Consider the following 72,089-nt stretch of genomic DNA (forward strand, 5'->3'; position numbering starts at 1 on the left):
TATTCCTTATCGGCAGCGTGTAATACTCCTTTCAATTTCCACAAAAGTGTCTACACCTCTAAAGCCAAATAACCGGGGATGAATATATTATTATATAGTAATTCTGGAGTATAAATCTTGAACTGTGTGCATGTTTTAATTAGAAAAATATGGTAAAAAATTGCTGGAGAGACAAATTCAAAATATTTAAGAGGTTAGTTTTTATGTAATGATCAAACAAAACTGGACTAAATCTGAAGAGTAAGTGTATGAATTCGTGGAGAACCTTGAACGACGTCCTGCAACTTACCAGATGTGACTCAACATTCTCCACGATACGAATTCATACACTGTATATAAGAAACTGGAAGAAACCAGCCCAACTGTACTACAAAACGCTTTTCCATATTAAGCAAAAAGCAGAGCGAGAATCAGACTCTGGTGGGTATCCACCACCACCGCTGGCTCTCGTTGCGACAGTGCCGGGATTATGAACCAACTCGTGTTGAGATGCTTTTCATCTCTCACACGAGTTGGTTCATCGTTTTAAACTCTCCAGTTTTTCAAATAAAAATAAAAAAAACGTGCGAATTTTTAATAAAATATTTAAAAAGTGCACCATGGAGGATTACTCCTCCCCCAGCGAGCAGCCACCTCCACCACCACCCCCCATTGCACCCCTGCCACCACCGCCACCCCCACTTTCGTCGCCATCATCATCGTCGCGTTAATTTTCGAGCGCATAGTATCATTATAAATTCCGAAACGCGTAAGTTTTAAATTTGGGGCGGTTTGGACAGACTAAATTTGCTTATCTTAAAAATTGATAAGTACACTGATAAGCACTGTAGCGTTAATTCTCGAGTGCATAGTATCATTATAAATTCAGAAACGCTTAAGTTTTAAATTTGGGGCGGTTTGGACAGACTAAATTTGCTTATCTTAGAAATTGATAAGTACACTGATAAGCACTGTAGCGTAAAAATTTGAGTGCACATTATCATTATATATTCAGAAAAGCTTAAGTTTTAAATTTTTTGGCTATTTATTATATACATGTCATTATTGCATAAGCTGCCTTGCTACGGCTCTTGCCTTATGAAGCGCCTCCCCCAGAAACTTTGACCCCAAAAAACTCATGGTAGCGGCCATTTTTAGTCGGACAACCAAGGCTGAAAATGTAGCTCTTCTCATGAAGAAAAATCTGGCATCAGGTTGTCAGACTAAAAATGGCCGCTACCATGATTTTTTTAACGATTTATGTGTATGTGAAAAAACCGCCAATTTTCGAATTTTGAAACTCTTGATGCATCAAAATGTTCGTATTCAAGGGGGAAGTCAAATGTCAAATGCAACTTGGGGTCTAAATCTTTTTGTACCGAGTGTACATTTATTTTCTCACTTTTCCCAATTTTCTTCCGCAATTTTTGAAGGGGGTGTGGTTGCATATAAATTAATAATAGCTACGTTATATTGATCCTTTCACCAAAATATAAGGTTCCAATTTTTTATGCGAAATTCGGTGACATCGAGGCGAAAAGGGGTTGTACAGTACACTCGGCCTTCCTCAGCTATAGGTCAAAGGATTTGAATGGAACGTGCGAGTGGCCAGTGGCCGGGGAAGCGTAGGGACAAAGGGACAATGTCCCCATGGTTGTTCAATGTCCGCATTATCCGCCCATCTTATATTCCTCTAAATGTCCTCAGATGTACCCCCGGCTTCCGCGGCCACTGCGAGTGGCAAGTGCAAATGTGAAACGAGTTTGGCCAATTTATTCTTGCGGATCGCCTTTTTATTAGGATGGATTTCATGTAGCTTGATGGGCACTAATAGCAGTAAGGGAAGGACAATATACATAAATTTTAATAAGATTAATATGAGTTTTCACAGAGTTTGATTATTTAGGTAGAGGGAGTTACTCCGAGAAAACATGGCCAGATTTGAACGAAGAAATTGAATAATTGTGGAGAATCGATAACGCGTTAAAAATTTAATGGACATGAAAGTTAAAATTTCGAAGTTTAACATTACTAAAAATTCTGAAGTGTATTTTTTAATTAAACAGCAAAACGAAAAATAGGAACAATACACCACGTGGTTTGAGGGCTCATGACTTTTAAATTTTTCTTTTAAGTAAGGGTTGATGCAGTTAAATTGTGTCTCAAACCATGTCCGGCTTTACTCTAATCTCCTCTGCACAAGTAAATCCCTCTTCCTTAATATCCAACTCTGTGCTTAGATGTAATAAGGGGAGAGATAAAAGGGTGAGACAATTTAGGCATTTGGCATAGTCGTTAGGACGATCAGTGCAGTGGACATTCAGTCACATTACATCTGCTTCCTCTGGCTCACGAAATGACAAACTTCCGAGAGAAATTCTCTCTACTCTGGCTCTTTCATTTTGCAAAATTATTTTGGAAAACTTATATTATTATCTACTCTACACTTCAGAATATTACAACGTTAGCCGACAATAATAGGAAAGGTAATTTGCATTTAATAGCAGCACATACATTTGTAATAATTGCTTAATTTATTTTTATATTTATCAGTGTCTTGAGTCAAAACATTCAAAATGATATTAACAAGGGAGACTCATACCATTTTAATGACCTGCCTGACACGGGGTGCAGTTTTATTGGCTGGATTCATCATGTTCTTCGCGATACCTTCTTTCTTGGAACTCGTTTTCGATGAATATCTTAACCTTCCTCTACGTGCCTCAATCGCTATCGTGTATATGTTTGGGTTAAATAAAAACAATCAGAAGGATTTGGGCTTCGAATCGTTCATACGGGTGGTATTGAAGGGATTTTTAATTATAATATTCGCCTGGGATACGAGGACAATATTCCAAATGTAATTAATTTAATTATTTATGGACTTAAGGGCCTGGGGGAAGTTGCTTAGAAATCACGTCAACTTTGACGATAAAATTCAGCAATGCACAAGAGGGCAGATTTTTTAAATTATGTTTAATGCGTTAATCATATCTTTAGATTTTACTTGAGTTTTTTTTGACGATCTGCCCTCTTGTGCAGTGGAGATATTTGGTCGTAAAGTGAGGACAAATTGGCTTAGAATTGCCAAATTAATGGCAGGAATTGCATTTTGAGTATCCATGGAACAAAAGAAACAACTTTTTTCAAAAACTTGAGGGACTTGAGGGAAACTTTTTCAAAAGCAGTGACAAAACCAAAGCTTTTGAACGTGAGTGTCCCATAGAAACGGTGTCAATTAATTGTGGTCGTAACCTAACAGAGCGATAATAATCTTGGGGCCCTGGCAATTATTGTTGCTAACATAAAATCAAGTAAATCTTCCCCCGGGCCCTTAACGTTTATAATGCACAACTTTTAAAAATTTTATGAAATTTATTTTTAAAGAAAAAAGCCATTTACAATTTATGATCAAAATGAGATCCAATTGGCGATCTTACCTTTCGTGGACAACGTAACAGGGACGGAGATTAAATCGCCACAAGATTGGTATGAAAATTGCAAAGTACATTTTTGCCGGAACTAAATCATAATCTTATATTATAAACTGGAAATGTCTGTCGGCAACGGAAGTGAGAGCAAATATAGTGAAAGTAAAGAAAGTCAAGTTTCGAATGGGACGAAAATTCAAAATAAATTAAATTTTAAAAAGTGATTTAAATGTCTGATGGTGGTAATCCTGGGGTGCTTATATAGCTTGGGACATCAGACATTTAATTGATTTGAGTTTTCGCACCATTAGAAACTTGACTTTCTTTACTTTCGCATCCGTAGCCGAGGGATATTTCCTGCTAATAATTCTCCATCGCCCGGCGTTAGACGGGCTTATACGCTAGTTAATTGTAACATTTTTTCAGGAAGTCGCAAACAGCCCTGCTCAATTGGAAACCCGAAAGGGGTTTAATTGGGCACGCATCACTGCTCCTGGTTAATCGTGCCTATATTAGTGGATGGCCTACTAGTAATGAAGATCAAACCACTATCAAGGCAATTCTCAAACCCATGCGGCGTAATATTGAACGCACTTTGGGGGACGATATTCGCGAAGAAGGACGCTACCCCAACAGCGTAATATTATTTCCGGAAGATATAAAGCTAAATTATGAAGAAATGATGAAAGAATGGGAGCACATTAAAAACACTCCGTACATGCTGAGTAGGGGCAATTGTGCCCAAACGGTGTATAACATCTTGGAGGCAGGAGGATTCCAGATCAGTCGGGTCATGGGGGACGTTTTTAGACTTCAATGGCACTTTCACGGACCCCTAACTCTCAAATATATTGTTGGTAGTACAATAATTGCTAGAAGTAAAATTGCTGCTGGGTGGGTGGCAAAACTGGCTGTAATGACGGATATAGTCATGCAAGACTTTGTATCCTTTAAAATACTTACTGCAGTGATCCAGATGGTTTATTGGTGCTACCGATTGAAAACGTATGGGTCTGATGAGTTTGACGTGCCTATAATTAATGCAGCACCAAGGCCTTTGAAGTACTATCATGTCGTTAAAGTAGTTGGATTTTATTCCATTGGAGAAACTTCTAGGATTAAGTTCTTAATATTGTCAGTAGTAATATGGATCGTTAGCTATTTTATGGTAGCCCGATCTAAGGTTAATACCGGGTAATTTGAAGTTTTTTCCCTAAAGCTGATTATTTGTAATGAAATAAGTCCCGATTTTTTAAAGTATAAATACTTTTCGTACAAATTCGCAAACAATTTAGAGTTTTAGAACTTAGGATTAGTTTAGAGATTGCTAAACCAAGAAGATTTCATGACACTTGAAACTGCCCTTTGAGCATCATCAAACACTTCAATAAACTTAATACCTAACCATTTCACGCCCCCTTTGGGGGGGCAATTTAATTTCTAATTTTTAGACTATTTTTTACGCAATTTTTCTCTCAATCAGTTCTGCATTATGATATATTTATGTGTGACTTGTATACAAAAAGTGCTCAAGTGATTAATTACTTTAGTGTGAATTTAATTAAATGTACCTTAAAACGTCTATAAAATGGATAGTCAAACTGGAATAAATGAGAATCCCATATCCTCCCAGAAACAAAATTGCATATTGCTTTATCCGGCAGGAAGTCTGAATTGCATGAAAATACAAGTAGCATTGACTTCTTAATTATGATTTATCAAATGAAGATTTAACCAAATTTGTAACCCCTTTTTACAAATACCCATATTTTTCACGTGAAACTGATGCATATAATAATGTGTCTCAGACACAGTGTCTGCAACCCCAGAGAGCGTGGCATATGTTATTTATTACCGTTTTTGCACATACACTTTTGACGTCGAACTGATACATTTTTTAATTGAGAAATAGCAACGTGCAGTCAATCAATTGAATATTTAATGTTAAAAATTGATCTTAAAACTGGACTGATGCGGATGTGATGTCCTATAAAATTGTACTCTATTTTTTTGGCAAAAAACAGAATTTCATAAAAATTGCGTTGGATTTCTAAATAATGATCGACTTATGATGAAGATTTCTTCGCATACCACTGTTTCTACATACACACACTTTTCACGTCTAACTGATATATTTCCAAATCGAGAAATATTTAACAGCGTGTATTTAGTTAATTGTACATTAAAAAGTTTAAAAAATGGATCGTAAACCTGGACCAGAATTAGACGTGGTCCTCTCATAAGCAGAATTTCATTCTTTTTTTATCATCAGACAATCAAAATTGCTTAAAAATTACATTAACCCTCTATATCATGATTATGAAACGCAAGATAGATCTGTTTATATTTAAACGAAGACCCAATTTTGCCTATACACATTTTTGACGTCGAACTGATACATTTCCAAATTGAGAAATATTTAAAAATTGAACATGAAAAAAGCTTACGACTAGAAGATCATCTATAAAATTTAACCGGTTTCGAATCTTCCTCACAAACAAAATTGGTTCCTGGTTTATCAGTAAAAAACAATCAAAATTACACAAAAATTTCATTCAGCATTTAAATCACGACAACGCACAAAAGTTTTGTGACAAAACATGGAATCTGTTATCCAACTTTATAAGTTTTTTTTGCATGTACACACATTTTTGACGTGGACGTGATAAATTCCCCAAATTTAGAAATACTTAACGGCGTGATTTAATTAATTGCATATTGTACATTCAAGTTTAAAACATGATCTTAAAACTGGACCAGATGCAAACGCAGTATCAAAATTGAGTACTATTTTACCAGCAGAAAATCAAAATTACATGAAAACTGCATTGATTCTACAAATATACTGCTGACTGTGCCATGAACTGACTGGACGCAAAGTTAGTTGGACTTAAACTATAACAACATTGAGGAAGGAATGGATATCAAGAAATTATTTCTAAAATTAAATTTTGCTCGGGATTTATTCGTCAAAATGTGGTATCAATATGCAAAATTTTGTCATGATGGATATCTCCAGACGCGCAATTTGTTTATTGTTTAGGATTGTAAGGAAATGCAGGAAAATAATAAATAGATTATCATGACATAAACGCCGATATGAGATTTTGTAATGATTGAAAATTCTTAAAATTGCAAGTTAGATGTGGTTTTCCTAGTAAATCATAGTAATGTATTATTTAAAGTTTGAAAGAGATTTATCGAATGTTGATTTATATGATATTTATTAATTTAAATTTAAAATAAATATTTACTTGTGTAGTTAAGAATTTAAAATTTAATATTTAGTATTGAAATGTACTTACAGAAGGACGGACGGATGGACAAATCAATTTATAAAGTACTAACAACAAGTATTTTACTAACCAGTAAATAATACAAAAAGTTAGAACGATTTAAACAAAATCATACACAAACACATTCTTTTGCTTAGGATTAGTAAAATGAGGATTAGTAACTTTTCAAAAATTCATGCAAAAATTCATGCAAAAATTAATGCAAACATTCATGCAAAAATTAATGCGCAAATCATGCACAGATTCATGCAAAAATGCATGCAAAAATGCTTACAAAGCTGAACTGGTTGGCTAAATCTTGCTCTTCCTTCGCCGCGAATATTGAACTGGTATAGGAATAATAATATCATACTTTCTTGGGCGAGGCTGGATAATTGTCCAAATTATTATTACCAACCAACTTTAATTGTTCAGTTAAAATTAAGGGCGTCATTATATAAATCACGTCGCCAAGATGACGATGCACTCATCCATTAAGGGGAAACTTATCGCAGTAATTGGCGACGAGGTAAATAAAATAAATCGTTGAAAGTTATTTTTTCTAATTATTTAACATGCTGTTAATTGGCACTAAAATTTGTGGGCTTATCATCGACTCATTATTATCTGACAGGACACCTGCGTTGGATTTCTGCTTGGTGGCATCGGTGAAATTAATAAGAATCGGCAGCCTAACTTTATGGTGGTGGATAAGAGTGAGCAGATATTTTGAAAAAATTCAAATTATTATTCAATTTAATGCTCAATTTGCTAATTATTGTATTATTCATCTTCTTGCCTTAGACACAAGTGTATCTGAGATTGAAGAAACTTTCAAAAAGTTTATCCGCCGGGATGACATTGACATTATTTTGATAAGTCAAAATGTAATGTTATTAATATTATTAAACATTCTCTTGGTCTTGGCGAATTAATTAGCTAATTGCTCATTATATTTATCAACCTCCAGATCGCAGAAATGATCCGTCACGTTATCGACAGTCACACAAATCCTGTCCCGGCCGTGTTAGAAATCCCGTCGAAAGATCATCCCTACGATCCCACGAAAGATTCCATTCTCCGCCGAGCGAGAGGAATGTTCAATCCGGAAGAGTTTCGATAAGATCTTATCCTATTTACTTGTTCATCATGCTGAAATTATTCCTCCAAGAAACATTCCAATTTCCAATCCAGCCTCGGAACTATACATAAAGTGAACGAGTTATGTACTGTGCGGGTGGAGCTTAAACCTACGGCCTCCTGAAGTACCTTGTGCTGAGACTAGGGTTTCTCGTGAGTTTAGCTCCATTCGCACAGCACATAACTAACTCACTTCAAGTATAGTCTCGTCTTGTAGCTAATTATATAATCAATAATATAAACGACTTGTGATCTGATTATTATTCGTCAGTTAAAAAATTTAATATGTATGTTGTATGTAGTTTTAAAAAAACTACGTATAAATATGTAAGCAATGGATAACTTGTTATCTTGGACCTTAGTATCTTAGGCAAATATCGCGTGAAATATGTATCTTTTTCTGGTAGAAGTTTAGCACGGAATTAGAAAATGTGTAGTTAGTTAGTTAATCAACTTTATGTGGTCTGGTTTAAATAATTATGCAAATTGAAAAATAATATGCAAATTATGGGAAACAATCTATCCATTTTGATACTGATCATCAGACGTCGGATATGAATGACCGATAAAACCTCAAAATATGAATGAAAAATGACCGTAAAAATCCCCAAAATATGAGCATAAAAATGACCTTATTTTTTAAATTTTTGGCTTAATTTCTTGATATATTTTCTTGTAATGCTCATTTTTTATCAAATAAACAAGTTCTGGGGTGATTTAATGCATTCCCAATGAATTAAATCACCTTAGGCGAAAGTGAAAGTAAATTTCTGAAAGTTTCTCACAATGAATCATTGTGAGAAAACTGAATTGTTTGTCATTTTCTGTCGATTTGATTGCCAAATCTTAGAATTTGGCCAAAAATGATAAAATGAACGAAAAAACCCCGAAATATGATCGGGAATATGAATATGTCCTAAAATACGAAAATATGACAAATATGAGAAAATATGCTTTGACCTACGTGACCGTAAACATTATCAGAAAGTTTGGCGACTGTAGGTCAATAAATGGAAAAAGTCATTTTTCATTCATATCCGACGTATGCTGATCATCATATACTGATTGATACTAATTTGGAATCGATTGCAATTTATTGGTTGGTTTTAGCATAGTTTTTTTTTATGAAAATCTGATTTTCTGGTAGAATTAGAATTTTAGCATGCAATTAGAAACTAATATGCAAATTATAGGAAAGAATCTATCTGCATTTGTACTGATTTGAAATGGATTTTGATCTTAAACAATTTATTGGTTGCTTTTTCACATGTATTTTTTACGACGGATTTGGTGGGTTTGTCGGCTGACGGGGCACCTCAACCACTTTATTAAGCGTGGCTAGTCCTGCTACAATATTGGGTGGCGTTGTCGATAAGCCGTCGTCATCTTTCGTGAGGGAGCGTTGGTCTTGCGCCTCTTTCTTGGCGGCGAGGGAGCGACCCAGTTTCGGCACTTCGTCGAGAGGTGTAGGGCCACCCCACTTGTCGTCGTCCGCATTCTTATTCCCTCCCCAGGCGGAGGACGAACTATCGTCATTTTTGGGTTTGGACCCTCTACGATCGCCGGATCCACCGCCACCGCCGCTACGCGTATCGGAGGAGCCCCAGCCATCAATTCCGGAAGAAGATCCAGATTGTCGACCGCTTCCGTTTCTGTGGCCTCCGGATCCGGATCCGGAACCATTTCTACTTCCGTTTCCTCCGCGGCCACCCCCAGATCCGGATCCATCACCTCGCCCATGTCCACCACGTCGGTTCCCACCACCTGAAGATGAACAGAACAGGAGGATTTAGGTCAACTTTGCCTCAAAATGAAGGACTCTCAGAGTATATGCTATTCGATTTTGAGCAAATTAGTGTCAACCGATCACAAATTTAATTAGGATGAAATTTGCGAAAGACACGATCTCCTAATGGGCACGTTTGGCCGAGATATTTGCATCCGAAGAGGAGAAAACGCGCAGTAAATTCAGAAAGTGCAAAATTTGTCAACTTTAAGGCACATTTTCTCCTCTTCGGATGCAAATATCTCGGCCAAACGTGCCCATTGGGAGATCGTGTCTTTTGTAAATTTCATATTAACCAAATTTGCGATCAGTTGACACTAATTTGCTCAAAATCGGAGAGCATATACGCTGAAAGATCGCCATTTTTGAGTATTTGGACCTACTTTTTGCCAAAGCTGGTGAACGGTTTTGTATCAAAGGGAGCTTTTTTACTTTCAGTGTCACCACCGTAACTATCTCCATCATCCCTGGCACGTTTCTACTTAAAATGCTTAAAATTTGTCAAAATGCGAGGTATCTAGGGATGTTCGTAAACTTCATAACGCTAATTTTGGACACCCTTTTTGGACACCCTTTTAACATGTGTCACGATATCACTGAGCCCTGACCATTCTTGCGTTATGAAGTTTACCAACGTCCCATTTCGTAATCTTTCGAAATTTTTCAAAATTTTAAAATTGGGTTTACCTTTCGAAAAACAATGCTACTTCCGTGTATAAGGTTAAAAATGAGGGTGACCACGAAAATAGTTCCCCATGTAAATTTTTTAAGCGTCATATTTCGAATTTAGCTATTTGCGAATATGTACACGATTTCAAATATGTTGCGTAATTTCTACGTATGGGTGCTGGAATTCGGAGGAGGCTGTTATTTTAATTTTTAGTGCTGTGTAACAAGTGAGCATTGCATTGTACTCTAGTTTTAAAAGTCTTTTGTTTTTTTGTGATGGAGATTGTGAGGGTATTTAAAAATTGATATTTAAAATATGGGTATGTACAAAATTTGCTATATTTAAAGGTTTAAATGCCCTTGATTTCATGTCGTTATTTGCAGAAATAAAATGGCAAGCCTTAACTTTCATTGGGAAATAAACATGAAAGAAATTCGTGCGTATGTAAGTTTTACATACGCACGAATTTCTTTACATTGTAGTATGGTTTTGATGACAATGATGACGATCGATGCTAAACGCAGTGTTTCAGGTGCAAGAAATAACGGGAAGAAAGTGGTTTCTTGCAGGGAAATATTTTGGCCTGTGAGAAAGGCGAGGCGCAAGAAATTTCACCCCGCAGCGCAAACTTCATAAGACGCGTGGCTACATGGCGCATATTTCTTGTACTTTTAGCAGTTTTTTGCACGTTTTTGCACTTTCTTATGCACTTTTCTGCACTTTCATGCAGTTTCTTGCACCTTCAAGAAATTTTCTTGCGTTGGCTTGCTTTGGATTGCAAGAATTGCAACAAATGACAAACCCGCAAGACGCGAAACACAAGCCGTTGTTCGTCAGTTACAAAGAAATTAAAACACAAAATGCTCATTATTATATGCATCATAAATAGAATTTCTATTATAGAAATATATTCTTTTTAGAAGGAAATTTTAGTTTTAGGAATTAAAATTCATGGCGTAATAGGTGACTTTGGCGTCAATTTTAACGACAAAAATGTTGGAAAGCATTTTTTATTTTTTTGAAATATGTAGAGATGTAAAATCATCAAATTTTAATATGTTTGCTCCTTATTACATCCATAATATTAGCATAACTACAATAGATATATAAATGAAATTCTTTATAACATAAATATCTCCTCCAGCTTGTGTCCTTTTGGAAGGGATCCTAAAATGGATGCTACATTCCCTCTTTGAACAGTGATACTCATTCTCTGCAATAAAAAGAATGTCGCCCTCTTCTCTTCTGTGATGTTTGTGATTCTGGACCCGATTTCTTTAATAAATGACAAGCCATCTTTACCCCAAATCCCTGTTGTTTCGATGGCTATTGGGACAAAAAGGAAACTGTCCATAAGTTGTTCATATCTTTTCTTCTTCCGGTCCTCTGCTTTCTCAGCTGCTACTCCTGGGCGAATACTAGTTTGTGGGAGGTACGATGGTGCAAATGTATCGGAACACGTGAAGTCCCACACTACCGATTTTCCTCTTGCCCATGGAATAAGTGTGAGACCATCTGGACGTTTCCCATCTTCACGGGCACACCCGGCTGGCTCTTTAATTATAGGGACTCCTGCAGATCTGAGGGCTCTGGCGATGACATCGTTGGCTGCGGCATGACGGGAGTGACGTCCAGCACTATTTTTGCAACTGAGACCATGATAGCCTTTCGTGGACACTTGTTCACCACAAGAACATTTGTGGGGCTGGCAGATGTCACAGCCTAGTCGAAGAGCGGCGGCGATGCGAAACGTCTCATTAGGAAGATGTGTGCCGAGTTGAGGAGAGGGGATAGCGTTGAGCCACGCTCCAACATTGGGTTGTGACATGGCGTGATAGCGGGCTTTGTCTTCTAATGTAGTCGCATTAGTTGTGAGGTGATTGATTACACCTTCCTGTTGTGGTATTTCCCATATTGCCTGGATACCTCGTATCTCGAGTGGAGGAAGTGGCGATGAACCAAGTGATTTCCAGCGTTCCTCTCCTTCTTGGATGGCGGTATCGATGCCATGTAAATGTGGTGGAAGTAGGCGTTCCGCAAGAGGCAGGGAGCTATAGATAGACGCTAGAAAGCACGGAATCGCCACATCTATAGCGTGTCTGACCCCAAGACCACCTTTGTTGACGGGTAGAGAGGACTGTAACCAGGATTGAGGGGAAAGGGAACAGTTGATGATTCCCTCCATAGCATTTTTTAATTTGGCATCATAAAGAGTAAGGGCGTCAAATCTTCTCCATGTCGGTGCACAGCGGAGAAAGTATATTAGACGAGGTGTTGAGATGGAGGCACGGAGAAGGAAAAAGGCTGAGTGGGAGGAGAGTTTGAGTAGCCGCGTGCTAATTTTTTCCATTTTTTCCACAAAAATGTCGTTATAGTTTTTTCAGCGATAGAAAAAAGTGTGATTTAATCTACACAAAAATTAATCCCTCAAAAATTTCTATTTACAAATGACACAGAGATGACGACGCTACAGGATTTTTCTGAAGAATCGCCACGTTTCCGGTATGATGGACCTTCTTGCAATGACGACCTTATTTCTCGTCACGTGTACAAATGTTGACCTCACTTCCGGTATGTGACCCCTGCGACATATTTACAATTTCAATTCATGAAATCATTAATCTGACTATTTTTTAGGGGTCCAATGCATCTCGTGTTTTTCTCAGGACGGTGAAATTCCTTACTTTCACCCAACGACGGCCCCCGCCTCGAATACGCCGTCGCCCTTCCTCCACTCCTCTATCCCGCCTGCGCCACCGTTTATCGACCCGCTCCCACATCTCTATCCGCCCAACGAAGTTCCGCTTTGTGGCCGATGGGAGAACGCCGAGAGGCCGAGGGCAGGAACAAAGATGGAAAAGAATCAGTCTTCCCTGGGCGAAAGTAATGTTCAGAGTTCTGCACAGGCACTGAATAATACGTCGCCATATGTGGAAGATTGTCCACGTGGTAAGAATAATTAATACAAAAATGTGCCTTAAAATGTGATAATTGTGACGTTTCAAACAATAGAAGTCTTCCAGCGTATGCGATTTTGGGGAAATCAGTGCCAATCGATGGCAAATTTAATTAGTATGAAATTTGCGGAAGATATGATACAATTGCACGTTTGACAGAGATATTTGCATCCGAAGAGGAGAAAATGAACCGTAAACTTGGAAAGTGTAAAATTTGTCGACCTTGAGACGCGTTTTCTCCCCTTCGGGAGAAAATATCTTTGCCAAACGTGCCCATTGAGAAATCGTGTCTTTCGCAAATTTCATACTGATTAAATTTGTCATCAATTGACACTAGTTCCCTCAAAATCGGAGAGCATACCTCCATTTTTCGTATTTTTTTAAATAAATAGGCTGTAAAATCGAGGCGTACAAAGTGATCTTTACCTCCACCACGTATGGGAATTCTTTCTCCACGCTGCGCCTCTTTCGCCGATGTCGTGACGACTTTCCCCGCGGTCAGAAATGTATCGACTTCTCCGATTTGGCGAAACACAACTGGATTCATGGCCGAGATACGTTGCTGGATGAATCGAGGACAAAGATTGACTTCTTTTCGGCCATAGTTTGCGGATGTGGGAGGGATTTTTGCAATGAGAACGCGACCCGCGTGCTGGGCATGATTTCCGAGCAGGTGGCCGACTGGGAGAGGTCGCTCCATGAGGATGACGATGGGGGAGAAGGGGGAGACGAGGGGGGTGAATTTGTGAGAGGTCAGTCGGCGGCGGAGAGACCGTTGTTGACGAAAAAAGTGACGATGACGATATGTTTTGGCAGTATTTTATTTGTGAAAATATTTTTAAAAATTTTGAAATAAATTTGCATAATGTGATAAAATTTACATATTTTATATGCATCATGTAATATGATGAATTTGTGAAAGCTCAGAAAGGGTTGTTGACGAAAGAAGTGACAATGACGCTGTTTTTTAGCTGCATTATTTTACTTGTGATGAAATTTTGTCATAAATTTGCATAAATTTGCATGGATAATCTACATATTTTATACGAGAGGTTAGTCACTATTGATGAAAGTGACGAGGACGCTGTTTTTTCGCAGTATTTTATTTGTAATGACATTTTGACATAAATTTGCATATTAAGAATAATTTCCATAATTTTATAGTCATCACGTCACATTTTTATTCAGCTTTTATCTTGATATATGTACATAATTAATATGAATTAATTATTATGCACAGAAAAGGTTAAACATTAACTGTAAATTTAACTGGATTAAAAATCTTACTCTTGGAAAATGCAGGACAAAAGTCGTGACAATTTTGAATTTTAAATTGATACAGAATTATTAATTAGCAAAACTGATGAGCCAGTCGTCAGTCTCTTAATTTCATTTTAATTATTTAATTAGTTAAATCTAATTTATAATTGCCCGCCTCCACATTATGCAAATTCTAAAGTTTTAGTCCCTGCTTATGTACCATATCAATAACTTAATTTTATATATATAGCCTCACAATTAACTAATTACTCTTAAAACTATCTCGACATTTTTTTTACAACAACCATGATTTGTTTTGCATGCAATTATTTATAATATCGTGTTTAACTTGCCCATATTGGATTCGATTAGATTCTGTCCCAGAAATTAATTAATTACAATTAAATATTTCTAATTAATTATACTTATATTTACCTGAATTATCTCCTCAATTAAAATAACTAAGCACCACACCACCATAAAAAATAAAACAAAATGCAGCATGCACCCCTTCCTTCATTTATATAATTTAATTAAAAAGTAATTAAATACACAATTCTGACTGGAAGTATACTCTCCTCCGTAAATATTTATGCAAATTATAAATAATTCCTAATTAGCATATTTACCAATTAATTAATTTAATATACATTTAATTACATTTACACTTATCAAATTAAAGAATATTTTGAGCGGGACTGTAATTACCTAATGAAGATCGCAAATACTTAAGATCTTTCCTCTAATTTATCCCAATTATATTTATGTACTGAGCACGAGAATGGATTAATTAATTAATTAACTAAATAATTATCCTAATTGAAATGCAATTAACTAACAACTGGTCGAAATTCCTCTCATTTTATAAGAAGAAATTCAGTCCCAGCTTCTAGTTTATGTGATGATTGGGTGAACTCCCTTCATTTTGCAACTGATTGTTACAATATCTGCGCTTAACCTTATCTTAATAATTATGTAGCTTATCTTATACCGTATCTTAACATTTATAGCTACCGCATCGCAAGATAATTCTATGTATCTTATGTTACTTCAGTCAAATCAAAAAATCACAAAAAAAGAACGGAAACAGCAAAAATTTTACACTACTGATAAAAAAATGATGAAGAATCATAATCGTTACGTCGCGTCGCCAGTGCCTCTCGATTAATTAAGTACACAAATTAATTGCCTAATTAATTAGTTAACTAATTAATAGCTGATTAAAAATAGTCTTGGCTTAATAGAATTTCTTGGCTTGATTTTCCTTGCTCGACTTGTACAAAAGGTAGCCGAGGATGACGCCCATTTGGACGAAGCCCATGGCGACGACGACCGTGGTGGAGACGCAGCTCGGACAGCCTCCCATCTGACCGGATGCTCCGGTCCCCACGGGGGCCGAATGAACGCGCTGCGACACGGCGGACACGTCACGTTTGAGAGTGTTGATCCCGTCCTTAAGCTGTAATAATACAGAGTTAATAACGGATAAGGTAACGTTGTAATGATAAGCGTGACGATGATAATAACCTCGTTGACTGATCCGGTAATGTCTATATTTCCATAGCTGGCAGGTTTGCCCCCATTATTGGCGGACATTGTTTGCAAGAGGGTTCTGAAATCATGAGAGTAATTAAAAATGTTTAGACACAGATTTTCAAAATTTGAAAAATTCTACACTAGAAGAACTTGGTAAAGATTTGGTTTTGAAAATTTTAACAGTTTTGATAAGTGAAATTCGCATCGAATTGCAAACATGGCACGAATTGAGGATTTCCGCGTCGATATTCACAGAATTTTATTACATATTTATTACGACTTACTTGATGTCTCTCGTCGACGTCAATAGTTCTCGACTCGCCGCGAGCATGTTGTCCACCTCGTGACGCGCCATGCCTCCACCTCCAACCGCTGGTGGCTGCATTGGAATTTGACCTGTGATTACGAAGTAAATGATTAGCTTGCGAATTTTTAGCAGAAAATTGACACTAAAAACGATGAAAGGTTTGACTGAAATTTTTATAACAAAATTTCCCCAAAAATTTCTTCTCCTTTCTGACCTTGAGGAATATGACCAATCGCTCCCTGTCCTTGGAATGAACTGACGAGCGAAATCGTTGTCTCTTGTCGGCCTACAATCTCGTCCAACTTCCTGCTCAACGTTTGCACCAGTCCCCGCAGTTCAGATTGGCCTTGAAAGATTTGGCGGAGTTCGCGAATCTGCTCCTCCTCAAACCAGTCGTCGTCATCCTTCTCCTTCTTGGCGTCGGGATGCTCTTTGTGATACCTGAGATGACAGGAAGTAGAATAATATGCAAATTAAGGACCACATTAATTTGACGAAAATTTCTACTCACTCTTCCTTCTTCTTATCCAACTGGTCTTGATATTGCTTGAACTCTTGGTCAAACTTTTGCTGTTCGGCGGTCACGTCGCCGTACGTGGCAGAGTCGAGGAGGAGGCTCCACGTCATGAACTTTTGAACGTCGTGATCATCTAACAATTAGCGAAGTAACTAATTAGCATGATCAATTAATAGAATTTTTATGTTTGAACAGAATCAGCGAGCAATTCATAAAGAAAAACTGGGTTGTAAAATGAAACAATGGCCAAAAATCCATACAGGTAATTAACCAGTTAACTAATTAGCATGATTGATAGACTGGATCAATTGGTCGAATTTTTATAATTTTTAGAGAATCAGCGAACAATTAGTGGAAAATCTATGAAACAATTACCCAAAATCCATACAGGTAAAATTAGCCCGTTAATTAATTATGATGTGGATTAATTAATCGAATTCTTATTTTTTTTAGAGAATTATTCCTATAAAACAAGCATTATTCATGCAAAAACTGGTTTGTAAAATGAAACAATGACCCAAAATCCATGCAGGTCACTGTATAACAAGAAATAACACCCCCGATAATTCCCTACCCAACCCACCAGCAAGTCCTCCTGTGGCGGCGGAGAGACCAAAGTATCCGCGACTCGGGAGGAACACATTTTCCGCGCGGAGACAAAGTTCATAGTCCGTGTCGCTGTTGGACATCCCGTTGTTGATGAATATCTAACCAAACAAAGGGTACAAATTAAGGTTTGTCAAGTGTCGGGATAACGTGTGAGTTAAGGTCTGGTCACATACCGAGAGGACATTCTTGTAATACATGACCTTCGTCCTCACGGGGAACGGTTTGTTACGAAAATCGCGCAAACATCCGGCCAATTGTTGGGTGGAGCCGTCACTGGAAATAAATTATGGGTTAAAATTAGCAATTAAAAAAATTCCTATTTAGAAATTGGGTACAAAATATTTTGTCAAAATACAGTATTCTGAGCCCCGTTCTTCCCAGTGTTTGGATTTCCGGGGTTGTTACACCCCCAAAAACGTGATAATTTGCATGAAGAATACAACAGTCATACGAAAATACATGTTTCCTGAAGAAATTTAACTTTTTATCGCTGTCAAAATACATTGTTCTCACGATTTTGTAAAAATAAAGCATTTTGACAGCGATAAATAGTTAATTTCTTCACAAAGCCTTATTTTCGCATGACTTGTATTCCCATGTAGATCCTCCTCTTTTTGTGGGTGTAACAGTCCCGGAAATCCAAACCCTGGGAACAACGGAGCTCAAAATACTGTATTTTTACAAACTATTTCCCACACGTCTGCTAAACAGTTCACACTTCCGCTTATTACACCAGACTCACTTTTGGTGGTCGTACGCCTTCGTGCCGTCATTGACCATGGCCATGATGTACGGATTATTGTGCTTGTTGTCGTTGTCGAACGTGTCGAAGAGGACACCGAGCCCGACCCATTTATCGGACGTTCCGAATACTGGTCCTTCCACACCTTTCTGCTCCGTAAACCAGAACGCCTAAACAAAACAAAAGATGTAACTTATCATCATGATAACCATTTATCCGCATTTTCGCCATACCAGCCCATCCGCTCCTATCCTTCCGCGCCCCGTCACTCTGAATAATATCTCGACTTCCCACCATTCAAATGCGGTTGGAAGTTTGGACCATATCATGCCTAAAAGTGTTAAGATAAGCATAATTAGTGACTAGATAAGCCTAAACTACTAAATGCAACGGGTTTCTTACCCTTTTGGCTCTTTAAACTTGGCGTTATCCTCAAGTTTTCTTCGCTAGCGATGGCGTCTGTGAACAAATTGAAGAACAACATTTATTAAATTACTGGGGTTATCAATTGTTTGATAAGGGCTAATCGCTCCTCACTTCCGCTATGCTCCCAGAATGGAACGGTGCCATCTTTTTGTGAAAGGTAGGGTGGCTTGAAAGAATATTTGTACTCGAAGCGGCGAAACGGTTCTTGTCCGGAGACTGTGGCGAGGAGAAAGAAGGCGGCAAAGGTTATCACGATGGGAGAGGGATCCATCTTGGTTTGGCTTATCGGAGGAGATAACTAACTATCCAGACAGAAGGGCAAGGAATGAAAGTCCGGTCCGGTGGAGTGGAATGTATTTAATTGTTACTTTGCCACGTCGACTTATTCTCGTTTAGTAGGACCAGACCATACGCGGTGTAGATGGACGAGGATAAGACGAAACCCAAAATAATCGTGTCACTTATCTTTCTGAATTCTGCAAAAAGTGAAGATTAAGGTTTATTAGTGGCTTTCAATAATGATTAAAACAAAACCTTTTAAAACAAAACCAAAAGTTAAAGAATCGTTCATATAAATAAACTACAAGTAATTTGATAACCTCCCTTTCACCTTATCCACCTAAATGTTCTTATCACCTCAAAAAACTGTCTAAAACCTCAATTTTAAAAATTCAAATAAAAATTCATTTTACCAAAAACCAAACGATCGACATATGGTCTCCCTTTCATAAAACTTTACATAACATTTCCACAATTATATTTAACTCTGGTTCGTCATCGTCATCTTAAATATCTTGTAACTACTAACTATATTAAAATTCAGTCAAAACTTTCACCGTTAGAATAGAAAGTAACCTTAAAACTATAAATTCTCTCCCAAAACACATAACCGGCCAAAATAATGCATGTACAAACTAACTAATCCCCTTTATTACCAAGTCAATCACTCACCTTATCCAATTAAACCATTAAACTTTAATGGCTCACTAAACTAAACTAGCAGTGTTTAAATTAATATTTTGTCAAGTGTTGTCCAACTGGTCGGTCGGTTCGGTGTGTGTGCTGTCATTTGCATATTATACACATTGAATTCAAGCTTTACCAGGATTTGGGATTTTGACACGTGTAGCTTTTACAAAACCAGCCACGTTGCCCCGACCGAGTTTATTGTGCGATATATTATGTACACATTTACATAATATGCAAATGCATGCATTTAATTGTACTGAATCGATAAATTAATTAGCCCACGCATTATTTAATAGAGTTTAATTACAATTAATTCTAAATTAATTAAAGTAATGCGTTTTGTAACCTTTAGTGTCCGATTTGGTCCACCCTTTGGTTTGGAAATGTATCTGTGAATGTAAAAACCGTTATAAAGTTGATGAAAAAGATAGCGATTGTTTGCAATTTTGTCAAGTGCAAGTGCAAATTTTTGCAAAATGTCTGCTGCTAAATATTTCTTAACTTAGAAATGTACCAGTTCGACGTCTAAAATGGATGTGTGTACAAAAAATTAATAAAAAGATAATTTTAGATTCCAATTCAATAATGATTTTAAATCAAATTCAATTTTTATGCAATTTTGATTTTCTGCTGAAAAAAATAGAATGGAATTTTGTCTCTGGAATGACATCACGTCTGCATCTGGTCCAATTTTAGGATGCATTTTCTAACCTTTTTATGTGCAATTTGATACATTTGAATACGTATAATATGCATGCATGCATTTAATTTTAATGAATCGATAACTTATTTACTTCATGCATCATTTAATATGTAGGGTTTTGACAAATAACTAATTACATCACATTAATTAAATAACATGCAATTTCTAAGCTTTAAGGATTCGATTTAATGTACACTGCTAAATATTTCTCGATTTAATCATTTATTCAATAGAGCTTTTACAAATGATTAATTACATGATTGCAATAATTGTAATTAATTATTAATTGCAAATTAATTGCATCATTTTCTAATGACAAGTTCGATACATAAATATATATTTATTCCCGGTTTAAGTTTAATAATAAACCTGTAACTTATTTAGTTCACGCTTATTCTATGCATTATTTGTGTAATACAGTCTTGACCTTGACAAATAATTAACTACATGATTACATTTAATTGTAAATTATTTAACTGAATGAATAATTTTCTAAATTTCAATGGCAAATTTGGTGCATTACTGACTGTCACATAAATATTTCTCAATTTGGAAATGGATGAGTTCGACGTCAAAAGTGTATGTGTACGTAAAAATAGTATAAATTTGATTAAAAGATGAGAGTCTTCATAGTTTCAGTCCTGATTTAGATATTAAACGTTGTTTGCGTGCAACTTTGATATTCTGTTGGATAATACAATACAGAATGCAATTTTAATAATTTGCTGCGAACCATGATTAAGTACATGATTATGCTTACATAATTATAAATTAATTAACTGACTTTCTAAACTGTAATGTCGAATTTGATACATTACGTAAATATTCCTATTTGGAAATGGATGAGTTCGACGTCAAAAGTGTATGCGCATGTAAACGGGTATGAAGTTAATTAAATAATAGGTAAACTCCCTCATCATCATAAGTTCAGTCCTGATTTAAAAATTCGATTCAGTTTTTATGCAATTTTGATTTTCTGCTGGATTAAACAGAACGCAATTTTGGCTCTGTTAGGACACCAGGTCAAATTTTATGATGCATTTTCTAAACTTTGTATGTATAATTTGATGCATGCACTGCTAAACATTTCTCGATTTGGAAATGTATAAGTTCGACGTCTAAAATATTTGTGTATGTAAAAAATTAGTATATAATTGATTAAAAGGTTGCATGGCAGGAGTTTCGAAGTTCAATCATGATTTAGAAATTGTGGGTAATTTTCATATAATTTTGATCCTCCGGTAGTAAACGAGTGCTGAATTATGTTCCTGAAAGGACACCACATCTGGTCTAGTTTCAGGATACATTTTCGAAACTTTAATTAGTAATATGCAATTAACTAATTGTAAATTCAAGGTTTTAAATATTTATCGATTTGGAAATGTATCAGTTCAACGGCAAAAATGGATGTGTGTATAAAAAAGGTTAACATTGATGAACAGATAATCTAGTCCTAAGTTCAAATTTAAATATGATTTTAAGTTCAATTCAATTTTAATGCAATTTTCATTTTCTACTGATTAAATAAAGTGTCTCTAATTATTAAACACGTAATTATTATATTTGCAAATTTATTTGCAGATAATTACAATAGGTTGGCAAATTAAGGTCGGGTCTATCTTTTTAGGTACAGAGTTTGCATTATATATTTTTCAATTCTGTATCTGTATAAAATTGGGAGTTACTAAAAATTTGATATTTAGCATAATAAAAAAATCACTTTATTTCAATCATGGTATAAAATCTGAATGGTATTTTATATGAAATTTTGATCTTGTGCTGGATGGATAGATAAATTAGAATGCAATTTTGTCTCTGGGATAACACCTCATCCGCCTTAGGTTTTACCATAAAATGTCCAATTTGATGGACGTTGCTTAATATTTCTCGATTTGGAAATGCATCAGTTAGAAGCAAAAAGTTTGTGGGTTTGTAAGAATGGTTGTACAGTTGATTGAAATGAAATCTTCATCTGATCAATCATAATTTAGAAGTCGATCCAATTTTTTTGCAATTCTAATTTTCTGCTGGATAAAATACTCAAGAATTCAATTTTGTCTCTGGGACCGCATTCACATTTCTGGTTCAGTTTTAACAATTATTTAAAACTTTGATGTGTAATTAATTGTATGTCCGCTTATAAATGCTTTCAGATTTGAGAATGTATTACTTCGACCCCGAAATTTGAATGCAGGTTAAAAGAATTAAATACAATTTTTACGAACGCTTAACTGGTTTATGCAATTTTTCCAAAATGTAAAACCTCTTGGACTATGAAATTTTCATTTTTGTTGTTATGTATTTGTCTAGGTTTTTTTGTGTTTATCAAAATCAGGATAACATTGAGCAAAGAAAAACAATGATATTGACAAAATTTTGAGATTTCAAGATTTTAACGTCAAATTGTAAAATACTGACAATGGAGGTCTCCCAACGTATGCTCACAGATTTGGACCAAACTAGTGTCAATCGATCACAAATATAATTAGTATGAAATTTGCAAATGGAACTATCTGCCAATACGCAGGTTTGACGGAGATATTTGCATAAAAAGAGGAGAAAACGCACCAAAAGGCTGGCATATTTTTCATTTTCCAAATTTCCTGCGCATTTTTTCTGCTTTGAATGCAAATATCTCCGCCAAACCTGCGCATTGGCAGATAGTTCCATTTGCAAATTTCATACTAATTATATTTGTGATCGATTGACACTAGTTTGGTCCAAATCTGTGAGCATACGTTGGGAGACCTCCATTGTGAGAATAATATATGCCAAATACTGAATCAGGTAGGATTCGCAGTTGCCTGTAAGATTTTAAATTAAATTAAATTGATTACAAGATATCATAATCTCTTGGTTTTCCATATGTAGAGTTTAAATTTTAGAAGTTTAACGAAATTTAGATTTTCTGCTAGATAAAATAGAATTCAACTTTAACTCCGGGAGGACACAGCGTCTGGTCTACTTTTGTAATCCATATGCAATTCTGATTGTCTAAACTTTGAAGTGCAATTAATTAAATGAACACTAAATATTTCTTGACTTTGAAATGTCAAATGTTTACGTGTTTGTAAAAAGTGTTGTGATGTTGGTTGCAAGGTTTTGAAAATCTTCACGTGATCAATCATAATTTAGAAGCTATTTTTACCCAATTCATATTTTCTCGTGGGTAAAATAAGTAGTATGCAATTTTGTTCCCCAATGTTCCTATAAGTTCAATCATGATCATCATGATTTAGAAATTCAGCGTAATTTGTATGCAATTTATCAGATTTTCTGCAGATAAAATAGTACATACATACAATTTTCTTTTTAGAGGACACCACATCTGAATCTGGCCAATTTTTTAAACTGGTTAATGACCAATTAATTAAATGTATGCTGCTAAATATTTCTCAATTTGTAAATGTAGCAGTTCAACGTCAAATGTGTGTGTGCATGTAAAAATGTGCGTGAAGTTGATTAAAAGATATGTTCACCGTCAATGTCAATGTGTCTGCAATGTATTTACTTAATCACGATTCATAATTTAGAAATTCAATCCAATTTTTTGGCAATTTTGATTTTCTGCTGGACAAATAAAACAATATGTAATTTTGCTTCTGGGAGAACACCCCGTTCGCATCTCGTCCAGTTTTACGTCTCATTCCATTTTTGAACTATTTAATGCACAATTAATTAAATCCACGCTGCTAAATATTTCTTAATTTGTAAATGTAGCAGTTCGACATAAAAAGCTTATGTGTATGTAAAAGCATTTCGTTAAATTGATAAAAAGATCTCTGTTTTACCTAGTGGTCTCAACGATTCTCGGTCCTGACGGAACGGAACCGGAACCGGAACTTCAATACGGAGAACCGAACCGAACTTTTATTACCGGGCGGACCGAATTTTTTAACTCAGTTTGCGGACTTGTTTATAAACTTGTACATAAGATAAACACTACTCAGCACAAATACGTCAGGTAGTGTTGTTTTTAATGCAGCTATTCCATCTTATCATAACACTACTGGTTGGGCCTGCAAAGCCGGTTCGGTTCTCGGTTCCTTACCGGTTCGGTTCCAAGAACAAGACCGAACCGGACCGTTGAGACCACTAGTTTTACCCTTTAAATACTGTTTAGTATTTCTCATTATGAAAATGTATCAGATCGACGTGAAAAGTATATGTGCATATAAAAAAGTTGGATAAAAGATGGGAGTTTCTCTCGTGTTGTGATTTAAATGACCAAACAATTAGTATGTAATTTGGATTTTCTTCTGATAAAACAGAATGCAATCTTCTTTGTGAGGGTGAGAGGACAACAGTTCTGCAGCAAAATATCGAATTGGTGAACGATCACTTTCACGTCAAAAAATGTGCATGCACATTTTTACATGCATGTAAAAAAGTTGTAAATAAACAGGTTACAAGTTGGAAGACAAATACGATGTTTTGTATGCCGTAATGATTTAAATGGTCAACAAAATTTTGAATTTTGTACAGTTTTGATAAACTAGAATGTAATTTTTTGTCTGAGGAGGATAACGTATCCGATTCTGGTTCAATTTTGATGCGTTTTCTAATCGTAAGCAGTTTTAATGTCAAGTTAATTTAGGCTGTTAAATATTTCTCAATCTGGAAATGTAAGTTCGACGCCGAAAATGTGTGTGCACTTAAAAAAAGGTTTTAAAGTTGGATAACAGATCGATGTTTTGTGTCAGTCATGATTTAAATGATCAACGCAATTATTGTGCAATTTTTATTTTCTGTTGTGAGGAAGACAACGCGGTTCCAGGTGGATTTGCTTAAAGGTGTTTTGCAAACAGGCCAGGCAGACTTGAAAATGTGTCAGTTCAAAGTCAATAATGTGATGCATATTAAAAATTGGTATTAAATTGATTAAAAGGTATGACGAAAGTTTCCCATAATTTCAATCATGACTAAAATATTCAATCTAATTTGCACGCAATTTTAGATTTTCTGTTGATAAAATAGTTCATATTTAAGACCAATTTTCTAAACTTATTAATTTCCCTTTTTATGCGCGTTGCTACATAAATATTTCGACGTCTAAAATATGTGTGCATGTAAAACGGAAAAGTTGGTATAAGATGTCGAAGTCGTCAATCGGAATCGGATCTAGAAATTCTATGCATTTTTTGCGCAATTTCGAAAAATTCATCCGAAGTCCGATCATGATTTAGAAATTCAACGCAGTTTTTTATGCGATTTAGATTTTCTGCTGGATAACGTAAAATGCGATTTTGTTCCTGGGATGACACCACGTCCGAATCTGGACCACTTTTATGGTCAAGTTTGGCACGCGACTAAATATTTGTCGATTTGGAAATGTATCCGTTCGACGTCAAAACTGCATATGTATGCTAAAACCGCTATAAAATTAATTAAAAGATTCATTAGTTCACCATGCAGGAAGCAGATGTCAAGAAGTTCAATCATAGTTCAGAAATTCAATGTAAGTTTTATGAAAGTTTAATTTTCTGTTGATAAAACAGAGTATAATTTTGTTTTTGGAAGGACACCCAATTCGCATTCAAATCTGGTCCAGTTTTACACTACATTTTTGCATAAATGAATGCACTCTGGTAAAATTTTCTAAATTTGTAAATGTATCAGTTCCACGTCGAAAATGTGTATCCGTGCAAAAACAAGGTCCCAAAGTTGGACATTAGATGACAAGCTCTGTGTAATTCATGATTAATTTAAATGTTCAATGAAATTTTGATTTTCTGATGGATAAAATAATATGCTGTTTTGTCTTTGAGAGGACACCGTATCCGATTCTGGCTCAATTTTGCGGTCCATTTTCTAATAGTAAGCTTTTTTAATGTTCAATTTAATTCGCGTTTCTAAATATCTCTCGATTTGGAAATGTATCAGTTCGGCACCAAAAATTTGTGTGTATTTTAAAAGTTAATAAAATTGCTTTAAAGATAAGATAACTCTTTGTCTTCATTATTTATATTCGAAATTTCCTATTCGACTTATTTATATTCGAAATTTCAGAAGTTGAATGCAATTTTATTTGCAATTTTAATTATTATTGCAATTTTTGGACAAAATATAATTCAATTTTACTTCCGGGAGGACACAGCGTCCGCGTCTGGTATACTTTTGTGACAAATATGCAATTCTGATTTACTAAACTTTAAAGTGCAATTCATTAAATCCACACTAAATATTTCTTGACTTTTGAGTGCACCAGTTACATTCGTTTGGAGGGTTTATTAGATTTACGGTCTATTTTCTAAACTTTTCAATGCGCAGTTAATTAAGTGTGCAAATGCTGTTAAATGCTTTGCGATTTGTAAATGTAGCACCTCAACGTCAAAACGAATGTGTACGCAAAAAAGGTTATTAACCTGAGTAAAAGATTAGTTCCAAGTATTATCTTAAGTTAAATCATGATTTAGAAGGCAATGCATTTTTTATGCAATTTCGATTTCCTGCTAGGCAAATAGAGAGTTAATTGTGGATTTTGCGAGGGCGGCCGTAGGCCGCGTGAAGCAAAATCAAGATTATATGATTCTTCCGGAAACGGAATATATCACTGTAATAACTGTTGTAGTGATTGATATCACGTAGTGTGTGCAGTCCCATATTTTCAAAGTGCATGCGCACAATGAAAAAGTAAGAAGAAGGAGCCCTACTTGCCACGTCGCTGGTCCGGTAATCTTCACTATTTCAAAGTCACCGAATTTCATATTTTAATTAGTGGGGGAGGGATGGAGGGCAGTGATATATTCCGTTTCCGGAAGAATCATATAATCTTGATTTTGTTTCACGCGGCCTACGGCCGCCCTCGCAAAATCCACAATTATATTTCTTCTTCCTCCAACTACATATATCACTGTAATAACTGTTGTAGTTGTTTAAAGTAAATATGAAATTCGAAAAAATAAAAAACCGAACAAATATGTAACTTGTTTAAACAGTTTTTACTACCAAATAATTTGCTGTGCATCCTTGACCTGTTACATATGTAAATACAAACTTAAATATTATATCATTATTTTAATTTAATTACTTAGCAAAGAATTTGCAAAAGTGGTTCTGTCATCTATTTTCTTATTGTAATGTTTAGCAAATGCATTTGAACGATTGCTCCAGCCAACTCTTTGAAAAATGGCATCAACATTTACCCCACGACTTGATGCCTTTGAGGTCGCAGCGTGCCTAAAACTGTGACCTGTATAAATACTTGAATCAACTCCAGCCATATCTAAAGTTTTACATAACCATTTGCTAATGGTCTGAGATGTGACCGGTTTGTATGGAGAAACAAAAGATATGAATAAATTAGCACTTTCTCCTCTCAATATTTTAGTTTTTTCTACATACATTTTCAAATTGAAAATCGGACACAAACTTTTGTTCTCGAAAGAAGGGATGATTAAAATTGGATTCGGATTTTTTATCGTAGTTGTTTTTAGAATTGAAGGAATCTTGATTTGAATTGGATCTCCCCATAAAATGTCGTGTATCTGTATTTGTGAAAACACTTGTGCTCTTTGAGCCGTAACTAACGCTAATAATGCTAATACCTTAAGAGTCAACTCTCGTAATGGAATTGTTTCACTATCTAATGATTTCAACACATCGAGCATTTTACTGGAATCCCATGTTAATGAATATTTAGGTGTGGGCGGTCTTAACTTACTAATACCCTTCATAAACTGAGTAATTAACCTATGTTCGCCTATTTTACAATTATCAATATCGGGAAAAACTGCTGACAAAGCTGATCTAGCAGTGTTTATAGAAGCATAACTTAAACCTGACTCGTACATGTTAGCTAAGAACGACAAATATTTTGACAATTCATTATCATATACATTCCATTTCATAACATTACAAAACGATATCCACTTTTTAAGAGAAGATTCATACTGTTTCCAAGTACTGGCACTACATGATGACTTTAGAATTGAAATGACGTTATCTGGCAGATTCAATATTTTAAATGATTGGCTGACAATAGTGCTGCCATTAATGTTGTCTTGAAACTCAGTGGATGACTCCTATTAGAATATGGACAAAAAAGAAGATCGTTAGCAGGTTTCATAATAATTATTTTTGAAATCTTTAAGTTATGAAATAATGGAAACCACGGTTGGTTTGGCCAATTTGGGGCAACTACAATACCCTGGCAATGCTCTTCCCTGATTTTCTTTAAAACTCGAGTGAGTAATTTAAAGGGAGGAAATGCAAAAAAGAATTCTCCCCATGGTTTAGTAAATGCGTCCACCCATTCAGCGTCCGGACAAGGGAACCAAGAAACGAAGCGAGCACATTGATTTGTTTTATTGGAGGCAAACAGATCAATTACGGGGCTACCTAATTTGTTACAAATATTATAAAAATATTTGTCCCCTAATTTAAAATCATAACTATCGATATCCAAACGTGAAAGTGAATCAGCAACAATATTATCCTTTGTGCTAATGTAAGAAGCAAATATTATAATTCTTCTCTTTTCACACCACTGCCATATAATTTTTGCAAGCTCCTGACATTGATAGGATCTGCAGCCCCCATATTTATTTATGTACGATATTGCAGTGGTGCTGTCTGACCTAATAAGAACTGATTTATCTGTAAAATCTACCAACGCCAGCAATGCATTATAAATTGCAAGTAACTCTAGTTCGTTAATATGCCTTTTAGCCTCATTGAAATTCCAATGACCCCTAGTTGATCTTCTTGCTGTCGTTGCACCCCAGCCAGTTAGAGATGCATCTGTTGTTAAGGTTAAAAAATATGCTTCCTGCCTGATTTTCTTTCTAGAATGAGAAATATTCTTTATCCACCAATTTAAATCTGCGACTCCTTCATCAGAAATGGTGACCTTGTGATTATAATTCTGATTTGAGATAAAAAGGCCATCAATTTTCTCCATTTCTAACTTTCTAGTGTATACTTGGCCGTATTCTACTCCCGGACACGATGATATTAATGTACCAATCAACTCAGCTAAATTTTGAAGAGGAACAGAACTCATATTTATGACACCCTGACATTTTTCTAATACTCGTGTTTTCTTTTTGTCCGGTAAAGATATTTCCATTGATTCTGAATCTATTAAGAAACCTAAGAATTTTACTCTCTGGCAAGGAATCAATCTTGATTTTTCATCATTAATTGACAAACCCAAGAATTTAAGTAATGAAATTGTTATCTGAGTAGCCCTTTGACATTCTGCATATGTTTCTCCTACTGTTAGCAAATCATCGAGATATGATACGTTAACTATAAGTCTGGATCGCAAATAAGCCAGAACAGGTTTTAAAACCTTTGTGTATAGCCATGGTGCTAATGACAATCCAAATGGAAGACATAAGTATTCATATAGAATACTTTTCCACCGAAATTTCAAAAATTTCCTAGAACTCTTATGCATTGGAATCATGTAATAAGCATCTTTCTGGTCAACAACGGTAAAATAACAGTTTGGTGTCACTAATGCGAGTGCAGTTCTTATATCTTCCATTTTGAAATGATCAACCAGAATAAAATTATTTAAAAGTTTTAAATTAAGAACAAACCTACGAGAACCGTCTGGTTTAGGAACTGTGAAAATGCTAGATAAAAATTGACCTTCTTTAGAGATTTGAATAACTCCACTGCTAACCATCTCATTAATACATGAATCAATATAACCTGATTCAACTTCATTCATTTTAGGGATATTAGGTTCTTTGGCCTGACTAGGTGTGTGATTAAATATTAATTTATAGCCCGAAATAGCCTTAAGTACAAAATCATCAGAAGTTATAGTTTTCCAATTTTCTACATAAAATCTTAATCTACCTGCCTTCTCATTTGTAATATTTTGATTTATGGTTGTCGAAATTGTCGTTGTGGATAATTTCCTCGGTTGAATCCTCGCTGGTTGAATCGTCCCCGAGTTTGACCTCGAAACTGCCCTTGCGTCCCTCGATGGGTCTGGAATCGTGGGAACGGGCGTTGGAAGTTTAAATTTCCGGTATTTCTTGAGAAATTGTATGGACGGAACCGAGTAGTCCTTGTCATTGACGATCGAATAACAGTTGAAGCTGCTTTTGACGTCTTTAAAGTTTCGCTCAAATTGTCACCAAAAAGATATTCCGATACTGGCAACTGTTTATCAATTATTTCTCATTGCAGAATATTATTACGATGTAACATATTGAGTAAATAAATAATAATAATCACCTGTTTGTTGCAAATTGCACTGTACTCTGGATTAATTAATTTTTTCACTTCCTGACGGCGTTTCATATTGCTCGCCTGCAGCTGATCGCCCAAAATATTTCCTCCATCAATAGCTAATTTCAAAATCCTTTTCTTCACCTCTTGAGGGATCTCATTTGAGTGAGTGGCAACCTCATTTGCAATTTCGGCCATTGTAATTAGACCAAAGCTAATTGATTGTTGAACTTGTTGAGTTTGGATATCTGCCAGCCTTGCCCCCGTAGGTAAATGGGCCCAGATTTCAGAATTCATTTTCGGAACAGCAAAACCCTTGCAGTTGGACGGGAGTTTTATCTGATCTTTGAGTTTTGAGGCAGTTTCCTTTGTCAAAGGACGACTAACTGTTTTTGAAAACCCCTCAGAGATTTGTGGAAGCAGATCGGGACCATATTCAATGCTGCCCTCAATATCTTTCATAATCTCTACCAGCTCGTTATCGTCCTGACCATCTAATTAATGAATTCATTCTTAGATTTTAAACTTAGAGATAAAATTATATTTTATTTTTCGTGCAATATTATTACCATGTGGTTTATCTTGAAACATATTTGCAAAATTCTCAGATTCCTTCTCCTGAGAATTGTCCTCCTCGTCTGAGAGACCAAGTGACCAACCCTTATCCTTTGGAGTCTGTCCTTGAGGAATATCATTCTTCCCTACTGCTTCTTTCAAAGAATCCAGCTCTTTTTGCTGAGTCGCAATAAATATGGACATTGATTCTACTTGACCTTTTAACTCGTTATAATCCGACATGGCTGTTAAAACCAAAAAACATCGGAAATTAAAATTAATGTGGGCCAGCGCGGGACACCACGTCTCCGTCACCTTTTCAAGGTGGCTCGGAGTTATTTTGTTTAATTCTTCACAATTAATTATATTTTCTAAATAAAAATACCCTCAATTCATGGGAATTACTCTAGACTTACCTGGTGACCGAATGGGACCTCTTATGTTGAAAAAGAAACTGGAAATCTTCTTTAAAAAATTACAATTTTTCACGGGCTAAGATGGCGACAGCACAACACTACCATGAAATCAACAGTGAAGATTACCGGACCCGCGACGTGGCAAGTAGGGCTCCTTCTTCTTACTTTTTCATTGTGCGCATGCACTTTAAAAATATGGGACTGCACACACTACGTGATATCAATCACTACAACAGTTATTACAGTGATATATGTAGTTGGAAGAAGAAGAAATATAATTTTTGTGGAATTTGATGTGCGATGTTAAATATTTCTCGATTCGTAAATAGAAGCGGCTTGACGTCAAAAATGTACGTGTGCGTAAAAATGGGTTTGGAGGAGTCGATTAAAAGATAATAATCTTCACGCTCTAAAAAGGATCAATTATTCCATCAGGATTTAGAAATTTAGGGCAATTTTCATTTTCTGCTGATAAAATGGAGTGCAATTTTGTCTCTCTGGGAAGACACCGTATCTGGCCGAAGCTGGTCCAATTTTGTATAAGTTTAACGTCGAAAATGTATAAAAGGATATCAATTTGGATAACAAATTCCATCCTTTCTCGGGTTTAATCATGCTCCATACAGTTTTTGTGAAAAACATATATATAATCCGCATACGGTCCAGTTTTTTAAAATTGAAATGTCCAATTTTATTCACGCTGCTAAATATTTGTCGATTTGGAAATGTGCTAGTTCGACGTCAAAAATGTTAGTGCATAAAAAAATGGTTCAAAAATGGCTAAAAGGTGTGTCCGCAAAAAGAAAGAATTTAGAAATTCAACGTAATTTGAATGAAATTTTGATTTTCTGCTGGATATGAATGCAATTGTATTGTTTCTGGGAGGACGGAACATCAAAACCTGGTCCAGGGTTAAGATTCATTTTCTAAAGTTGAATGTTTAACATGCAATTAGTTGTATGTCGGCTATTGAATACTTCTGGATTTGGAAATGTGTCAGTTGAACGTCAAAAATGTGAGTGCATGTAAAAAAAGGTTTTTAATTTGGACAAGAGATCCCATAATCAGAACAACATTTGTGCAATTTTAATCTTCTGTTGATAAAAAAGAATGCAATTTTTCTTCTGGAAGTACACCACATCTGATTCTGGTCCAGGGTTATGATACATTTTTAAAAACGTTTTAATGTGCAATTAGTTAAATGCACCCTGTTAAATATTTCTCCATTTAGGAATGTATAAGTGTCTCGTAAAAAATGTATATGCATGAAAAACACTGGTAAAATTGGGAAACATAACATGTTCCAAATATTTTCATTCGAAGTCCAATCATACTTTAGAAGTTCGGCCCAGTTTTTATACAATTTTGACTTTTCTGCTGGATACCCGAGAAAAGAATGCTATTTTGCTACACCACGTCCGAATCGGATACAATTTTACGATCCATTTTCTAAGCTTTAATGATTAATTTGGTCCAGGCTGCTAAATATTTCTCCATTTGCAAATATGTCATTTTGATGCCAAAAATGTATCTGTGTATAAAAAGGTGACAAAATTTATTAAAAGATATCTCATGCATCTCTTCCTTATTTAGAAGTTGAATGCAATTTTAATTTTCTGCTAGATAAAATAGAATTCAATTTTATTTCAGGGAGGACACAGCGTCCGACTGTCCAGTGCAACTAATTAAATACACACTAAATATTTCTTGACTTTGAAATGCGAAATGTTAATGTGGTTGTGGTAAAAAAGGTTGAGTAAACAAAAGGTGTTAATAATCCTCACACGGAATCCTGATTTAGAAATTTAATGAAATTCTGATTTTCTGAGAATTCAATTTTAACTCTGGGAGGACACAGCTTCAGCGTCTAGTCCAATTTTGTGATCATATGCAGGTCAGATTTTCTAAGCTTTAAAGTGCAATTAATTAAATGCATGCTAAATACTTCGAAATACTAAATACTTAATATTAAATGTCAAGCGTTTATGTGTTTGTAGAAAGCGTTGTAAAGTATTGATAACCTTCATCTGATCCATAATTTAGAACTCGGTGCTATTTTTATCTAATTCATATTTTCTCGTGGATAAAATAAGTGTATGTAAATTTTGTTCACCAATATTCTCATAAAAGTTCAATCATGATTTAGAAATTCAACGTAATTTGCAAGCAATTTAGATTTTCTGCTTATAAAATAATTTTTGGTTCTTTGAAGGAAACGACATCTGAATGTGGGCCAGGTTAACGATTTTTGAAACTTTTTAATGCAATTAATTAAATACTTGCTGTTAAATATTTCTCGATTTGTAAACGGAGCAGTTCGACGTCAAAATGTAGAAAGGGTTAAAAGTTGATGAAAAGATGTTTTCAACGTCCTCAAAAGGGTCAATTATTTAGTCATGATTTAGACTTTTTTGTGTAATTTTTGTGCAATTTCCAATTTCTGCTGGTAAAATATAATCCAATTTTATTTCTGGGAAGCGGGAGGACACCATATTCACATCTGGACCAGTTTTACGATCCATTTTCTAAACTTTTCCATGTAAAATTTGATTCCCCCTTGCAAATATTTCTGAATTTGGAAAAGTTACGAAATTTTGATTTTATGTTGATAAAATGTATAAAATGCAATTTGGTCTGTGTGAGGACACCACGTGTTTATTAATTTGGTCCAGGGTTACTGTGGGACTGAGCAAGGTCACACCGGGGGGTAGGGGTTCTAAATTCTCTGAAAATCGATCAAATGCTCTATTTACGGTCCCTGCGCAATTATTTAAACGTTAATTAAATGTTATTTAATAGTTTTCGGTCTGTAAATGTAGCAACTCAACGTCAAAAATTTATGTGTACGTGAAAGTCGATGAAAGATGTGATTGAAAGATGAGATCGGCGTATGCTATCCATACACAAGTCCAATCATAATTTAAAAGTTCAATTTTTATGCAATTTTGATTTTCTGCTGGACAAAATAGTATTCAATTTTATCTCTTCGAGGATACCACTGAAATATTGCACGCTGTGAAATATTTCTTCATTTGTAACTATTTCTCGGTTAGGAAATGTATAATTTCGACGTCAAAAATATTTGTATATAAAAGCGGTTATACATGTAACTGATTAGAAGAGATGACTTGTCGGTGTCCCAAAAAATTCTGCCTTAATTTAGCAATTTAATGTAATAATTATGCAATTCTGATTTTTTGAATCTCCTGGATAAAGTAGAGTTCAGCTTTGTTTCTGGGAGGGCATCGTTTTCGTATCTTTTCTAGTCTTACGGATCAATTTTTAAATTTCTAATTTTCAGTAAAATCCTCACGGCTACTTAAAATTTCTCGTTTTGGAAATGTATCGGTTCGACGTCAGAAATGTATGTGTGTAAAAATTAATACGAATTGGGTTTGAAGATGTGTTGGATAATTTTTCAATCATGATTTAGAATTTGACCACAATTTTTATCCAATTTTGGTTTTTTTGAGTGGATGAAATAGAATACATTTTTGTTTCTGGGATGACACCGCTTTCGTATCTGGTCTAGTTCTACGATTCAATTTTTAAACTTCATAATGTACGTACAATTAACTAAATGTACGCTGCTAAACATTCATTGATTTGGAAATGTGTCAGTTCAACGTCGAAAATGTGTGTGGATGTAACAGCGGGTAAAAACTTGAATAAAAGATGCAAATCAAATAATTTTTTTGTTCACTCAAAATCATATTATACCTTCAAAAAGTAATTTTTACTCAGCTTTGATTTTTTGATAATAAAACATACAATTTTATCTCTGAAAATTGTTATGATTAATGCAATTTGCATTCACATCTGGTCCAGTTTGAAGATCAATTTTTTACCTTTTAATTTCCTATTAATTACTGCATTTTGTTAAGTAATTATCGTTTTGGACATGTACCAGTTCAACGTCAAAAGTGTGTGTACTAAAAAAATGGATATAAATTTAATTGAAAGGTGACCCACCAGCCTTTCATAAGTTCAATCGTGATTTAGAAATTCATCGTAACTTGTATCCAGAAAATCAAAATTTCATACAACTTGTATGAAATTTTGATTTTGTGTTGATCAAATATTACATAAGTTGTATACTTACAATGTTGTTTTTTGGAGGACACCACAACTGACCCTGGTCTATGTCAACGATGCATTTTTTAAACTTTTTAATGTTCAATTAATTAAATGCATGAGGTTAAATACTTCTCGATTTCGGCTGAATTAAAGATTTAATGCAATTTTTTTGCTGCAATTTTCATTTTCCGCTGGATAAAATTAGAGTGCAATTTTGTTTCTCGGAGGACACATGATTCGTATTTGGTCCAGTTTTATAATACATTTTCTGAACTTTAATGTGCATAATTATATTATGCACGCTGCTAAGAATTTCTTAAGTTTGAAATGTATCAGTTCAACGTCAAAAATGCGTATGCGTGTAAAACTAATCCAAAAGGTGGTATCAGATGTCTAAATCTTCGCCCAGAATTCCAGAAATTCAACGTAATTTTTTTCGCAACTTTTGATTTTCTGCTGGATAAAACAGAGTGCAATTTTATTTCTTGCAGAACATTGTATTTACATATGGTTTAGGATGCATTTGCTAAACTTTTCAATTTCCAATTTTATGCACGCTGTCTAGCTCGACGTCGAAAATGTATGTGGATTTAAAAGGGCTACTAAATTGATTACAAGATTGTTGAGGATTATAACTTAATCAGGCATTTAGAAGCTTAATGAAGGATTTATACAATTCTGATTATTTGTTGGGTAAAATAGTATTTAAGTTTCTCTCTGGGAAGACACCACATTTGCATCTGGTTCAGTTTTACAATCCATTTTCTAAATTTTAATGTCCAATTAATTAAATGCAAATTTTAATTTTGAAATCAAAAAATTTGTGTCAAAAAATTTAGTATTAATTTGGATAAGAGATATGGATGCTAATAGCCTGATGCTATTAGCATCCATCATCTTACACAATCATGATATAGAATTTTTATGCAGTGTTTTGTAATTTTGATTTTTTTGGTGATAAAAAAGAATGCAATTTTGCTTCTTGAAGGACACCACATCCGAATCTTGTCCAGGTTTACGATCCATTTTTCAAACTTTCTGATGCGCAATTAATTAAATGCACCCGATTTCTCGATCGATCGATTTCTCGAAATGTGTGTGCTTGCAAAAAGTTACGAAATTGGGTAACAGATTAAATTTTTCTTATTATTTCATTCAATCATGATTTAGTTTTTCGATACATTTTCTAAACTTTTATGTGCATAATTAACTGCATGCTGCTAAATATTTCTCGATTTGGAAATGTATCAGTTCAACGTCAAAAATGTAATTGCGTATTAAAAATGGAGATTAAATTGGTTAACAGGTGTGACGGAAACTCCATTTAATTTGTATGCAATTTAGATTTTCTGGACAAAATTAATTTGGACATAATTCCGATAATTTGGACATATTTCGCTTAGTGGAGGACACCGCATCTGATTCAAAGTTCTGTCAAATTTTCATGCGATTTTGATTTTCTGCTCGATAACAACGCTATTTTGTAGTTGGCAGAACATCTTGTCTAGTTTTAAGATAAGTTTTCTAAACTTTAACATGTAAAATGCAATTATTTAAATGCAGCTGTTCAATGTTTCTGAAATTTGAAATGTATCAGTTCCAGCAAAAGTTTTAGTGCATGTATGAAAGGTTAAAATCTGGATAACAGATTTCATTTTGCTTGCGCACTCATGAATCAAATTTAAATGTTTATAACTTAAAAATAAATAGAATGTAATTTTGATTTTCTGCTAAAAAAAATAGAATGCAATTTTGTCTGTGGGATGACACCGTATTCACATCTGGTCCAGTTTTGTGATCCATTATTTAAACTTTTTTAATGTGCAATTAATTAATTAAATGCGAATGCTGATAAATATTTCTTGCTTCGTAAATGTAGCAGCTCATCCTCAAAAGTTGTAAATGCACGTGAAAAAGGTTAATTACATGCATGATTACCCTTAAATTGTATAATTAACGCAATGCATTATTTTCTAGAGGTTAATGTCAAATTTGATACATAAATCTTACTGGAATTGCATTAGTTCGACGTCAAGGGTGTATGTGTATGTGAAAATGGGTATAAAATTGATTAAATAATGAGTTTCATGTATAATCTTAAGTTGAGTCAAGGTTTAAAAATTCAATGCAATATTTATACGATTTCCTGCCAGGCAAATAGAACTCAATTTTGCTGGGAGGTCACCACATCCACATTTGGTTGAATTTTAAGATCGCTTTATGTGCAATTAATTAATTGCAGGTATTCTCAATTAGAAATAGTATCAGTTCGACGTCTAAAGTGCGTAGACGTGTAAAAAGTTTTAAATAATTGGTTGTAAAAGATACAAAAGGTTGACCTCCGTTAACACATTGTTTATTTAGACATTTGTGATTTGATTTAATTTGATTTAGACCTTTATTCACCTGTTAATAGTTATCAGTTCATTTCGAATTTTTCATCTAATTTAGATTTTAAGCTGGTAATATAGTATGCAATTTACTTTCTGGGAGGACACCACATTCGTACTTATGTACAATGCGACAGTGTGAGGTGGTTATCGTTGATATCCACCGGACTAATTTTAAATTGTTCTCGTTCAAAAATAAGTGGACCCGTATTTTTTCGTTTTCCTGAATGGGCATTTTTACGCGCTTGGCTGAATTTTCAAAAAAAAATTCAGCCAAAATTTGGATTTTTAAAAACGCTGTAACTGTTCGAATTTTAATCCGATTTCAAAAAATAAACCCAATTTGTGTTCAGAATTACATCCCTGAAAATTTAAAAATTCATTTTTAAAAATTTTAAAAATTTAATATTTTCATGCTATTTCTGAATTTTTATAAACCCAAAAAACGATAATTTTTTGACAATTAAAAGTTTTTTAAAAATGAATTTTTATATTTTCAGGGATATAATTCTGAACAAAAAATGGGATTATTTTTTGAAATCGGGTTAAAATTCGAAAAGCTACAGCGTTTTTAAAAATCCGAGTTTTGGTTGAATTTTTTTTGAAAATTCCGCCAAGGGCGTTAACATGCCCATTCAGGAAAACGAAAAATACGGGTCCGATTATTTCTGGCCCTGAACAATTTAAAATTAGTCCGGTGGATATCGGCGATAACCACCTCACACCTCCTCATTGCTAGTCCATTTTCTAAACTTTTTAATTTCCACTTTTATGAGGGTTGCTAAATATTTTTCCATTTTGAAATGTATTTGAATACATTTTAACCAACTTTGGTTAGAATATATTGGGACATTAGAGTAAAGTTTAAGATAAATAAGGATGGTTATTGGCAAGTTAGGGAAGGCCACTCAGTCCACCATAGGGTTTAGTTCTTACAATTAGAGTAACTCATTCAATCACATATATTTACTCTCTGGATCAGTTTTTATATCCATTTTCTAAACATTTTAATCTACCATTTGATCAACGCTGCTACATATTTATGGATTTGGAAATGTATCAGTTTGACGTCAAAACTGCATTTGTATGTACATAGAAATGACTAAACGTTAAGTACAAGATGCTTAATGATAATGCCATCTTTCTGCAATTTTGAGGTTCTGATGGATAAAATAGTATGCAATTGGGGGGACCCTACATGGAAGTCTGGGCCAGCTTTATGACTAACAATGGAACATTTTTTCAAGCTACACGAGATAAGCTTAGTGACTTATGCTAAAAAATCAAGCTAAAAATTAGAACTGACGTGGTACTTATCTTTCCGTTGAATGGGCACTTGGAGGTCAAATATTTGAGGGCAAAGTTCACAGTAGCGGCCTGTTTTTTTCTCAAGCGGTCGAGCGGGGGAGTGAAAATTTTCTCCTTCGAGGTCACTCCGCTCCCTTCACTCTCGCACGCTCGCACTTCATTCAATGCATATTATTTTTGACAAAGTTTCACAAAATTGGTGCATACATTCATATAATTTTATATTTGCTGATTAAATTCCTACTATCCACCGATCCGTAATAAAATAGTGACGATGGTTCAATAAATTGTACCAGCGTCTAAATAATTAATGTATTAATTAATTAGAAATCATAATCTTTAAAGTTGACTTATTTTTATTGCCACATTTCGTTGTATATTTTTGGAAATGCATATTGATTGCATATTTACTAGTAACGAAACTAGCGCGAGAGTGAAGGGAGCGGGCGGAGTGACCTCGAAGGAGACAATTTTCACTCATCCGCTCGCCCGCTTGAGAAAAAAAGCAGGCCGCTACTGTGAACTTTGCCCTCAAATATTTGACCTCCAAGTGTCCATTCAACGGAAAGATAAGTACCACGTCATTTCTAATTTGTAGCTTGATTTTTTAGAATAAGTCACTAAGCTTATCTCGTGTAGCTTGAAAAAAGGTTCCATTGTAAGTAATGACCAAGTTCCTAAATTTTTAAAGGTCCAATTTCCTGCACGCTAATCAATATTTCTTGATTTTGAAATGCATCAGTTCAACGTCAAAAATTTGTATGCATGTAAAAAAGGTCATGAATCTGATACCACCAGCGTTATTAGACATTTCGTTTCTCAGGATTAAATTAAGTCCCCATTAAAGTTGCGGATGCAAGTTGCATTAAAAGTAACAATTTCCAGCTACAAAATTGCATTCTGTTTGAACAGCCGAAAATCAAAATTGCATACAAACTACGTCGAATTTCTAAATCATGAATTGTGATTAAACTTCATACATATTGTGAAACCACACACCTTTGGATGAACCTTTTAATCAATTTTGTACCAGCTTTTTACTTACACACACTTTTGACGTCGAACTGATACTGATTTCCAAAAATTTATGTAGCAGAATGTATCAAATTATCATTAAAGTTTAGAAAATGGATCGTAAAATTGTAATTTTTTCCTGGTTAAATAGATCGTATGAAAATTTGTTTCCGATGACACATCATCTGAATCCGGTCTAGTTTTAAGATCCAGTTTCTACACTTTTTAATGTCAAATTAATGAAATTCACGTTACTAAATAGTTCTCAAATTTTTTGAATGTTTCAGTTCGACGGAAAAAATGGGAATATGTGTAAAAAAGCGTTGTTTATTTGGAGAAAAGACTTTCCAGGCTGAACTCTGAAGTCCAAATATTATGGTTTATGAGTTGAATGCAATTTTTATTCAATTCTGATTTTCTGCTGATAAAATATATAGTATACAATTTTGTTTCTTGGAGGACATCACATCTGAATCTGGTTCTGGTTTAGGATCCATTATTTGAGATTTTAAGTAATTAAATGTATGCTGCAATATAAATATTTCTCAATTTACAAATGTAGCCGTTCAACGTCAAAAGTTTAGGTGTACGTGAAAGGCTTATAAATTCGAGTAATAGATGAGTTTGACACCGCCAATAAATTCACTCATGATTTAGAAAATCAATACAATTTTTAGTACGCAAATCTGATTTTCTGTCGGATAACATAAAATGCGAACAATTGTTTCTGAACTTTAATGTCCATAATTAATGCACGCTGCCGAATATTTCTGGATTTAGAAATGTTCGACGTCAAAAATGTGTGTGTACGCAAAAACAGGTAAGAAAATGATTAAAAGATAAGTTCCACGTATGATCTTACGTTGAGTCAAGGTTTATCTCTGGTTTTGGAAATGTATAAGTTTCATGTCAAAAATGTGGGATGACACTACGTTCGAATCTGGTCCAGTTTTAGAATCCATTTTCTAAGCTTTAATGATTTGATTTACGCTGCTGATAAATATTTCTTAATTTTGAAATGTATGAGTTCAACGTCAAAAATTTGTATGTGTGTAAAAAAAGTATGAAAAACTGATTAAAAGATGTTGAATTGTCAGTAGCATAATAAGTTCAATCATAATTTTGAATTTGTATGCAATTTTCATGTGATTTTGATTTTTTGCTGGTAAAACAGTACGAAATTTTGTTTCTTAGGAGGAACCCGCATCTGAATCTAGTCCAGTTTTAAGATCGGTTTTTTCTATAAGATCAATGTGCAAATTACAAACAATTAAGAGCAAAATATTTCTCAAGTAGGGTATGCCGCAGTTTCACGTCAAAATTGTTATATGTCAATGGTTGGCAATCAGCATGTTATCACGTTGTTACCTTTTGACAATAAACACTTATTATTATTAATTGTGTATGCATGTTAAAATTGTCACAAATTTTATTAAAAGATGACATCATCACGTCCTCAAAAGGATCAATTATTGAGACTTGATTTAGAAATTTAATACAATTTTTATGCAATTTTGATTTCCTGCTGCATAAAGTGCACTCTTGTCTCGTTAAACTGATACATTTCAAAATATCGACATGCCCCTATTGAAATTTCTCTTCAGAAAAAAATACTACTTGGATCAAATTGGTTGGTTGTAAACAATTATTTGATACATGATAATTTTGAATGCAAACATCAAATTTGATACATAAATATTTCTGTTTATAAATGTATCGTTCGACGTCAAAACCGTAATTATGTGTAATGCGAGAATAAAATTAATTATGAGATCAGTTTAGTCTTCATCAGAAGTCCTATCATGATTTTTAAAAATACAATTTTTATGCAGTTTTGATTTCCCGCTTGGAAAATAGAACTAAATTTTACTTCTGGGACCGCAACTGCTTAAATTTTATGATCAATTTTCTAAGGTTTAATGTGCAATTATCAGTCTGCAGTCTACTAATTGTAAATATTTCTTGTTTTGGAAATCTACCAGTCCGATGTCAAAAGTGTATGCAAAAGCAGTTATACACTTGTTTAAAAGGTGTCCCTTTTTCCTTTGGCAATCATGATTAAAAAATTCCGCAGAATTATTTTCCAAAAAATTTTAATTTCCAATTTCCTTTGTGAAAGGACACCGTAATCATATCTGGTCCAGGTTTACGATCAACTTTTAAATGTCCAACTTAATGCACGTTGCTTTATATATCCCAATTTGCAAATGTAATAGTTCCAAGTCAAAAATATATGGGTATGTAAAAACGCATGTAAGTTTATTTCAAGATGTTCCAAATGTTCGTATTATCAATCCTGATTTAGAAATTTAATGCGATTTTTGTGCAATTCAGATTTTCTGCGGATAAAATCTGGTTAAATTTTGCAATACATTTTCTAAACTTTAATTGGCAATTAATTAAATGCGCTATGCGCGTAAAAACTATTTCTGGATTTGGAAATGTATCAGTTCGACGACAAAAATGTCTGTGCATGCAAAAATAAAGAAATAAAATAAAGATAAATATGCTTAAAAGATGAGTTAGTAGCTCCATATGATTATAAGTTCGTGATTTAGAAATTTAATATAATTTTTGTACAATTCTGATTTTATACGGATGAAATATAATACAATTTTCTTTTTGTGATGAAATCACAAAATGGGTACCTGGTCCAGTTTTATCACCCATTTTGTTTAAACTTTTTGTGCAAATTAAATAAATGCACGCTGCTTATTTCTCTGAAGTATTTCTGAATTTAGAAATGTATCAGTTTCATGTTGTAAACATACCTGTTCAAACATTTAGTTTTCATTCAAAGTCAGTCATCCCGATTCCTGACTGACGATTTTCATTCACATTCAGTCATTTTCATTCAACTTCATTTCATTTCACTTCATTTCTTCCTTCACCCCATGTATTAAGCATAGGGTGAAAAATGAAAGGAGTGAAAAATCCTTCATTTACAGTCATTCATCTAAAATGACGGAATCCTTCAGTCATTTTCATTCACATGACGGGAAATTAATTTTCATTCACGATCAATCAGTATCATAATCAGTCAAATGAATGAAGGTGAACAGGTATGGTTGTAAATGAGCAAAGAAATAATGGGTCAAGGTTCCATGTGTTAGGTCAAGATTTAGATGCTTACTACAATTTTTGTGCAATTTTGGATTTTCTTGTGCTAATAAAACAGAGTGCAATTTTGTTTGTCACGTGGACACCGTATCCTAACTTGGTCCAGTTTTGTGATCCATTTTCTAATCGTTTTAATCTACAAGTAATTAAATTCACGTTGCTAATTATTTCTCTACACTCTTAGACAACTGGTATTGAATCATTTCGAATCATTACCGGACGGAGTACATATATGACTCTACCGGCATCGGTAATATCGATCGTTAGGCCGTAGTAATGAGGTGGTAATGAAATCTATACCACTCAGAATCAAACTATAACCAACCCGGTAAGGAATTATTATCAAATCAATACCAACACGGAGTACATATGTGACTCTACCGGATGCTTTACAGTGTACAAGTTCGACGTCAAAAGTGTGTGTGTACGTAAAAACGGTTATAAGTTGATTAAAAGATGAATTTTGATTTATTGCTGAAAAATAGAATCCAATTTTGTCTGTGAGATGACACCACGTCTGCATCTGGTCTAGTTATAGGATCCATTATTTATACTTTTTAAGGCGCAATTAATTAAATATGCATGCTGTTAAATATTTCTTGATTTATATCGACGTCTAAATTGTATGCGTTTGAAAGAAATGAGATTGATAGAAATTAGTTCCCAGTATGATGTTAAGTTGCATCATGATTTAGAAATTCATCGCAATTTTTATACAATTTTGATTTCCTGCAGGGCAAATAGAGTTAAATTTTGCTTCTTCAACATCCGCATCTGCTTCAATTTTACGATAAATTTTGTAAGCTTTAGGGTGCAATTAAGTATATGTTTTACGATCCCTTTGCTAAACTTTTCAAAACAAAATTTGATGCACGCTGCCAAAGATTTCTGAATTTGGAAATGCACGACGTCAAAAGAGTTTGCATACGTCTTAAAGGTTTGAAAATTTTGATTTTATGTTGACACAATGTATGCAATTTTGTCTGTGTAGCTCCTCAACGTCAGAAGTTTATGTGTATGTGAAAATGGTTGTAAAGTCGATTAAACGATGTTTTCCACGTCCTCAAAAGGATCAACCATGATTTAGACATGCATTTTATCCAGCAGCTGCTGGATAAAATAGTATGCAATTTTATTTCTGGGATGACACCTCATTCGTGTTTTGTGCAGAGTTTTACGATACATTTTCTGAACTTTAATGTCCATAATTAATGCACGCTGCCAAAATTTTCCAAGAAAGATTTTGAAATGTTCGACGTCAAAAATGTGTGTGTACGCAAAAACAGGCAAGAAAATTATTAAAAGGTGAGTTAAAAGTTAAGTTGAATCTTGATTTCGAAATTTAGTGCAATTTTCATACAATTTTGATTTCATGCGGGAATTAAATTTTGCTTCTTGGAGGACACCACTTCCGCATCTGGTTCAATTTTATTATCAATTTTCTAAGCTGTATTGTGCAATTAGATAATTAATGTAAATGCAAACTGCTAATAAGTATTCTCAATTTGAAAATGTAACAGTTCCACGTCGAAAATGTGTTTGCATGTAAAAAAAAACGCTGTGAAATCGATTAAAAAGATATTGCTACACATTTTCATGAATTCGAGCTTGGTTTAGAAATTCAATATAAGAAATTCGGTAGGTATAATTTATCTGCAATTTTTGTTTCTGACACCGTTTTCTCATTTGGTCCAGTTTTTTTAAACTTTAATGTAAATTAGATAATTAAATTCAGTTTGCTAAATAATTCTCAATTTGGAATTGTATGCAGCAGTTGGAAGTCAGAAATGCTTGCATTTGTAAAAACGTAGTACTTATACCTGATTAAAAGATGATTATTGTGCTTTTCATAAGTTCAAATGATTTAGAAATTGTGTGCAGTTTTCATGTAATTTTAATTTTCGGCTGGAAAAATAGTGCACAATTTTTTTCCTGAGAGGACACCGGATCGGTATCTTTTCCAATTTTTATAATTTTTACTGTCCAACAAGATTTCCATTTTAATTTGTTACATTAATAAAATAGCTGTACGATAGATACAAATTCTACCCATTTTACAAATCGTAATTTATACTCTTGGCGTAAATCTCAACTTCAAGTCTGAGTTAACTCGATAACCAAAAACGGTTCGAAATACACTTTCTTTGTTAGAAGTTGGGATTTCTGTCGGTCCAATCTTAAAGCTTCGGACAATGTGTGCCAGCGCAACTTTAGTTTCTACCAGGGCAAATCGCATTCCTAAAGACATTCTCAATATAAAATACTGCGATAAAAATCAAACCAAATAATAAGATACACTCTTAGAAATAGGGTTACGATTATAACCAAAAGTGTGACTCTACCACCGTGGTTATGAATTTGTCACCAACCGGTTATAAATTTATTAGCTCTGGTGCCAATTTAATACCAAGTCGGTGAAACTTTATAATTAGCCGGTGACAATTGTAACCACTCGATGACAAATTTATAACCACAGCGGTAGAGTCACATACGTCTCTACCGCCGTAGTTATGAATTTGTCACCATAAATTTATTAGCTCTGGTAACAATTTAATAACAAGTTGGTGAAACTTTATAATTAGTCGGTGTCAATTGTAACCACTCGATGACAAATTTATAACCACGGCGGTAGAGTCACATATGTTTACTTTTTAGTTATAATCGTAACCCCATTTCTAAGAGTGTATGTATAAAAGTACCAATGCAGTTTTTCTTGGTCCGATACCGAATGGCATGTAAGCATATGGATTCCGTTTAGTTTTGTTCTCTTGGTTAAATCGCTCAGGGTCAAATTTTAAAGGATCAGGATAGTATTGTTCATCACGTTGGATAGCTTCGGCCGGAATTGCGATGAATGTCCCAGCCTTGATGATTTGGGGTTTCTCACCGTCAGATGTTGACAATGTATAGTCCCGCATGCATTTCCGGTCCAATCTGGTTACCGCAGGGTACAGACGAAGGACCTCTGTAAATTAGGACCCAAGTTATTAATTAGTTACCAGCATACCTGTTCACTTTCATTCATGTGACTGATTATGATGGAGAACGATACAGTAATGAATGAAAATGAATTTCCTCTGATTTGAATGAAAATTAGTGAAGGATTCCGTCATTTCAGATGAATGACTGTGAATGAAAGGATTTCTCACTCATTTCATTTTTCACCCTATGCTTAATACATGGGGCGAAGTAAGAAATGAAGTCAGATGAAGTGAAATGAAATGAGTTTGAAAGAAAATGACTGAGTGTGAATGAAAATCTTCACTCACAAATCGGGGTTACTGAACTTTGAATGAAGAAAGTTATTTTGAACAGGTATGTACTAGATTATGGTGATTAACCAATAAATTGTCCTACCCGATATGAACATGTCGATATATTCCAAGCGATTCACCTCCTCATACGCAATTTTCTTTCCATCTTCCCCATTTCCCAAGACACGACAAGCCTCCTCATAAACTTTGTCTTGTATATCTTCATGCGTGGCTAAAATATAACTCGCTACTGCCAAATTATTCGCGACCGTATCGAAACCAGCGGACATGAATACGAATGCTTGCGGAATGGCGATTTCGTTGCTCCATTTTATATTGTTCTTATTTCCGCCCGATTTTGGTTTCAAATTGGCGTCCTTTTCCTCCCGACTTAACTCTGATTCCTGATCCTCTTTCAAGTTGTCGTTGTGGGCGTCGACCAACATTTGTACAAAATCGTTCCCTTTTATGTTTCCTTCCTGTCGGGCCTTCAGAGCTGCGGACAACATTCCCCAAAAGAAGTCGGAAACATCTTGATCTAGTCCATTAAGTTTTAAAATCTTTGACAACTTTGGAAAATTTTGAATCAGGGAGAGTTTAAGTTTTCGAAAATAAGAGAATTGACCTAAGAAGAAAATAATTTAACCCCTTTAGCTTACAATCTTTGGATTAATAATTCATCCAATATTAATAGTCGCAATTTCTTGGAAAATTTTCTGTAATTTGGTTGCTAATTGAAAAATAAATAATCTGCCAGGTAACCTTTCAGCATTTTTTTGCGACTAATAATACTGGACGAACGGTAGTATTGCAATTTTATTACCAATTCTTTCCGCCATTTTGTACAGAATGTCATTTTCATTGAAGGTATCAACACTCATGCCGAAGACTGCAGTACCAATCACTTCGAGCGTATATCTTCGCATGGATTCTGAAAGTGGAATGTCAAATCCAGATTTTGTGACGGGAAATGACTTGACGTGTTGATTCAACTTGTCAGCAGTCCTGAAATACATATATGCACAATTAATTACTAATGATAACCATACATGTTCACATTCATTCATTTAATGATGAATTAATAAATTTCAATATTCAAAATTTGAATGAATATTGAATGAATATTTTATTCTGATTTTTGAATAATCGAATTTTGAGTGAATATCTATTCAATTCGTGTGAATGAATAATGAATGAATATTTTTTTCATATTTCATTTTTAACTCAATGCCTAATGCATAGGGAAAGTCGAGAAATTCATCTAATACTGTGAATTTTGAATAAAATGAATAATAAGGGAATGGTGAATAATGAATAAATGTTGAATAATTAATGAATATTTTTTTACAAATTGTGAATGAGTAAATAAGGAATGAATATTTTTTTAAGGCTTTGAATGAATAAATATTTTTTGAACATGTGTGATCATAATCATAAATCAAATAATAAGCCTCACCTCTCAAAATGCGAAAACATGCTGCGTATCCGGCCCGAAGTGAAAGTGGGGCTTAAAAATGTTCTCATATCTTTCCAATCTTGTCCTTTCATATTAAAAAGCCCATCGTTGAACAATTTATCAAAATCCCCAAAACTTCTTCGGTCAAAGAAGTGGTCAAAATCCTTAATTAAAATGTCTTTTGCGACATCCAAGTCTCTGACGAATAGGATTGGAGCCGAAAATGCTCCCAGTTCCATGACCCCACCCACTTTTTCCTGGAGCTGACCAAGTTTCTGGTAGATCTCAACGTCAGAATCGATCGCATCCTTTTTGCCCAAAAATATGTCCCAGAAAGAAAGTCCGCTTGGGATGGATGCAAATCCACGATCAGTCCAGTAGCTTTTTGCACGGGCTTCGTACTTTTTAAGGATGTAGATTATAAGCCCCACGGTGGCAACGACGAGGGTCAAAGCAACAAACATTTTGGAAGTTAATCTGGAATTGATTGATGGTTGACCTGTTGCTCCTGCAGCCATACTGTGTCAAAATTTGAGTTTATATATCCACTGTGACGACAGTGTAATCAACTCTACTAATTCTATACAATTAGTGAATTATAGGGATGGGCGAAATACTTTGTCAAAATGCAGTATTTTGATCTTCGTTCTGCCCCAGGGTTTGGACTTCCAGGGCTGTTACCTGTTCACTTTCATTCATGTGCCTGATCATGATAGAGAATGATAGTGAATGAAAATGAATTTCATGTGATTTGAATGAAAATGAGTGAAAGATTCAGTCATTTCAGATTAGTGGGGTATTCCGACCTGGGTTTTAATGGGTTGGGTTTTATTGGGTTTTAAATGAATAAAACCCAGTGGGGTTTACCATGTTAAGTGGGTTTTATTTGGGTTTTAATGGGTTTTATTGGGTTTTAATTGAGTTTTACTTTAAGACTACATTCTAAAAGTTAAATAAATCTCCTATACGTTAGAAGACGTTATCTCAATTCATTCTAAAGCAGTTTATTTCATTACTATTCTAATATATGACAATTCGGAACAATTCAATAATTGACTCCATCCTTTAGCATCACAGATTTCAAGTGTTATAAAACAAAATAATTTCCGAATAGATACAAATTCCTAATTATTTTTGTTAAGTTATTACTTAAAACTAATAAAACCCTATAAAACCCATTTAAACCCAATAAAACCCATTAAAACCCATTAAAACCCAAATAAAACCCAATTAACATGGTAAAACCCATTAAAACCCATGAGTTTTATAATTTTTGATTAAAACCCTGGGTTTTTCCGAACCCTGTGAGTGAGTGTGAATGAAAGGATTTGATTCCATTCATTTTTCACCCTATGCTTAATATATGGGGCAAAGTAAGAAATTAAGTCAGACGAAGTGAAATGAAATGAGTTTCAAAGAAAATGACCGAGTGTGAATGAAAATCTTCAGCCAGAAATCTGCGTGACTGAAATTTGAATGAAAAAAGTTTTTATGAACAGGTATGACACCCACAAAAATTCGAGCATTAAGATGGAGAATACAACATTCGCAACAAAATACATGTTTTGTGAAGAAATTATTTTTTGATCGCTGTCAAAATACATTTTTTTAAAATGATTTTCAGACAATAAAGTATTTTGACAGCGATTAAACGTTAATTTCTTCACAAGATCTGTATTTTCGTGAGAAATTTTGTCTTCTCCAGGTAAATTTTCGACTTTTTGTGGGTGTAACAGAACAAACCTGAAAGTCCAAACCCTGGACAGAACGAAGATCAAAATACTGTATTTTGACAAAGTATTTTGCCCATCCCTGTAATTCACGTGAATATGAATGACCATTGTGCAACGTGTTTGCTCTTTGGATAAACGCTATTGTTTTCAAAGTCGTTTTCCCCTTATGATCATTACGCTAATCTTATAAGCAAGGGTTATCATGCAGATTCAGAAACTATATTGTATGTATGTACTGGGCACGGGACGAGAATCACTTCAACTTTTAACAGTGTGTTACACACGGTGACATAAGTATGCACATAAATACATGCCTACAAAAATCTATACCAATACTTATTGTTTACACTCCTGTTTTATCTGCAATATCATTCATCTGCATTCTTGATCGTTATTTATTGCTGGAGTTTATCTTTAAATTGAAATAATTGAAAAACAACTTCAAAGAACAAAAATAATTTCAATATACATATTTAAGTGGATATTTCTAGTGTATGATGTAAATTGCCTCTTTTATGTAATTAATAATAGTACATACATACAAATAGCAATTTGTTGCATAATATTTCAGCCAGACAGTAAGGTTAACGATGAAATAGCAAAAGTACAAATTATGTACGTTATACCAAATGTACAATTAGTTTAGTGCATCTTATTAAATATGTATTTCTCGACTTGGAAATATGTAACGAAAAAACAGAATGCAGTTTTGTTTCTGCAAATTGTCGTGGTTAATGCAATTGGCATTCGCATCTGGACCAGTTTGAAGATCCATGTTTTATCTTTTAATGTGCAATTAATTAACTGCATGCTGTATTTCTCGTTTTGGAAATGTAACAGTTCGACGTCAAAAATGTGTGCATGTAAAAATTAGGTTATAAAGTTGGGTAACAGATACATAGAATGTCGTTTTGTGTACATAATGATTTAAATGGTCAAGCAATTTTTGAGTAATTTTAATAAATTTCTTTTGATACAACGGAATGCAATTTTGTTTCTGCAAATCAATATTTTTAATGCAGTTTGCATCCATTTTCTAATCGTAAGTTGTTTTAATCTTCAATTTGATTCACGCTGCTAAATATTCCTCAATTTGGAAATATGTCAGTTCAACGTCAGAAATATGAGCATGTAAAAATTGGGTATAAAATTGATTAATAGATGATATCTTGGAAGATTTGATAAGTTCAATCCTGATTTATAGAAATTCAACGTAATTTGTATGCAAATTTTGATTTTCTGCTGGATAAAACAGTACGCAATTGTGTATCTAGTTAAATAAATGCATCATTTTCTAGAATTTGATAGATACCGCTACATAAATATGTATATCTCGATTTGGAAATGTGGGTCTAGGGTAGCTCGTCGAAAACATGGTCGTCGAAAGAGTAACTCGTCGAGGACGAGTCGTCTGAAGGGTAACTCTTCATTTGGGCAAGTGGTCGAAAATAATACTTGTCGAGAGTATTTTTTTTAATAAAATACGATTCTAAATATAAATTATAATTTTATAAAATAACATTCACATGAGAACTCTCAACAAGAATGCCAAACCGCCTGTTCCAGGCCCCCAGTGCATTGTTGGTTCTGGAAATATTCTCTAATACACCCTGGTGCACATTCCAGAAGAGTATTGGAAACATTAGTGGATCGTACACTGTACCGATGTAGGTTTTTTGAACATAACTAAAAAATTCATCCAGTTCGAGTTTAGTTTGACCCTTAAATTGAGGGATACTTTAAATTCTCGGAATGCCACTCTTAAATCATCGGGCTGAACAATAATGTCATTGTAACGTCTTGGTCGTACTGGTTCTTTAAATTGGGTGTCAAATGTCTAAACAACGCTTGAGTATAGTGAAAATGACACCCGTGAAGTACGGCCTCTGGAAACGTGTCCTGTACAGCTTTTATTTCAGCTTGTTCAAAATCCATCAGAACAGTTTATCTTCAAATTTAGGTTCGTAACAGTAATTTGACATTTTAAATGTAAAAGATAAGGGTAAAAGAATAAAACTATCCTCCCAATTACGGCTGTGTAGTATTTTGGAATGTCCGCAGCGTATAGGTATATCCGTCCCACAATGCACATGTGTTGTGCATTCTTGTGAACTCATTATATATTGGTAGGTAAAATCAGTAAAAATGTTATATGAAATTCGACGAGTTTCATGCCACCTAAATTCGACGACTTGCCTTTCTGACGAGTTTTCCGTTCGACAAATTGATTTCGACGACTTGCCTTTTCGACGACATAGGATTCGACAAGTAACCCGTATCCCTGGAAATGTATCAGTTAGATGTCAAAAATACGTATGCATGTAAAAACAGTCTAAAAGACTGTATAAGATGTTCCAAATACATATTGAATAATAAGATATTTGAATAAAAAGAGGATAAAACGCGCCCCAAAGTTGACAAATTTTACACTTTCCAAATTTACACGTTCTCAAAATGTATCAGTTAAACGTCAAAAATATTTGTGTATGTAAAAACGGTTTTAAAATTGATTAATTAGATGTCTTAAATAGAATGTAGGGTAGATTCCAAAGCCAATAAAGCTACTAAAGTAAGAGAATCTCATAATCCAGGGATGTCTTCCACCGAGGTGAGAATTCAATGACGATTTAGGGGTTCAGTGTTATTTTTGTGGAATTTTGAATTTCGGCTGGATAAAATACACTCTTAAAAAAATCAATAACCGTTGGTATTGATACGTGACTCTATTGATCCGGTATTGAATTAATACTACGTGGTAAAAAATTTAATACCAATTAGTATTAAAATTACTACCATGAGGTATAATTTCAATACCGGTCCTATACCAATATGGTATAACCGATTAATACCAAGGCGGTAGAGTCACGTATCAATACCGTTAGGTTTTTTTTTCAATACCAGGTTTCTAAGAGTGTAAAGTAGAATGCAATTTTGTTTCGGAAGGGGGTTTTCACATCTGGTCTAATTTTACCATCCATTTTTTAAACTTTAATGTGTATAATTAGATAATTAAAATGCAGTCTGCTGTTAAATATTTCCCAATTTGGAAATGTAGCAGATGCATTTCGACGGCGAAAATGTTTTTGCTTGAAAAATGGGTCATTCTAAACCTGATTATGAGATGTGAAATGTTTTTGTCCATAGTAAAATTTTTGTGTTTTAGAAATTGTGTGCAATTTTCATCCAAATTTGATTTTCGGCTATGCAATTTTGAGTATGCAAAAGAGTGTAAAATTTTATTTGTGAGAAGGACACCGTATTCACATTTGCTCCAGTTAGTTTTACGATCCACTTTTTAATCGTTTTAATATTTAATAATTAAATGCTAAATATTTCTCTATTTAGAGATTTTGATTATCTGTTGGATAACGTAGAATATAATTTTGTTCAAACCGAACGACACCACGTCCGAATCTGGGACAATTTTAAGATTAATTTTCTAAGCTTTAATGATCAAGTTAATCCTCTTTGCTAAATAAATAGTTCTCGATTTGGAAATGTATCAGTTCGACGTCAAAAGTGTTTGTGAACGAGAAAAACACGATAAATTTGATTAAAAGATGATCGCTGTTCCACTCAAAATCATGGTTTAAAGTTTATCTTAACTTTTCTGTAACTCCGATTTTCAGCTGATTTTCAACAGAATGCAATTTTATCTCATCTTCCTCTCCGTCTACATCACGGAGAGAAACAGTTGTAGTGGCTGATTCCGGTATCAGGGAGACAGGCACGATCTGCCATCTTTCAAAAATAAAACAAACTTTTTCAACACTTCCACCAACCTCAGCCCGGCGTGGTCCTCCATCGTCACAGTTGATTTTTGGCAATCGGGGAGACACATTCTTTGGTGAAAGAAAAATTCTAATTGATCCAGTTTTCAGTTTTTCAACCACACCCAGCCCTACTTTAGTGCAACAGCAGCAGAACTACTCGAAGGTAAGCGCAGTTTTGGTTTGGGGGGATGGAGGTAGTTTTATTTCTAATTCAAATTAGTTGCGAGTCAAATTGCGAGTCAAAGTTGCGAGTCAAATTGCGAGTCAAAGTTGCGAGTCAAATTAGATTAAACTAGTCAAGAGAATGTAATGAAAATAAAGAAAGAAGCCAACGTTCCCTCGATGAGGATAACGGCAATAACCAATCATTGTAGATTTTTAATATTTTATTAAGGCAACAAAATTATTTTTCTTTTAACACAAAGATGACCGAGCGTGAAGAAAATGCTAGTTTGGAAGAAAGATTGAAAAAGAGCGAAGAAGCTTTAGAAATTTTCAAGGCGCAGCTCAGTGGAAAAACAGGGACCGATAACAGGAAATGGTCACTTGGTCTTTCGGACGATGAAATTGAAGATGAAGCTGAAAAATTGCTCGGCAAAGAAACATCCAGTGATGATGGTAATTTTTAATTATTGCAACATGAAAAATTTTGAATTACGACGAGTCTGGTTACCGTGTAATAAAGTGGCTCGTTTTATAGCAGGCCCTCAAATAATTGAGGTGAATGAATTGCTGGAGGATATAGAAAAAGGAAATGAGCTTGGTCCAGATGTTTCGCAGAATGTTGCTGAAAGTTTCTTGAAAACGATTACTCGCCCTTTGTCTAAAGAATCTAAAACAAAGTTGCGCGATAACCTGAAGACACCGGCAAATTGTAAACAATTTGCTCCATTCAAGGTTAACAATGAAATTTGGCGAATCATTCCGTCGCACGCAAGATTGCAAGATGTGAAACAACAACAGCAACAACAAGCATTAAGTACAGGATTAACTGCTTTAACAATGATTACAAATCAGATTCTCGAAAGAAAAGCTGAAATTCCAAAGGAAGTTGTAAGCCAAATAGTAAAACAATCTATTGATGCAGCCAACATCTTGAGAGATCAGGTCCAACAGTTGAATTTGACCAGGCGGCTTGATATGAGAAAGTATCTTAATCCCGAATATGCTGGTATTTGCACATCCCAGGTAAAGTTTAAAATATAAATCCTGCATTGTTTATTTAATGTATTCTGTATTACCTGTATTGAATACAAAGTTTATAAATCAGGTCACTAGCACAGAATGGCTGTTTGGCAATGATCTGAACGAAAGTTTGAAAAACTCTAAAGCCACTGCTACTCTGCTGAGGAACACATCATCTCGTGGGGGTCGATTTCAACCATACAACAAGAATTATGCTAGTCGACAAAACTTCAGCTCTCCGAATACTTTAAACTTCAATCGCCCGTTCCGTCATCAGAGGGGGAACGGGCAGTTTCGCCAGCAAAATTATCGGCCAAGCGGACAATTTCAACAATCGAGATTCAGTCAACCATTCCGCCCGCAAAGAAATTAAAACCAGTGGTTAGTTGTAAAGCTTGTAAATTAGTAAAATGTTATGAGCAAATAAAATAAAAGGTAAAATTACGTCAGATAGTTTTATTTTAAGTATAATTAAGGGTTATGAGATTCAATTTAAATCAGTTCCTTTCCAAACCGTAGAGCCCATAGTACCAACATTTTCTCCTTCCGATGAAAAACTGATTAACGAGAGTATTGACAAATTATTAAATACTGGGGCTATTATAAAATCAGATAATGAGGAAGGTCAATTTGTTTCCACAATGTTTACAGTTCCTAAACCAGACGGCACTAGACGCCCTATTTTAAATCTAAGAAAGCTTAATTTATTTGTTGAGTCTCCTCACTTTAAGATGGAGACAATTAAGAATGTTAGCGACCTTGTAACAAAAGACTGTTTTATGGCTGTTGTAGACTTGAAGGATGCTTATCATGCAGTCCCAATGGGTGAAATTAGTCAAAAATATTTGAAATTCAGATGGAATGGGCAGCTTTACACTTACACTTGCCTTCCATTTGGGTTCTCACTGGCACCATATTTGTTTACAAAATTAACCAAGCCTATTGTTGCAAAATTAAGGTCACAAGGTGTAATAGTTTTGGCATACCTAGATGATATTTTAATTTTTGGAAATAATTACGACGAGTGTATGACGAACATGGAAAAAATAATTTCGCTCTTGCAGAAGCTAGGTTTCACAGTTAATAGAGAAAAATCTCAATTGCTGCCATCCAAAATAGTTAGGTATTTAGGATTTATGATAAATTCTGGCAATATGTTGTTGTCATTACCTGAGGAAAAGAAAGTAAGTTTAAGTGAGAAATGTGCAGCAGTAATTAAATCTAAGCAAATTACAATTAGGAAGCTTGCAGAATTGATTGGTTCATTAATCGCAGCCGTACCTGCTACTAGATATGGGCTTTTATATACAAGACAATTAGAAATCGAGAAAATTGCAGCATTGGCTAATAATAATAATTATTCAGGAAAAATTTGTATTTCCAACATAGCAAAAAATGATTTGACTTGGTAGATCCAGGTTTTGCCAAATAGTTTCAGATCAATTCAAAACATAGTAAAACATGACCGTGAGATGTTTACCGATGCCTCTCTCCTTGGGTGGGGCGCATTTTGTGAAGGTGTAGAGACTAAAGGAACATGGTCCGATAATTTTTTATCCTATCATATAAATTTATTGGAATTGTATGCAGTTTATTTTGGTTTGAAGGCACTAATTAAGGACAGAAATATTCATATTCTCTTACGAGTGGATAACACCACAACATTGGCATACATAAATAGGTCGGGTGGCTGCAAACCAGATTTGCATGAAATCGCCAAAAAGATTTGGCAATATGCAGAGCAAAACAATATCACTCTCACGGCTAGTTACATAAACACTAAACAAAATGTGATTGCAGATAGATTATCTCGTGAAAAAGCTAGCTCATCCGATTTCATGCTTTCAGGAAATTATTTTCAAAAAATTTGTAAAACATTTGGGCAACCTACCATGGATCTATTTGCATCCCATTCAACGACACAGTGTGAAAAATTTTATTCGTACAGACCCGACCCATATTCTCAGGGTGTTGATTCTTTTTTGTTTACTTGGTTTGATGGTGAATACGCTTTTCCTCCATTTAATATGGTAGCAAAAACAATTCAAAAAATTAAACAGGATAAATGTGAAATAATAGTGGTAGCACCATTCTGGAAAACACAACATTGGTTCCCATTGTATAAAATGCTTGCAATATCAGAGATAATAATTATGGGTCCTAATAGACATTTATTATTCGATCCGTACAGACAATGTTACCGAACGATAAACACGAGATTCAGCTTGATGGCCGCAGTCTTATCGGGAAAAAAATGGACAGATTTAGGATTATCAAACACCTCACTCGAATTGTTACAAGCATCAAAATCCGCAGCAACGTGGGCACAGTATAAATCTTCATTAGATAGCTGGATCCAGTTTTGTAAAATTAAGCATTGGTGTCCAGAAGAAAAAGATCTTTGTCATTATGTAGAATTTTTAAGTAGTTTATATGAAAGAGGATTAAGTTATAGCACTATAAATACTGCTCGGTCAGCCTTCTCTGCAGTATTTGGTAAAATTTGTGGCGTACCCATTGGCGAAAACAAGATAATTGTAGATTTGATGAAGGGAATTAGTAGGCTAAGACCAGTTAAACCGAGGTATAGTATCACATGGAATCCAGATAAGGTTTTAATTTACTTACAGTCTATTCAAACTAATTCGTGTAACCTGAAGGAATTGACATTTAAAACAGTGGCGATTCTGGCGTTGGCCACAGGTCAAAGGGTGCAGACATTAGCTAGTATAAGATTAAGTAATATTCATATAAGTGAATCTGCTCAAATTGTTATTAATGATAGAATGAAAACAACCACTGTAACTAGAAGTAATCCCGTAATTTATTTACCACCCTTCCAAAATTTTGAGATTTGCCCTGTTAAAGTTTTGATCAGATATATTAATTGTACAAAAGATGCTAGAAATAATAATGACGAGCTGTTTTTGTCATTCGCTAAGCCACATAAAGCTGTGGGGTCAGAAACTATTAGTCGTTGGTTAGTAAATGTCCTAGATTTAGCTGGAATATCCTCTGAAAATTATAAAGCACATAGTTTTAGGCATGCATCAACCTCCAAGGCTGCAAAGGTTGGTGTACATATAGATAGCATTCTTAAAAGAGTCGGATGGTCAAAAAATTCGTCAGTTTTTGCCAGGTTTTATAACCGACCAATAATTAATGACGCTGAATTTGCGGAATCTATTTTAAATATTAATTAGTGATTTTGTGTTGAAAGTTAATACTTGTATACTTGAATAAATTTGTTCGTTTGATATATTAATAATTTCCCGATTGCTATACTCGTCGACTTATTTTTGAACAACTACAACTGTTTCTCTCCGTGATGTAGACGGAGAGGAAGATGAGATAAAATTGTGGATTTTGCGAGCCCGAAGGGCGAAGCAAAATCCTAATTTTGTGATATCTTCCGAACCCGGAAGACATCACGGCCCTCCGACCCACCCCCTTCGTAGACTAAGTCGACGAGCGCTTTGAATACTGTGACGATGGAGGACCACGCCGGGCTGAGGTTGGTGGAAGTGTTGAAAAAGTTTGTTTTATTTTTGAAAGATGGCAGATCGTGCCTGTCTCCCTGATACCGGAATCAGCCACTACAACTGTTTCTCTCCGTGATGTCTTCCGGGTTCGGAAGATATCACAAAATTACGATTTTGCTTCGCCCTTCGGGCTCGCAAAATCCACAATTTTGTTTAGTGTTGCTGATGAGTTGAAGATAAGTTGTCCTAAAATGCACTACAAATACCAATTTAAGGTGGTATAGTATGCGGGTTTTGAGTTTGAATTGTTGCGTCTCAACTTTCCCTTCTTCCATATATTCAAATGGCGATTTTGAAACCTGATCATCTCCAATATGAAGATTTTAATGCACCTAAAAATCGATAATTTTTAGGTGCATTAAAATCTTCATATTGTAAAAAATTCACGGAGATGATCAGGTTTCAAAATAGCCATTTGAATATATGGAAGAAGGGAAAGTTGAGACGCAACAATTCAAACTCAAAACCCGCATACTATACCACCTTAATCTTTAAGCATTTTTTGACTCCAAGATAAATTTGGGGTGCACTGATATAAATTCCAACGAAAGACAAAATTGTAAATTGATAATTTTTGAGCCAACTTGTCTGAAACTCATTTAGGGCTCATTTTCGACTCATTATAGTTTGGTCAAAAATTAAAAAAGTCAATTTTCGGGTTTATTTGAAACTTGTACCACCCTAAGTTTACCTGTCAGTCCAAAAAATGCTTATAGAATAAATTTTGTGGTGACTATTTATAGTTCATCTACGTCAAATGCATCTTCAACTCAATTACAACTCACCGGCGACACTATTTTCTAGTGATAAAACAGAATGCAATTTTGTTTCTGAGCAGGACAACGCATTCGATTCTGGTTCAATTTGACGATGTATTTTCCACTCGTAAGCTTTTTTAATGCTCATTTTGATTCACGCTGCTAAACAAATTTGTCGATTTGGAAAGGTATCAGTTCGAGGTTAATAATGTGTATGCGCACAAAATTGTGATTAATTATTAATTCGAACAAAAGATTACATTCGACTCGATTTATATAGAAGTTTCTGTGCAATTTTGACTTTCTGGTGATAAAGAAAGATGCATTTTTTTTCTGGAGGAAAAATTGTCATCCGAATCTGGTCCTGGCTTACGATGCATTTTTTAACTTTTTAATGTGCAATTGTTAAGAGAACTCTGTTAAATATTTATCGATATGAAAATGTATAATTTTCACGTCAAAAATAAGTGTGTATGGAAAAATGGTAATGTACTTGATTAGAAAAGATAATTTGCCGATATTTTAAAATTTTAAACTTTTAATTACATCAAATACTTCTGGATTTGTAAATGTAGCAGCTGAACGTCAAAAGTGCATGTGTATGTAAAAAGGGCAATCAAATTGATGAAAAGGTGAGTTTCAACGAGTTTTGATATTAATTTGAATCATGATTCAGCAATGCCATGCAATGTTTATACAATTTCGACTTCCTGCTGGAAAATTGAATGAAATTTTGTCTCTGGGAGGACATCACAATATTCGCATCTGGTCCAGTTTTAAGATCCACTTTTAATCTTAAATCTTCAATTAATTGAAGGCATGTTGCTAAATATTTCTCACTTAAGAAATATATCACTTAGAGCGTTCAGAGATATGTATATCAAAAAGTAAAGTTGGATAACAGATGACACGTTCTCTATGGTCCAATCCATTTAACATACATTCATATGGAAAGTGCAGACGCATTATCTATATCATCAGTTCGACGTCAAAAATGTGCGTGTTTCTAAAAATTGTAGTGAAATTGATTCTTGATTGAATCTTCCGATTGTTTGAAAATTCATTCATGATTTAGAAATTCACAGCTACATATTTTTGTGTTTTGTTTAATTAGAATGTCCAATTTGATCAAACCTGTCAAAGTTCGACGTCAAATATGTGTATGCATGTAAAAGTTGATCCAAGATGTTGTGTATATTTCTCCCAAGTCTGGTCATGATTTAGAAATCCAACTCTATTTTTTACACAATTTTGATTTTAAGCTGGATAACGTAGAATGCTATTTTGTTCCTGGAACGACACCACGTCTGAATCTGGTCCAATTTTACGATCTATTTTTTAAGCGAATTTGCACGTCGCGAATATGCACGTTAAACGGTTAAATATCTTTTTGACTTAGAAATGCATTTCTTAGAAACTTGGTATTGAAAAAAACCTAACGGTATTGATACGTGACTCTACCGCTTTGGTATTAAACGGTTATACCATATTGGTATAGAACCGGTATTAAAATTATACCTCATAGTAATAATTTTAATACCAATTGGTATTAAATTTTTACCACGTAGTATAAGTTCAATACCGGATAAATACCACGCGGTAGAGTCATGTATGAATACCAACGGTTATTGATTTTCTAAGGGTGTGTATATCAATTCAAAGTCAAAAGTATATATCTCCGTAAAAACGGTTGCAATGCTGGTTAACAGATCGTCTAAATTTTGAGTAGTTCAATCTTGATAGTCAATGCTGAAGTTGCAATTTTTTTTGAGATTGTAATTTTTTTCTGCTGGATAAAGCAGAGTGCAAATATATTTCTTGCAGGACACTGCATTAGATCTAAATAATATTTAGATTTAATGAGGACAACAATTTCATATTATGAAATATCATTTCAGACTGAAGCACATAAATAATATGATCAACTACATATATATGTACCCATCTTGTACTGGGCTTCCATTTTCGCTAAGAATTTGTTACCCTGAGTTGTTTAATTTTGTAACAATGAAAATTAATGCAGAACAGGATAAGATGCTACTGAACTATTTCAGTACTAAACATTTATAATTATTTGCCGCATGTATTAAAATCTAAAATCTTATACGTAAAAACAAAACATTTCCCGATTGGGTTGACCATCATACATAGATATAGAATGGGCATTAAGCACATTATGTAAATGTGTTTACAGATGAATGTATGTAAATGTGTATTCATGCATCTGACCCAGTCTAAGTGGAGATATCCTAATTTAGTTATAGCATTTAAAGCTAATCCACAAACACCAGGTAGTTTTACTTACGTACATTCCGAAAAGATTATTAAACAAGCTGAAAGTTAGAGAATAAGTAAGCTTTTGTGTAAATTCATACATACGTGTGGTATGTATACAAATTTAGAAATTTATGACCTGTGACAGGTTTATACAGATACATAATATGTATCTGCATAAACCTCTGTACGGACGTTCATACATATTATGTATGTCCTTAAATAAGTGCATACGTGCAGAAGAACTAATGATACATATGCAAGTATGTATGTATGTTTGTCAGTATGCCTAATCGGTGAGTATGTATCTTCTTATTCTATGAAGTGCTTAATCAAGATTTAAAATATTTTTTAAACAGTAAACACGCGTTGCTCACGATTTAAACATGCGTACTCTTGAATACAATTGGCGACTAAGTTGTTTATGTAGTTGTCCTCAAGTTGTCCATGAAGATTGAGATAGTTTTTTCAGCCGTTTATAGGTTATCTTCACTGTTTTTCTGCAGATGATGTTTACCTCTTCGACTTGTACTTCAACCTGAAATGAATTAAGAGTATTTTGGTCTAAGACGAAATATGTTGGAAACAATTGGTCAATATTTTATTCTTTAAATGAAATACAAATGTAGATGCATATGCGTGTACCTGATCTTCACGTTCATGTTCAGTAACCTTCATCTATGTATATGTATGCAAGAGGTACATTTCGCAGCTTTTTACCTACCTACGTAGTAAATAATAATTACTATGTGTATAATTGGGGAACAAATTAGTCATTTCTATTTTTAATAACAAGTTGGAGCAGATGGATATAATAAATATGATTCTATCTTAAATATTTTAGTCAATACAATTTCCCAATGTTTTTTTATATAACCAAACTTTTACTTCCCCTTTGATCCAATGGAAATAAAAGTTTCCAGTCATGGAAAACTGATTATTAATAAAATTTTAAGTTTTCCATCTGTACGCATATTAAGTATCTGTATTGGTTTAGATAGTGTCACACTTATGTATGTACATAAATATCACTGGAAATGATTTCTTCTGGTGTGATGGACATAATTTTTGCGAGTAAGTTTGTTACATCTTTACAGACGCAAAGTCTGTGAAGAAGTAACAAAACCATATGTGGAGTTGAGGAAGGCAGATGAAAGCGATAGGTAAAAACCTGATCATTATTGCCTAGCAACGACTTATTTGTACCTATAGCAACGCGTGTAAATACATGTCCATTCATGGATGTATATGGATGAAGCAGTTCGCTACTTTGTTGCCAGAGCAACATGGCGGATTCGCCCCCAAACTGGAGCTGAATTCAGTATATGTTTTGAGAATGACTAGGATGAGACCAGCTTATGACAAATTCAGTAATCGAGCCAGGTCAAAAAAAATGAAAACGTGCAATAATGCTAATGAAGTTGGGGTTTAAAGTAATAGAAATATTTTGATTAACTTAAATTCGCGATAAAACGTAGGGTAAGATTTGTCTTAGCCGGTATAAAAAGTGAGCATGCAGCTTGGTAACCATGGTAACCTGACTCGCAATTCGGCCCTTGCTCCGTAAGACCGGCCGCATCGAAGCTTGCTTTTGCGAGGCCATCCATCCACTACGGTGCAAACAAGGGGCTTTTTTAATTCATTGCAAACAATTTTAAACTAAGTTTTGACAACCCGCTACATCACACCGCAATGAATGGACGACCCCGACTTTCCTCCCACATGCACCTGATTTGGTGATGATGATGATATTTTGAGGTTGGAGCGAAGGAGGAGCTATTACTTGTTGCCCCAAGTACTAGAGGGCTCCCCTCCATCGTCTACGATTGGACTTGGAATTTAACTATGGGGTTCCTGAGCCTTGGTGTACATACTCATTAAAAAAATGTATTCTGGTATGATGGACTTAATTTTTGCGAGTAAGTTTGTAACCAAATGTGGGGTTCAAGAAGCCAGATGAAAGTGAAAGACAAAAACCTGAGCATTATTGCCTAGCAACAACTTGCAGCAACGCGTGCACATACATGTGCATTCGTAAAAGTGTAGTGGCACAAAAAACCCAATCACATACGTTTTTCATTGTGCATACAGAAGTATGTACATATGTCTATTGAATGTAAGTATGGACCGACCTGTTGAGGGACGAAGTTCATATATTATGTTCTCAAAAACTTTCGATTTTAGCACCCACCCTCCCAGCATATAGGTACATAAAGGGATAGGGAATTTTAAAATGGGAAAGACAGGCAGGCAGACCGAAACCACCCACACTAAAATGATGACGTAGTATATGGACGTTCCTGGGGTAAAATGCAATTTACATGCTTAGACAACCTGACTCCAAGATGGTACGTGCACTAACAAAGGAGGTCTCTCAGCGTATGTATGCTCACAGATTTGGACAAAACTGGTGTCAATCGACGAAAAATTTACTTAGTATGCAATTTACAAATCTGCCAACGTGCAACTTTTGCGGAGATATTTGCACCCGAAGAAGAAAAATGCGCAGTAAGTTAGGAAAGTGTAAAATTTGTGAGCTTTGGGACGCGTCGCCTCTTTCTCTTTTCGTCATCAATTTTTCATGCAGACTTGCTTATATAAATGCGTCAAGTTCATTGAGGGCCTTACATCAGGCTACACGTGCGACTATTTCAAGGGCAATTTTCTACAGGGCAATCCAAGTGTGCAATGCATAGAGATTTTGAGCTTTTCTTATGAAACAAGAAACATTGAAGAGTTATTTTAAGTAATACACATACGCAAGAAGATAAAAATTTAGTTTGCGCATAAAAAAATTTGTTTAAACAAATATAATTAGACCCTGCATAAACGATGACAATTCAAACTCTTCTGATATTCGTGGAATAATATAAATATTTAAATATCTATGTCGTTATCTGAATCTAATCCTAACAGGGTACGTGCATAGAGTATGCGGCCATAAGGTACGCATCTAAACACCCTGTGATAATCTTCACCGAAGGGTGTGAATATGCCCATATGTGATTTCACCGTACGGTGACAACCTGATAATGTTTCTCAATTCATGGTGGTAAAATTAACACCAAGTTTGTTGTGAAAAACATTTCCAACTTTTGGTGACGATTGACACCGGGGTTTTTTTGAGTGCAGAATTTCTAATGTCAAACTTTATGTTATTATACTTTTCCACCGTAGGAAAATTCTCTAAAATATCCCGTTGCTGCGGAATAGCTACGCCTCGCAACCATAGCATATGGCGTAGCAATTATTTAATTACCAAAGCTAAATCACGTAGCAAATGTAAATTTTAGTGATATGTTCCATGGATATATTTCCATGGAACATAAAAAATAAAATAAAAATAAAAATTTAAAATTATTCAACTTTCTGCGGAAGAATTGCATTAGAAGAATAACATAAACATGGAAACATTTTAGCCCGATCCAGGACTTATGTCCGCAGTTGTCCATCGGTCCGTCCGTTTTGCGATAACCTTCGTAAAACTTATCCTATCAGCTTGAAATTTTTAACAATTGCATTTTATATTATTGTAAAAACTTAAAGTCTGTAGGATCAGATTTACGAGAGTTATCAATAACCAGGCAGACAGGCAAAGCGGGTCCATAGTTACATTTGCACATATATCGGAGCACTCCGGCCTCCGGAGGCCGGAGTACGCGACTTTTTCTGGAGGCCGGAGTACGCACGGTTGGCCGGAGGCCGGAGTACGCACGGTTGGCCGGAGGCCGGAGTACGCACGGGTGGCCGGAGGCCGGAGTACGCACGGCTGGCCGGAGGCCGGAGTACGCGCGGCTGGCCGGAGGCCGGAGTACGCACGGCTCGCCGGAGGCCGGAGTACGCGCGGCTGGCCGGAGGCCGGAGTACCCGCGGCTGGCCGGAGGCCGGAGTACGCACGGTTGGCCGGAGGCCGGAGTACGCGCGGCTGGCCGGAGTACGCACGGCTGGCCGGAGGCCGGAGTACGCGCGGCTGGCCGGAGTACGCACGGCTGGCCGGAGGCCGGAGTACGCGCGGCTGGCCGGAGTACGCACGGGTGGCCGGAGGCCGGAGTACGCACGGGTGGCCGGAGGCCGGAGTACGCACGGCTGGCCGGAGGCCGGAGTACGCACGGGTGGCCGGAGTACGCACGGGTGGCCGGAGGCCGGAGTACGCACGGGTGGCCGGAGTACGCACGCTGGCCAGAGGCCGGAGTACGCGCGGTTGGCCGGAGGCCGGAGTACGCACGGGTGACGGGAGGCCGGAGTACGCACGGGTGGCCGGAGGCCGGAGTACGCACGGGTGGCCGGAGGCCGGAGTACGCACGGGTGGCCGGAGGCCGGAGTACGCACGGGTGGCCGGAGGCCGGAGTACGCACGGCTGGCCGGAGGCCGGAGTACGCACGGGTGGCCGGAGTACGCACGGGTGGCCGGAGGCCGGAGTACGCACGGGTGGCCGGAGTACGCACGGGTGGCCGGAGGCCGGAGTACGCACGGGTGGCCGGAGTACGCACGGGTGGCCGGAGTACGCACGGGTGGCCGGAGTACGCACGGGTGGCCGGAGGCCGGAGTACGCACGGGTGGCCGGAGGCCGGAGTACGCACGGGTGGCCGGAGGCCGGAGTAAGCACGGGTGGCCGGAGGCCGGAGTACGCACGGGTGGCCGGAGTACGCACGGGTGGCCGGAGGCCGGAGTACGCACGGGTGGCCGGAGTACGCACGGGTGGCCGGAGGCCGGAGTACGCACGGGTGGCCGGAGGCCGGAGTACGCACGGCTGGCCGGAGGCCGGAGTACGCAAAATATCCCATCTATGCATTTGCATGTCCTGACTCGGGTTAAATATTGGATTTTTTCAAGATGCGTAAATCCATAGAAAAATATTTTTTTCAATGAGAGTTAATACCTTTCTCTCCGCAGAAACGACAACGACGGGAAGAAAGGATATTTCCTTCCTTCCTTAACTATGCTTAATTTTGAGACGACAGATAAATCCGTTGCTCCGTCGCAACACCTTAAAAATTAGGATGGAACTATCCTCTGTTCCGTCACAACGACAAGTTTATGACGACGGATATTTCCATTGTTCCGCAGCAACGCTCGAAATTCTGGGACGGATATATCCATCGTTACGAAGGAAAGGGCTAAGTATTACTGAGTTTTTAATGGAATGGAGGTCTCCCAACGTATGCTCACAGATTTGGACCAAATTAGCGTCAATAGATCACAAATATAAACATTTAAATTTGCAAATGCAACTATTTGCCAATGCGCAGGTTTGGCGGAGATGTTTGTATCCGAAGAGGAAAAAAATACCCAGCAAATTTTAAAAATGAAAAATTTGGCAGATAGTGCGATTTGCAAATTTCATACTACTTATATTTGTGATCGATTGACGCTAATTTGGTCCAAATCTGTGAGCATACATTTGGAGACCTCCATTGTGAGTGACGCAAAGTGAAATACATTTAGGGATTGTGCAAAAAGCATGGGATCGAATTGAAGGCAGGGTTCGCTATGAACAAGCAACCTGTAGAAAATTGTTACAAAGTAGCCGTAATACTAACCAATTGCCACACCTGCCTCTACGGCAGCAAGTTTGTTTTTTTTCCTGCAGTCCACTGACCTTTGAAGAGTATTTGGACGTTTGATTACATTTTATGGTATTTGGTTTTCTTTTATGGAGTATGGATGGATGCCAACTTAAAAAATTACTCTAAAAAGTAAATGCTTTTCTGATCATCCAAATTTCCTAATCCCGTTATGAAGCAAATATGAATTATTTTAGACTATAAAAAGAATTGAACTATTTTATCTGAATTTGCGGTCATTTCACATCTTTGATTTCATGATTGCATAAGACATATGGCTACGTTGCATTTGCTACGTATGACTAGAATACTAATAGCATCAAGGTCGTTTTTTACTTTTGAGAAATCAGAACACAATAAAAATACTTATTACAAGAATAGCCAGTCTCATTCAAGTGCCAGTCAGTCTCATAAGTCATAAAGAGTGAGATTATTCGTCTAATTTCTTCATAAGCAACTTCATGAGAATGTCATTCATCTTGGATCGTTCAGCAACTTCCGCATCTTGTCGTTGTGCTTGTAGTTCCAACTCTCTTTTTTTATTTTCGGCTTCCTGTTTCCGAACATTGATGGTTTCCTTCTCCAAGTCCCGGTCAGCCTGCATTTTAAAGTTATCATGATAAAATATTTTTATAAAAATAAGTTAACTACATCCATAATATTAAAACTTACCGTATTTTTCTTGGACAAGTACTGTAGAAGCTCGTTCCTCTTGTCGGCATTGCTTGGCTTTCGTCTTTTATTGTCGGGCTGCTGCCTAGGACTGCGTTTTCTCTTAAACTTCGGAGTCACATTCCTTTCCTCCTGTTCTGAGTCGGATGACTCCTCTGTACTTTCTTTTCCATTTGCCTTTGCTTTGGCGTCTTTGATTTTACCGTCCTCGTCCACGTGATTAATATTCAGACCAGGGGAGGCTTTTGGAGACCCCCTGGGTTCAATGTCTTCATCAATATCGCCTTCGTCCTCAGATGAAGAGCTGCCTCTCTCAATTACTCTGCACAGTTACGGTCCCTTTTGGAGTACAATTTTGAACACTTTGGGTCTACTTTGCTAATCTTGGTCAGAGCATTAACGGAAGTCAACAATTCCTTCAGCTTTGTCATCTCCTCCTCACTCACTCCGGACCTGTGTATAAATTACAACTTTAGAATCACCTGTAATACATACATAGGGTAAATAGAAATACAAAAATCATTCTGAATACTGCTGAATTCTTCTTCCTGACGAAATTGTTCAAGTAATTTTTGTACTCGTTCGCGACAACTGCGATCTGTCACTGGCATTTTCAATTGACTTTCCTTCAGTTTTGTTGCAACTTGTTTCCAAACATCCGCATTCTTTTTAGTCACGAATGGATTGAATGATTCAGTTTCACTCAGAAGTGCAATATCGTATTCAACATTCCTCTTCCAACGAAATCTCCTCTTAACTAACTCTAACATGATAACTAAATTTTATCAGAACTTTCAAAAATTTTATAATTAAATTTTTTGGAGTTGTTCTTTCTCTCATATTCTTCCTCTATTCTGCAGAAACAAAGGAGCTTTTAGCGGTAGTGTTTCCCACATAAACACAAACACAAAGAGAAAGTTGGTGGTGGTGGCGGTGAGACCAGCGGGAGTTCAAAATAACGATACAGGTAGGGGTATGGGGAGAAAAGTGAGACTTTGCAAGTTCTTTATTATCACAATTTGGTTAAGTCATGTTGGCTCCCCGCTTGGTGATGATTCAATACCGTTTTTCCTAAGAGAATACCTACATACATTGTACATATGCTCATTCATGCGTATGTATATCACTTACATAAAATGCCATTGTTGCTGCGTCAGTTATTGAATGCAAGTTGCCTACGTTAACATGAGGGCTCAACTCAAACAGCGTGCTCCCCCTAGGAGATGATGATGATGTGGTGGTAAGGTGGAGTGGTGGTGGTGAATCATCATCATCATAACTGCTATAGAGTGAGGGTTCAACCATTTCTTCGCATTGAGTGTTCGTGATAACTCTGCCGCGACACTTCGTTCTCTGTCTCGTAGTTGGTCTGATAAACAGACAAGGAAAATACATGCAACAGTTCTGCAAAGCCAAAGTAGTTTTCAAAGGCAAGTGACAAATGCGTCATGTTGTTTAAAATATATTTTTTTGCAACGCGCCATTATCGGATTGTTCCTTTGACCCGCAACTAATTGGTGTACATATTTTATACTTCGTGAGTAGGTTTATTTTTATGGCTGCAGGCTTATTTTATATAAATTATTGTCGTGCTCTTATAAGGAAAAAAATTATTTTGACAATAATGTCAAATCAAGCAGGTTTATTTTTTGCTAAATTGTCATGTAATGCTATTTCAAACAAATAAATTTATTTTAAAGCACTGGTGACAATAACAAAAACAGAGTTAATCGGTGCCGTCATCCGCGTCGTATTGAGCTTGACCATGGGCTCCCAGAATCTCAGAACGTTGGTCAAATTGCTGTCCTTGACCCGAATCACTATCCCCAAAACCACTATGGACATTAGCGTCGTTGTCCCTAACTTTAATAGCAGCTGGACGCTCTGGACCTGGAACAGCTTGATTACCAGCAAAAAATTTACAAATAAATTTATTTTTTCAATATATTTTGGCCTTTAGTATAGTGTGAAATTAAAGCTCACCTGCTGATCCTGTATCTCGCTTAACAAATTCTTGCTCTGCTCAACCTCCCCCGTCTCTTCCTCCAGCTTTCTCTTCAGCTCTCTTTCAGTAGCTCGGCGCCTCCTCTCAAACGCCTCGTCATTTCTCCATTTACACAGGCAGCTGAAAAAATGAGCCTCTAAAACTTTAAATGACAGAATTATTGCCTGCATTAAATAATTATTTTAATCATTTATTGCAACTGACTATGGACAAATGCATCACAAGTTGAGCATCTACCCCATCCAGATTCAGGATTAAATCCTGTCCTTAGTGTCACAGTACGACCACATGCTGAATTGGACAAGTTCCTGTAAATAATAAGAAATATTATGGGGCGCGTTTGCGCTATTATTGCCTAAGTATGTGGCCACATAAAAACATCATGGTTGAACGGATCGCCCGGTATTTGCTATGTGTACAACCCGTAACGGTTCCGAAAACGGTGAAATTCTGCAAAATTTGCAAGGACAAACGGATGACCTACAGGTCGGGGTCACACCGCAGCTGGCTGATTTCTCTGGAGATAACTTGTGGATGCCCTAGGCGAATGTTGGTCACGAATTGCCCAAGAAATTCGACACAAAATTTTACACGCTTTCAAAAACCTAAGGTGTACCCCTTAGCTCTTTTGAGAGCGAAAAATTAAAGTGTTGAAATGTGCCAATTTCTGTCTGGAATATTATGTAGACCCAAAAAATAGGTGATTTAGGTCTGTATGACCTATCAAAAACGTTTGGCATGTGCTCCAAATTAAACAAAAACGGACGTTTTTGTCGATTTGAAGGCATATCAAACCAAAAGTTGAAACTTCTTTATACTAAAAAACAAGGGTTAGTGGGTACCAATATATGTGCAAAATATGGACCCTCCCGCGGGTGGTGCGAATTTTGCCATTTTTCGTCATTTTTGGCCAATTCCTTATGGGGAATCCCACGTTAAATTTTTAGGTATCATATATCCCTACCTATGAACTTTGGCAAAATTCTGAAATTTTGCCTTTTCTCCTCTGTCTTAATATATCCATCAAATCTCAGTTCCTGCCAATCATGGTCGCCATAATAGGCGTCTATTTCATGAGGGGTGGCAACCCTACAGTTCACGAAAGTTGCTAAAAAAATCAAAATTTCCAAATTTTGCTATATTTTGCCCAAGAAATGCCATTTTCTTTGGATCTGTGGGAAGGACAACCCCCCAGGTACGGTCATTTAGTAGAAAACCTAGGTCCGTTCTATCCTAGTAACATGTATTCGACGTAATTTAATTTGGAAATTGAAATAATGGACGAACAAAGTTACATAGTAACGACATTGCCCGCAGGGTTTAGCTCACAGCTTTGTCAGTTCTCAAGTGATTTCGCTGGATGATAGCGCAATTTGTAGGGAATTTAATTGCCTAAAAATAATGCCTACTGTACGTTTCTCGAATCTGCTTGCAACATGATGAAACCATGCAGCGAATGAATTTTGGCGTGAAGTGCTCTTGACGAGCATACGTACATACATATGCTTGTATTTATGTAGCAGGGATTTCATAATTCCTTGGGTAACAGGGTTCCGGGTGTGTATGTTCCAACGCGGGGAGGGTCCTCGTTATTGAGTTGCCCCACAAGGACACAACTGTCATACACAAAGAGCAATAAATATGGCATAACAAATCAATTACTCTGTAAATGAAGCCACTTTTTTCTGGCTTGTCGTTATCCAGATGAACAGGTGATGCCTCTATAGGGTCCAAATCATTACCAAACTTCCTCCAACTATCCCCCAACATTATGCAATAGATGATTAACTTGGTAGTCGTGCTTAAAAAAACGTGGGTCACCAAACACTGAGCAAAATCGTTGAGAAAGGATGACGCCCATGCACTTTAATTTGACCCCTGTGGTTTTTACAGATCCTTTGATTTCGGACCGCCCGTTCCTGGAATAATTCCTTAAGTATGTGGCCACATAAAAACATCATGGTTGAGCGGATCGCCAGGTATTTGCTATGTGTACAACCCGTAACGGTTCCGAAAACGGTGAAATTCTGCAAAATTGGCAAAGACAAACGGATGACCTACAGGTCGGGGTCACATCGCAGCTGGCTGATTTCTCTGGAGATAACTTGTGGATGCCCTAGGCGAATTTTGGTCACGAATTGCCCAAGAAATTCGACACAAAATTTTACACGCTTTCAAAAACCTAAGGTGTACCCCTTAGCTCTTTTGAGAGCGAAAAATTAAAGTGTTGAAATGTGCCAATTTCTGTCTGGAATATTATGTAGACCCAAAAAATAGGTGATTTAGGTCTGTATGACCTATCAAAAACGTTTGGCATGTGCTCCAAATTAAACAAAAACGGACGTTTTTGTCGATTTGAAGGCATATCAAACCAAAAGTTGAAACTTCTTTATACTAAAAAACAAGGGTTAGTGGGTACCAATATATGTGCAAAATATGGACCCTCCCGCGGGTGGTGCGAATTTTGCCATTTTTCGTCATTTTTGGCCAATTCC

At 35.6% G+C, this 72,089-nt stretch overlaps 6 protein-coding genes and 1 pseudogene across 8 annotated transcripts; 3 read left to right on the forward strand and 4 right to left on the reverse strand.

The window, feature by feature from the left end:
- Window positions 1–394: 394 nt before the first annotated feature.
- Window positions 395–6,810, forward strand: LOC110848713. Of its 2 annotated transcripts, none has more exons than XM_022095992.2 (5): window positions 395–1,815; window positions 1,886–2,465; window positions 2,533–2,839; window positions 3,367–3,468; window positions 3,837–6,810. In XM_022095992.2, exons 3-5 carry the CDS (start codon window positions 2,556–2,558, stop codon window positions 4,606–4,608), a joined length of 1,158 nt encoding a protein of 385 aa, XP_021951684.1. In that variant the 5' UTR covers window positions 395–1,815; window positions 1,886–2,465; window positions 2,533–2,555; the 3' UTR covers window positions 4,609–6,810. The 2 variants fall into 2 exon arrangements, with proteins under 2 accessions (XP_021951684.1, XP_035706653.1); XM_035850760.1 differs by having other exon boundaries at window positions 395–748; window positions 1,687–2,465.
- A 213-nt stretch (window positions 6,811–7,023) lies between these two features.
- Window positions 7,024–8,347, forward strand: LOC110848456 (V-type proton ATPase subunit F 1). The gene is made up of 4 exons (XM_022095680.2): window positions 7,024–7,214; window positions 7,320–7,401; window positions 7,490–7,572; window positions 7,656–8,347. Exons 1-4 carry the CDS (start codon window positions 7,161–7,163, stop codon window positions 7,806–7,808), a joined length of 372 nt encoding a protein of 123 aa, XP_021951372.1. The 5' UTR covers window positions 7,024–7,160; the 3' UTR covers window positions 7,809–8,347.
- Window positions 8,348–9,101: 754 nt separating this feature from the next.
- Window positions 9,102–9,974, reverse strand: LOC118435254 (cell wall protein IFF6-like). The gene is made up of 2 exons (XM_035850968.1): window positions 9,959–9,974; window positions 9,102–9,589 (listed from the first exon to the last, which is right to left on the reverse strand). The coding sequence occupies exons 1-2, from the start codon at window positions 9,972–9,974 to the stop codon at window positions 9,102–9,104; spliced, it is 504 nt and encodes a 167-aa protein (XP_035706861.1).
- A 2,737-nt stretch (window positions 9,975–12,711) lies between these two features.
- LOC118435277 lies at window positions 12,712–14,120 on the forward strand. Its single transcript, XM_035851014.1, has 3 exons — window positions 12,712–12,852; window positions 12,919–13,230; window positions 13,631–14,120. Exons 1-3 carry the CDS (start codon window positions 12,786–12,788, stop codon window positions 14,092–14,094), a joined length of 843 nt encoding a protein of 280 aa, XP_035706907.1. The 5' UTR covers window positions 12,712–12,785; the 3' UTR covers window positions 14,095–14,120.
- Window positions 14,121–14,391: 271 nt separating this feature from the next.
- Window positions 14,392–19,743, reverse strand: LOC110848716 (protein ERGIC-53). 2 transcript variants are annotated; one of them, XM_035851013.1, is made up of 12 exons: window positions 19,587–19,743; window positions 18,747–19,111; window positions 18,612–18,668; window positions 18,443–18,540; window positions 18,210–18,379; window positions 17,641–17,740; window positions 17,442–17,565; window positions 16,853–16,991; window positions 16,556–16,782; window positions 16,319–16,430; window positions 16,026–16,110; window positions 14,392–15,957 (listed from the first exon to the last, which is right to left on the reverse strand). In XM_035851013.1, the coding sequence occupies exons 2-12, from the start codon at window positions 18,904–18,906 to the stop codon at window positions 15,736–15,738; spliced, it is 1,494 nt and encodes a 497-aa protein (XP_035706906.1). In that variant the 5' UTR covers window positions 18,907–19,111; window positions 19,587–19,743; the 3' UTR covers window positions 14,392–15,735. The 2 variants fall into 2 exon arrangements, with proteins under 2 accessions (XP_035706906.1, XP_021951686.1); XM_022095994.2 differs by lacking the exon at window positions 19,587–19,743 and adding an exon at window positions 19,328–19,532.
- Window positions 19,744–30,147: 10,404 nt separating this feature from the next.
- Window positions 30,148–31,296, reverse strand: LOC118435256. The gene is made up of 3 exons (XM_035850972.1): window positions 31,068–31,296; window positions 30,505–30,992; window positions 30,148–30,429 (listed from the first exon to the last, which is right to left on the reverse strand). The coding sequence occupies exons 1-3, from the start codon at window positions 31,294–31,296 to the stop codon at window positions 30,148–30,150; spliced, it is 999 nt and encodes a 332-aa protein (XP_035706865.1).
- A 14,034-nt stretch (window positions 31,297–45,330) lies between these two features.
- LOC110848358 lies at window positions 45,331–48,594 on the reverse strand (annotated as a pseudogene).
- Window positions 48,595–72,089: the final 23,495 nt, after the last annotated feature.

Source organism: Folsomia candida, unplaced genomic scaffold (assembly GCF_002217175.1).
Source record: "Folsomia candida strain VU population unplaced genomic scaffold, ASM221717v1 Fcan01_Sc004, whole genome shotgun sequence".
Taxonomy (NCBI): Eukaryota; Metazoa; Arthropoda; class Collembola; order Entomobryomorpha; family Isotomidae; genus Folsomia; species Folsomia candida.

Coding starts and splice junctions, on each gene's coding strand:
- LOC110848713 (XM_022095992.2), top strand. CDS start 2,556: ATGATATTAACAAGGGAGACTCATACCATTTTAATGACCTGCCTGACA. Junction 2,840..3,366: donor ACGAGGACAATATTCCAAAT/GTAATTAATTTA, acceptor TTATTTTTAAAG/AAAAAAGCCATTTACAATTT. Junction 3,469..3,836: donor ATTAAATCGCCACAAGATTG/GTATGAAAATTG, acceptor ACATTTTTTCAG/GAAGTCGCAAACAGCCCTGC.
- LOC110848456 (XM_022095680.2), top strand. CDS start 7,161: ATGACGATGCACTCATCCATTAAGGGGAAACTTATCGCAGTAATTGGC. Junction 7,215..7,319: donor TCGCAGTAATTGGCGACGAG/GTAAATAAAATA, acceptor ATTATCTGACAG/GACACCTGCGTTGGATTTCT. Junction 7,573..7,655: donor TTATTTTGATAAGTCAAAAT/GTAATGTTATTA, acceptor ATCAACCTCCAG/ATCGCAGAAATGATCCGTCA.
- LOC118435277 (XM_035851014.1), top strand. CDS start 12,786: ATGATGGACCTTCTTGCAATGACGACCTTATTTCTCGTCACGTGTACA. Junction 12,853..12,918: donor AAATGTTGACCTCACTTCCG/GTATGTGACCCC, acceptor ACTATTTTTTAG/GGGTCCAATGCATCTCGTGT. Junction 13,231..13,630: donor TGTGGAAGATTGTCCACGTG/GTAAGAATAATT, acceptor TTAAATAAATAG/GCTGTAAAATCGAGGCGTAC.
- LOC110848716 (XM_035851013.1), bottom strand. CDS start 18,906: ATGGATCCCTCTCCCATCGTGATAACCTTTGCCGCCTTCTTTCTCCTC. Junction 17,741..18,209: donor AAGGCGTACGACCACCAAAA/GTGAGTCTGGTG, acceptor ATTTATTTCCAG/TGACGGCTCCACCCAACAAT. Junction 17,566..17,640: donor ATTACAAGAATGTCCTCTCG/GTATGTGACCAG, acceptor TTGTTTGGTTAG/ATATTCATCAACAACGGGAT.
- LOC118435256 (XM_035850972.1), bottom strand. CDS start 31,296: ATGTCGGATTATAACGAGTTAAAAGGTCAAGTAGAATCAATGTCCATA. Junction 30,993..31,067: donor GTTTCAAGATAAACCACATG/GTAATAATATTG, acceptor TTCATTAATTAG/ATGGTCAGGACGATAACGAG. Junction 30,430..30,504: donor GTGCAATTTGCAACAAACAG/GTGATTATTATT, acceptor ATTGATAAACAG/TTGCCAGTATCGGAATATCT.